The sequence below is a fragment of the Vitis vinifera genome, chromosome 5 (genome assembly GCF_030704535.1).
Source record: "Vitis vinifera cultivar Pinot Noir 40024 chromosome 5, ASM3070453v1".
In the NCBI taxonomy this organism is placed as follows: Eukaryota; Viridiplantae; Streptophyta; class Magnoliopsida; order Vitales; family Vitaceae; genus Vitis; species Vitis vinifera.
This window is the reverse complement of record NC_081809.1, coordinates 11,103,435-11,158,963: the sequence shown is the minus strand read 5'-3', so window position 1 is coordinate 11,158,963 and position 55,529 is coordinate 11,103,435. Positions and strand designations below refer to the sequence as shown.

Below are 55,529 nucleotides of genomic sequence, written 5' to 3'. Positions count from 1 at the left end.
TGTAGACTTTCTAAATCTTTTTTTTCCCCCTATTTTTAATTAATTTAATAACTATAATTTTTATTCATATTTGAGATCACCGTACTCTTGTTTTCAACCATGCATTCAATTCTAAATATACATGTTGCTAATTTCTTCTAGAGTGCCACTTTTTTTCAACTCTTTAAATCTGCTGCTGGGGAAGAGCAAGAGAAGGCCATAAAAGAAACAGTGGAAATACTGAAAATCATAGAAGAGAAAGGCCTTGGGGATAAGAAGTTTTTTGGAGGGGAAGCTATAGGACTGGTGGACATAGCATTTGGTTGGCAGGCTTACTGGTTTGAGGGCATAGAAGAAGTCGTAGGCACAAAACTGCTGAATTCCACCACATTCCCTCGATTGCATGCATGGATTCAGAATTTTAAGTAGGTTCCAGTGATCAATGAAAATCTTCCTGATCGTCACAAATTGTGGGCACACGTGAAACGCTTTAGGGAGGGTTTAATTCAATAAACCCTTCCAAATCGAATTATGAGGATGGAGACTTTGTACCAAGTTTTCAAAATACTTCCTTTCTTGTTACATAGAAAGCTGTGTGATAAAGCTTTAAAAAATAATACTCTAATTACTCTATTTGTTTTATTATAGAGATAGTGACTTGTGAATGTGTGAGTGTTTAGCAAGGTTGGCAATTTCGGACAAAATTCCTAAGTGTCCCCTAACTCGGCTTTCCAATTCCTTTTCGGACTACTTGACTTTGAAGACTAAGACTTTGCTAAGAGGCCGAGGTATGTAGCTGAGTGTGTGGTGATTGAATGTGAGTCAACTCGGTTTTTAATATTTAAATATGTTAGAAAGTTGGGAGAAATGGTTTTTGGTGCAAGACTTTTATTCCCCTATTTCTGGATCAATCTAGGTGCAGGGGTGGATCGATCCAACTAATTTTTTTTAGATCAAATATTAGCCATTAGATTAAGGGCTTCTTTTTATATTTTAAAAAAACAATCTTCTCTCATTTTTTTAGGCAAGGACTGCAGAAAACGTGAAGAGAGTATCCACTCCATGTGTTCTTCATTTTCTCATCTTGTTTTCCTAATTTGGGGTTTTTGATTGCAAAGAAAATCCACTTCTCTTAATGTTTTCCAAACTAGTTTTTAATGGATTTTCTTGAGCAATAAATGGGTTGATTCATTCCTTCATTCATATCTCAATCTCTTATTCTATTTGGGTTTGTGCAAAAACCCATTTTCTTCTTGTGTGGATTCAAGAAGAGGTCGTGATTGAGCTTGGTGCGGACTCCAAGTGTGCTCCGAAAGAAGAAGGTGAGAAGCTGAAAGTGAAGGTACTAGTCAAGTAGTCTGGGAAGGATTGGTTGGCTTGAGCTAGGTAAAACCTTGCACTCAACTTTTATTCTTCATAATGGAGTTTTCAATTGGTGATAGGTCTGTAGTTTTTTTTTTATCTCTTTAGAGGTTTTTCACATTAAAAATCTGGTGTTCATTGTCTATTTCTCTCACTCTACACTTTGATTTATTTTCTGTTTTTGATATCATTGATTACTTGGGCATACATATTGAATGGAAGAAATATGAGGTGATATAAGTGTGATGATCCATGGAATATCTTTAATATTTTTTCTGTTCATTTTGTTTAATGATATCATGGAGTCAATTGATATGAGTTGAGGAGATGATTGTTCTTTTGATTTATTTTTGAGTGTTGAAGCATTTGCATGTGTTTTGCATTTATAAATTGTTGGGAGAGTGTTGATGCATTCACTCTTGCTTGTGGATGTTATGCTTTGTTGAAAAGTTGTTGGAAGAGAAGTTTCTTAACATTGAGATAGTCTAAGGTTAGGTAATCTTTGTTGGGAGAATTTTTAAATTGTTCTACAACACCTATTCACCCCCCTCCTCCCCCCTCTAGGTGTAGTCCATCATTGAGATTCACCTTTTCACAATGTTTTAAGTGTTATGTGAGGCTACTAATTTTCTTTCTATGATTAATGAATCTAACTTTTGATGTGGATATATGATCTAGTAGGGAGCATTCCATGTATGTGAGACTACTAATTAGTGTCAAAAAGGAGAAAAACAAAAGAAAAACAAAATTAAAAAAAATAATAATGTTTTATTTTTTTTTCATATTATCCAAACATGAGAAATAGTGTGAAAAGAATTCTATTTTCCTTGGTTTATTAAACTTTGGTAGTAGCCTACCTTCAAACCAATTTCTTACCAAGATCTGAATTTCAAGAAATGATATGAAATAGTTTCATACAATTTTCCTTGGTTTATTGAGCTTTGGATGGTAGTGTGCCTTCAAGCAAATTTCTTAGAAGGCCTTAGGCACTTGTTATCAAAGTTCAAGACAATCACTAAAAGCAAGAAGATTGGTTATTGAATGTTGAAAGGAGAAAAGCAAAAAACAAAATACAAAAGATAATTATTGAAGACCTTCACTTATAAAATGAGAGAAGCACTAAAAGCAAGAAGATTGGTTGTTTAATGTTGAAAGGAGAAAAGCAAAAAGACAAAATGCAAAAGATAATCATCAAAGATCGTGATTTATAAAATGAGAAAGGCACTAAAAGTAAGAAGATTGGTTGTTGACCGTTGAAAGGAGAAAAGCAAACAAAAACGAACAAACAAACAAACAAAATACAAATAATAGTCATCAAAGACCTTGACTTATAAAATGAGAGAAGCAAATGCAAAGGAAGGAGTCCTTAAAGTCATCCTAGAAATAAAAAATCATTGAGAATGAAGGACAGCTATGCACACTTCACAAGCATAAAAAAGACATTAAAGATTTTAACTTTGTTGATTTATGGATGTTGTCTCTCATTTCTTGAGGTTTATAATATTTATTTTAACTAACCATTAGTTGGTTTTCTACCACTTAAAATATTTTTTTTATTTTTTATTTTCAAATAGTAGTAGAAACAAAACAATCTTGAAAAGGGAGAGAGTTTCTATAACATCAACAAAGTGATAGGTATATTTACCAATTAAAATAATATCTTTCTTTAGGAAAAAATTTTCAAAGAAACTAACCCTTAACATATAAGTGAATCATTCAAAGGGAGAAAAACAAAGATAGGGAAAAACAATTCCTTACCTTGACAAATGGAATGAAATCCTTTCAAAAAAGAGAAAAAAAAAAAAAAGTCTTATAGAGAGAGGGAAGTCCTACTAACTTCAGGTCATTGATGGCTGCTAAGATATAGAAAAATATTGATTAGTTTAATGTATTAACATATCAATAATCTTAAAATTTCATTCAAACTTCTTTTCATTTGACTATCATTTTGTCATGAATTGAAATGATTTCATAGAATAAATATGCAACTAGTCTTTAATATGTTGTTATTATATACTTCTAATTTTACTAAAAATTTCAAAATTTTCTCCCCTAGAAATTGTTTGCTTAGTATGTTTTATCTTATGAATTAATTTAATTTTTTTTCTACATTTGCTTTCATCTTTTTCAGTTCTTTTGGTATTTCTCTTATTAAAATTTTATGTTAATAAATATAGTACAAACAAATTCATAATAATATTATTTGAAGAAATACAGTAGACAATCTACATGCATGATGAATGCATTTTAAGTTCTTTTTGGAAATCCTATGTTTTTGTTATGCCACTTGATATATATATATATATATATATATAAACACCTTCCAAATGGGAAAAAAAAAGTTTTATGTCATACTTTTATCCATCTATTTTCTTAGCTAGACTTCAATATCTTGAGGTGAAGAAAATTTGATATTCTTATTAGTACCAAATAAAGCATAATTGCACTTTTATCATTTTGCACCAATGATTGAAGGATAAAAATTAAAGAAAAGGAGATGATATTTCTTTGTTTTTTTAATTTTACAAGCATCTATTTAAGAAATTCCTTATATGATATCATTTTTTTGAATCATTTGAGAACAAACAAGGAGGATCTTGAATGAATGTCAAATGAACCCATTGTTACTAAGTACAAAATAATAATAATAATAATAATAGTTAAGAAAAAAGAAAGGGTTGTAGAAATGAAGAATATATAATTCAATACCAAAAGATGAAAATAAAAGAGGAATTAAGATAAAATATCACATTACTATATATATATATGCTTGGTTTTTTCTTTTTCTTTTTTTGATGTGAATTTCACTATCTTTCAATGTGAAAGGACATTGAGGTCTATTAACCTTTTGTAAATGGTTTGCCTTCATACAAACTTTTGTAGCATTGGTTATTATTATTATTTATATATATATGAATTTCACTATCTTTTAATATAAAAGGACATTAAGGTCTATTAACCTTTTATAAATAGTTTGCTTTCATACAAACTTTTGTAGCATTGGTTGTTTTTTTTATATAAATTTCACTATCTCTCAATATAAAAGGACATTGAGGTCTATTGACCTTTTGTAAATAGTTTGTCTTCATACAAATTTTTATAGCATTATTTATTATTATTATTATTTTTGTGTATTTCACTATCTTTCAATGTGAAAGCACATTGAGGTCTATTGACCTTTTGTAAATGGTCTCTGCCTTCATACAAATTTTTGTAGCGTTGGTTATTATTATTAATATTTTATATAGAATTTCACTATCTTTCAATATAAAAGGACATCAAGGGTCTATTAACCTTTTGTAAATAGCATTATCTTCATACAAATTTTTGTAGTATTGATTGTTTTTATATGAATTTCACTATCTTCAAATGTGAAAGGACATTGAGGTTTTTCAATCTTTTGTAAATAGCCTATTTGGAAGACCATTGGAAATTTCCTACCAATAATTATAAGAAATAGTTCCATAATCAAAGCCTAAGCGAAACACCAAACTAAAATGTCAGGTATATTAGAAGTAAAACATCAAAATGAATAATCAATTATGAAGATATGATCAAAATGAGTTTTTTTTTTTTTTGGCATTTCTCTGATTAAAATTTTATGTTAATAAATATAGTGCAAACAAACCATAATAATATTATTTGAAGAAATATGGTGGACAAGCTACATGCATGATGAATGCATTTTAAGTTCTTTTTGGAAATCCTATGTTTTTTGTTATGCCACTTGATATATATATATATATATTTACTTTAACTACAAACACCTTCCAAATGGGGAAAAAAAGTTTTATGTCATACTTTTATCCATCTATTTTCTTACCTAAACTTCAATATCTTGAGGTGAAGAGATTTTGAAATTCTTATTAGTACCAAATAAAGCATAATTGCACTTTTATCATTTTGCACCAATGATTAAAGGATAAAAATTAAAGAAAAGGAGTGATATTTCTTTGATTTTTAATTTTTTTTAATAAATTTTATATAATTTTTACAAGCATCTATTTAAGAAATTCCTTATATGGTATCATTTTTTTTGAATCATTTGAGAACAAAACAAGGAGGATCTTGAATGAATGTCAAATGAACCCATTGGTACTGAGTACAAAAAAAAAAAAAAAGAAAGTTAAGAAAAAAGAAAGAGTTGTAGAAATGAAGAATATATTATTCAATACCAAGAGATGAAAATAAAAGAGGAATTAAGATGAAATATCACATTACCATATATATATATATATATATATATATATATATATATATATATATATATATATATATATATATATATATATATATATATGCTTGGTTTTTTTTTTTTTTTTTTAATGTGAATTTCACAATCTATCAATGTGAAAGGACATTGAGGTCTATTAAGGTTTTGTAAATGGTTTGCTGTCATACAAACTTTTGTAGTGTTGGTTATTATTATTATTATATATATGTATATATGAATTTCACTATCTTTCAATATAAAAGGACATTAAAGTCTATTAACCTTTTATAAATAGTTTGCCTTTATACAAACTTTTGTAGCATTGGCTATATTTTTATATAAATTTCACTATCTCTCAATATAAAAGGACATTAAAGTCTATTAACCTTTTATAAATAGTTTGCCTTTATACAATCTTTTGTAGCATTGGCTATATATATTTTTATATAAATTTCACTATCTCTCAATATAAAAGGACATTAAGGTCTATTGAGCATTTGTAAATAGTTTGTCTTCATACAAATTTTTATAGCATTAGTTAATATTATTATTATTTTTATGTGAATTTCATTATCTTTCAATGTGAAAGCACATTGAGGTCTATTGACCTTTTGTAAATGGTCTCTGCCTTCATACAAACTTTTGTAGCGTTGGTTATTATTATCAATATTTTATATAGAATTTCACTATCTTTCAATATAAAAGGACATCAAGGTCTATTAACCTTCTTTAAATAGCATTATCTTCATACAAATTTTTGTAGTATTGATTGTTTTTATATGAATTTCACTATCTTCAAATGTGAAAGGACATTGAGGTTTTTCAATTTTTCAATCTTTTGTAAATAGCCTATTTGGAAGACCATTGGAAATTTCCTACCAATAACTATAAGAAATAGTTCCATAATCAAAGCCTAAGCGAAACACCAAACTAAAATGTCAGGTATATTAGAAGTAAAACATCAAAATGAATAATCAATTATGAAGATATGATCAAGATGAAAGTAGCTGGAACTATTTCTTCTGTCCGTAACATCCGACACGATACAGCAGGTGGATATCTCGGCTCGGAGAGACATCAGCCTTTTTGGAAAATATTCCGTCTACATCGGCTGAAGGGTCTATGAGCAGGTTTTTTAAGTGCTGTGGCCGGCCGATGTGGGATACCACCTCTTACCGTTAAAAAAAGATTTAAACTTTGAGTGCTGTGGCTGGTCGATGTGGGATTCCACCCCTTACCTTTAAAAAAGAGATTTAAATCGTTAGTGGAAGGATGGGTTTGAGAACCCATGACCTCAGGCATTGCGTGAGCGCAGCACGCCACCGACCTAACTTTGTTAATATTATAATGTAATGCATGACTTATACAATGTTTATTTATGTATATTATATTAAGATTCTCTTTTATATATATATATATATATATATATATATATATAGATATATTATAAATTATGTTACATATGCATAAATTAATATATGTTTTTTTGTATATATATATAAATGAACAAATTTTAATTATCATATGTTTGGTATAATAAATAAATATAAAATAACCATATATAAATTTATAAATAAAATTGTCAATATTTTAAAATAAAAGTACTAATACTTTTATCATAATTTTTTAATGTCATTAAATACATCCAAATTAGATATATTTATATAATTTTTTTAAAAATTTTAATTATTATTTTTGAATGTTATAAATTATATCATACATATATCGATTTTTTTTTAACAAAAACAATATCAAAATGTTTATTATTATTTCTAATATTTATTTTTTTAATTATTTTAAATATTTCTATGATTTTTTATCAATTTCCATTTTATCGATATTTTGTGTTAGAATATCCACCGATATTTCCTTATATATCCCAATATATATATAAAACCTATATATTGATATATCTATAAAAACTTAATATTTTTTATAAAAATTATTAAATAAAGATATTTCATAAATTTAAATTGTAAAAATATCAAAATAAATATTACAAAGAAAAGGAACTAAATTAAAGAAGGATGAAGTTGTACAAATATAGGAACTAGAGAGAAAAATAAAATTACAAAAAATAATGAAATATTACATTTGGGTGTGGAGGGAAGGTTTGCCTTTTCTACATCAATCCAACTATTTTTTAATGTGAAAGTCACAGAGCTCTACTTTGACGTGGATTTCCAACAAGAATCTAATAAATCTCTTAGAAAGATGATAGAATTTTCCCATCAATATCTATAACAAATAATATTATCAAAATACTTAAGTTGACGGAAAAAAATTAAGTATAAATGATTAATTAAAAAGGAAAGCAATATTACTTAGTCTTAATTAGGGATTTCTCATCATCATAGGTGCCGCGCACAAATATTTGTGGAAACAAAAACTGAAAACAACACCTTCCATGAAATTTCATTTCAAAATATTAGAATTCCTTACCTCGATTCCATCCACCCAGTCAACGAGACCTCTGCTACCCACCGCCTCTTCTTCAACACCTTCCCCACCATCTTCTCTGCATCCCTTAATGCAGTCTCCAACACAAAGGGAATGGAGAAAGGATCTTCCCCAACCAAAAGGTAAAATATGTGTTTCTCTTAGAATCTATATACGAAGAAATTTCTCAAAGAGGGCTTTATATATGTTTTTCTTTTCTTTTACGACTGCAGATGAAGCTTTTCAGCTGAACCTCCCTCCCAGCTTGGATTTTTGTTCATGGTGAAGAGGTCTGGAGCCAATAGTCATTGAGCATCCAAGGACCCTCCAAACTCCCTTGTAATTTTGGTTCAAGCCATCCAAAAATGGCTTCTTCCAGCACCCATAGAGCCTCTTCTTCGACTACTTCTATTTCTCGTAATTATGATGTGTTCTTGAGTTTTAGAGGTGGCGATACTCGCAAAAATTTCACTGATCATCTATATACCACATTGACTGCATCTGGAATTCAAACTTTCAGAGATGATGAAGAACTTGAGAAAGGAGGAGATATTGCATCTGATCTCTTGAGAGCTATAGAAGAATCGAGGTTTTTTATTATTATTTTCTCAAAAAATTATGCTTACTCCAGATGGTGTTTAAATGAACTCGTAAAGATCATTGAACGCAAGAGCCAAAAGGAATCAATGGTTCTACCAATTTTCTACCATGTGGATCCATCTGATGTACGAAACCAAAGGGGAAGTTTCGGAGACGCACTTGCCTACCATGAAAGAGATGCAAATCAAGAAAAGAAGGAGATGATACAAAAGTGGAGGATTGCCTTGAGAGAAGCAGCTAATCTATCTGGATGCCATGTGAATGACCAGTAAGTATGAAATTGTTAACAAAATCTAACTTTCATTTCTATAATTTTCTCTAAAGCAAATCATATTTAAGGTCCCAATCAAGAAGCAAATCATGAAATTCTCCACATTCACTCGTTTCCTGATTCCTCTATGGAAATGCAAAATTAATTGGCAGGCTAAAAACAGAGTCTTTGCAACATTGGTAAGTTAATAAAACCTAAAGACAAGTGAAATTGAGGAATCATAAGCAAGTTGTTTGTGAAATAAAAGTTGAAAGAAGGCATTAGCTTGTTCATAGAGGAGTCCTACACATTGCTCTAACAGTAAGAGTACTGAAAATTTGCAACTTGGCACATTAGTAGTTTGATACTTACAAATTTTGAAGCTTAAATATGTAAGTAAATTGGCTTGACCCCTTTCTTTTTCATTCCATTGCTACTAATTCAATAATATTGGGCATGGCCATACACGACTAAATTTATTATATTTTGCAACTCATTCTAACTCATCATTTTACTTAATTTATATGATTGGCAGGTATGAGACTGAGGTTGTCAAGGAAATTGTTGATACAATCATTAGAAGATTAAACCATCAACCTTTAAGTGTGGGAAAGAGCATAGTTGGAATTGGTGTTCATTTGGAAAAATTGAAATCGTTGATGAACACTGAGTTAAATATGGTTAGCGTCATAGGGATATATGGAATTGGTGGGGTTGGCAAGACTACTATCGCCAAGGCTATTTATAATGAGATCTCACATCAATATGATGGTAGTAGCTTTCTTATAAATATCAAAGAGAGATCCAAAGGTGATATACTTCAGTTACAGCAAGAACTTCTTCATGGTATCCTAAGGGGAAAATTTTTTAAAATAAACAATGTTAATGAAGGAAATAGTATGATAAAGAGGTGTCTAAGGTCCAATAGAGTTCTTGTTATTTTTGATGATGTGGATGAGTTGAAACAACTAGAATATTTGGCTGAAGAGAAAGATTGGTTTCATGCAAAAAGTACAATCATCATTACATCTAGAGACAAACACGTGCTTGCTCAATATGGAGTGGATATACCATATGAGGTTTCAAAATTAAACAAGGAAGAAGCTATTGAGCTCTTTAGTTTGTGGGCCTTTAAACAAAATCGTCCCCAAGAAGTTTATAAAAACCTCTCATACAATATCATAGATTATGCTGATGGCCTTCCGTTAGCACTTAAAGTTTTAGGTGCTTCTCTTTTTGGAAAGAAAATAAGTAATTGGGAAAGTGCACTGTGTAAGCTAAAAATAATACCCCACATGGAAATTCACAATGTACTTAGAATAAGTTTTGATGGACTTGATGATATAGAAAAGGGGATATTTTTGGATATTGCATGCTTTTTCAAAGGAGATGATAGAGATTTTGTTTCAAGAATATTGGGCCCTCATGCAGAGCATGCAATAACAACTCTAGATGATAGATGTCTCATAACTGTTTCAAAAAACATGCTAGATATGCATGATTTAATACAACAAATGGGTTGGGAGATTATTCGTCAAGAATGCCCTGAAGACCCTGGAAGAAGGAGTAGATTGTGGGATTCTAATGCCAATGATGTGCTAATAAGAAATAAAGTAAGAGTCAAATGCATAATCTTGTTTATATGTGTGTATGCAAGCTTCAATACTATTATTATTTTTTCAGAAATTAGTCGTGTGTATAACTCAATTAAGTCGAATGCATCTTTTGTTTCACCTACTCGTCTTATATTTTTCAGGGGACACGAGCAATTGAAGGACTATTCTTAGATAGATGTAAATTTAATCCATTACAGATTACTACAGAATCTTTCAAAGAGATGAATAGACTTAGACTGCTTAATATCCATAACCCTCGTGAAGACCAGCTATTTCTTAAAGACCATCTTCCAAGGGACTTTGAATTCTCTTCTTATGAGTTAACATATCTGCATTGGGATGGATACCCTTTAGAATCTTTGCCAATGAATTTTCACGCAAAGAACCTTGTTCAACTCGTATTAAGAGGCAGCAATATAAAGCAAGTTTGGAGAGGGAATAAGGTATTGTTATTATTAATTAGTTACAGTTTAATTTTATATTCATTTTTAACGTTTATGTAAATTCATCTATTGAAAAAAATTGTTCTGTTACAGCTTCATGACAAGTTGAGGGTTATTGATCTCAGTTACTCTTTCCATCTCATCGGAATCCCAGACTTCTCAAGTGTGCCAAACTTAGAGATTCTAATTCTAATAGGTTGTACAATGCATGGTACTTAAAAGATTGGTGCAGCAGTATTAAAACTACCAAAACTAACTTTGTTTTTTTTTTCCCCCTTTAATCTGGCAGGGTGTGTAAACTTGGAGCTTCTTCCAAGAAACATTTACAAGTTGAAACACCTTCAAATTTTGTCTTGCAATGGCTGTTCAAAGCTAGAGAGATTTCCAGAAATCAAGGGCAATATGAGAAAGCTAAGGGTACTTGATTTGAGTGGAACAGCTATAATGGACTTACCATCATCAATTACACATCTAAATGGTCTTCAAACTCTCCTACTTCAAGAGTGTTCAAAGCTCCACAAAATCCCTATTCATATTTGCCACTTATCATCATTGGAAGTATTGGACCTAGGTCACTGCAACATAATGGAAGGAGGAATTCCTAGTGATATTTGCCATTTATCATCATTACAGAAACTAAATCTGGAACGGGGCCATTTTAGTAGCATACCCACTACCATCAATCAGCTTTCCAGCTTGGAAGTCCTTAACCTTAGTCACTGCAACAATCTTGAACAAATTACAGAGCTTCCATCATGTCTACGGCTTTTAGATGCACACGGTTCAAATCGCACTTCATCAAGAGCCCCGTTTTTGCCATTGCATTCTCTGGTCAATTGCTTCCGTTGGGCGCAGGTATGATTTTGATGTCACACACTAGTTTTATGCAGACTCTATATTTACATGGTGCTTTGGTGCAGGATTGGAAGCACACTAGTTTTAGGGATTCTTCCTACCATGGCAAGGGAACTTGTATTGTTCTTCCCGGAAGTGATGGAATTCCCGAATGGATATTGAATCGGGGAGATAATTTTTCTAGCGTAATAGAGCTCCCTCAGAATTGGCACCAAAATAATGAGTTTTTGGGATTTGCTATATGCTGTGTTTATGTTCCACTCTCTGATGAATCTGAGGACATACCCGAAAAGGAATCTGCACATGGGCCCGAGAATGAATCAGACAATAAATCTGAGGATGAATCTACTCATTCATGGGAGAATGAAAGAGATGATAAATCTGTGGCTGAATCTTTTCATAAGAATGAACATAAACATACACATTCTTGTCGTCTGGAGTGTTTTCTGGGTGCTCTTGGTGATAGTTTTGATTTTCAATTTGTAGATCGTCCCGGCTTTCAATCCACTTGTTTTTGCTATAAAGAAGACAAGGGCGAAGATAATGAGAGTGTATCAGGTCAAACGTGGGTGGTTTGCTATTCCAAGGCGGCTATTCCGGAAATGTTTCACTCTTATCAATTGACTGATATTTTGGCTCGATTTCACATTTATTCTGAAAAAGCCTTGAAAGTGAAGGAGTGTGGAGTCCGCCTAATATACTCCCAAGACCTTCAACAAAGCCACGAGGATGCAGATGTTAGAATATGCAGAGCATGCCGACAGGATGGGACGCTTCGACGGAAGTGCTGTTTTAAGGGCAGTGATATGAATGAAGTACCCATTATCGGGAATCCCTTGGAACTTGATAGCTTATGTCTGCGGGATTGCAAAAATCTTACGAGTCTGCCCAGTAGCATTTTTGGTTTCAAATCCCTTGCAACTCTCTCCTGCTCTGGCTGTTCACAACTAGAGAGCATTCCAGAAATCCTGCAAGATATGGAGAGCTTGAGAAAGCTTTCTTTAAGTGGAACCGCCATAAAAGAGATACCATCATCAATTCAACGTCTAAGAGGGCTTCAATATTTGCTTCTGTCAAACTGCAAAAACCTTGTGAATCTTCCCGAGAGTATTTGTAATTTGACATCTTTGAAATTTCTCATTGTCGAAAGCTGTCCTAGCTTCAAGAAATTGCCAGACAACTTGGGGAGACTACAATCTTTACTTCATCTTAGTGTTGGGCCTTTAGATTCAATGAATTTTCAATTGCCTTCTTTGTCCGGTTTATGCTCCTTGAGGCAATTAGAGCTTCAAGCCTGCAATATAAGGGAAATTCCCAGTGAAATTTGTTACCTATCATCACTGGTAATATTATGTCTGGGGGGCAACCACTTTAGTCGCATACCTGATGGGATCAGTCAACTTTACAACCTAAAACATCTTGACTTGAGTCACTGCAAGATGCTTCAACATATTCCAGAACTTCCATCACGTTTAAGGTGTCTAGATGCCCATCACTGTACATCCTTGGAAAATTTATCCAGTCAATCAAATCTACTCTGGTCTTCTTTATTCAAATGTTTTAAATTCAAAATTCAGGTATGGTTTTCATATATCATTTAACCTTTCTTTTTCTATAGACAAAATTCAGAGGGTAATTTTTGTGCAGGGGCGTGAATTTAGAAGAAGTGTCAGAACTTTTTTTGCTGAAAGTAATGGGATTCCGGAGTGGATAAGCCATCAGAAAAGCGGGTTCAAAATAACAATGAAACTTCCTTGGAGTTGGTATGAAAACGATGACTTCTTGGGCTTTGTTCTGTGCTCTCTTTATGTTCCACTTGAGATTGAGACCAAAACACATAGGATTTTCAGCTGTATATTGAATTTCGGTGATGATAGTGATTCTTTTCTCTTTGATGATCTGCGATTGGAACAAATTTGTGAATGCTGCTATTATGAAGATGCATCAAATCAAGGGTTGTTGGTATATTATTCTAAGTCGGATATTCCCGAGAAATTTCACTCAAATGAATGGAGAACCTTGAACGCTTCATTTAATGTCTACTTTGGTATTAAACCAGTGAAAGCGGCGAGGTGTGGCTTCCACTTTCTATATGCCCACGATTATGAACAGAACAATCTCACAATGGTACAAGGTAGCAGTTCTTCTCATGTGGATTTGGGTGGCCATAGATCAGCTGTACAAGATACCAATGGTACTCATTCTCAGAGAAGCTGTGACACGAGATCAACTGTAGAAGATACGAATACTGATCTGGAGAGACACTGTGATGGCACCACCCTGATTGATGGTATTGGTGTTGATGCCCAAGACCATGAAATGGACCATATGCACAGGTGGCTGGAGCTTCTTTGCAAATTTGTTCATTGGATATGCTGTACAAGACACTAATTTCAAGTAACAGAATTGTTGATGTTGACCAAACATTTATCTCTACTTTTTGGTAAGCCACCTTCCTTTTCTCTTAGTTTCTATTCTATATGCCTTGGTGATTTCAAGGGGTATTCAAAAACCATTTTTATTGGGACCTATTTTAGGTCATTTTAAGGACAAGCTTGATTGCATTGTTAACTTTTTTGAAGATCAAACATTTTGTTGGATAAGTTGGTGCGCATCAAGCTTTGATGGGATATTCCAAGCTGCTAAATACATAATGTCAAATGTCCAACCTCTATCGGTTAAGCTATGGTTATCCTTATTAATCAAGGCAAGTCAAATACTTCAAACCAATTTCTAAATTTCGATTAAAGTCATGCCAATTTGAACTCATGTTTTTGTACTATACATAATTCTTGGTGTAAAGAGAGAATCTCCGAGCTAGAATGAGCAATCAAATTAGGTGGGAAAGAACATTTCAATTACAAGTATCTTGTTTTGGAATACTTTAAGATGCATGTTGGTATTTGTTCCTATGTATTTCAAATAAGCAAAAATATAAAATTATGGCATTGCATTTCTTAACTAAAGCTAATGTTGGGATTGATTCTTTAGTTCATAAGTTATTACTTTTGAAGCATTAAACATTTTGTGAAACTAGCTCATTATAGAAAATTACATAATTTAATGTCTTAACCCCGAGTTTGTTTGATATCCAAGTGGAATATCTCAAGCAATTGAACATGAAAATTTGATATGATTATTGAAAGGCCCAAAACTAGATTGATCAACCCATACATCCTTATTTATTCAGGCTAGTTAGACGGTACAAGGAAATTTTCAATTTTGATTAGACTCTTATCGAGTTGAATTGACACACTTTTTAATTTGCTACTCCATTTTTTTGTTTTTTTTATTTAAATCTCAAAGGGAAAGAGAATGTCAAATTAAGAACGAACAATCAAATTCAAAAGGAGAAGAACATCTTGATTTCAAAATTTTCATTTTAAATGTTTTGAGAGTGGTATATGTCCCTATCTATTGCGAGTTAAAGACAAAATTATGGTATTGATTTTGCTTGATTAAAACCTTTATGGAATTCATTCTTTAATTCACAAGTAATGGATGTATACATCTTTGTGTGAATTATAAGTATATTTAAATTCTTTAGTCACCTTATTATTTGAATATTTTGGAAAGATGATTTAAGTATTTTTATATTTTGTTAATATATGATTTCATATGTGGAAGTAACTTTTATTGATTGTTTGCAATATGATAATTATGAAAACCAATCGACAAAAAGTTTATGATATATTTAATAAAAAAGTAATGAAATTATATAAAATTTTAATATATGGTTATGATCACTTTTAAGTAGAAATTCCTAAAGACAATCAAAATAAGTCCACATTTGAGTGTGAGTATTTAGAAACACATTGGATGAGCTATTCTTATACTCAACTTACAAGTAGAGAAAAGCAGGGATCATAAGTGAACAACCAAAATATGACTATTGATATTCACATAATGCATATATTATAACTTCTTTCTATACTCGTCGGGGTAAATTATGCTATTCTAGAAACGACCTATAAACTAACTAGCGTGTTCATAATATTTAAATAAAGGTAATGAAATTTAAACCCTTATCTAAACAATTAGGAATGCATTCACGAAAAATAAGGCATAAATAAAATTTAAATTCTTTTAATTTGTGGATACAGCCAAGTAAAATCATGGATACAACCACATCTAGATTTTCTTGTGTGTTAAAATCTAGCCATATTAAAAATGTCCTCATGTTCATTCTCATGATCAATAAAAAAAAAACAACTTTAATTATAGGATCTTTTTTAGAGTTGTAATGAACTTTTTGTAATCATGAACCAGTGATGTCATAAATATTTAATTTATATATTATTAAAATTAAAAATAAATTATAAAATTTTAATAAATATATATATATATATATATATATATATATATATATATATATATATATATATTAAAAATAATAGTATTTATTTTATATCTTTAATATTATCAAACTTAAATCATGAGTAAATATAAACATATTAATAATTAAATTTTATAAATAAAATATGTATTACAATAGAAGAAAATTCTTTTATTTATAATTTATTTTACCTATATTACATTATTTTACTTATATTTTTTATATATTAGTTATTACAAAAAAACTTTTTATTTGCAATTTATTTTTCTTATGTTACATTATTTTACTTATATTTTTATTACAAAAACAATTTTAAAATAATTGTGTTATTGATTTTTTTAGTTTACAATTTTAAAATATTAATTATTAGCTACAAACTGGTTCAAATCATCCAGCTGTCAGTTGCCAATTGCATTATAGCCCATGGATTTTATCTCATCCCACATGAGAAGTTGTGGCAGATTCTATGGATTTTTTTTTATCTCATCCTACATCAGAAGTTGTGGAAGCAGAGGAGGATGAGCACTCCTTTAAATTCTCTATCTCATGTACCGCACAGTAGCTGTATGTGGTCCTTGGCCCACTAGCCTTATGAGGTACGTTGAAATAGGCTGAAGGGGGTTGGGCTCCTACCCACCCTTTAGCTAGAAAAGAAAAGTGTGCCAACCTAGAACCGAAGGATTGGTTCACCGATTTAACAGTCCAATCGTCCGTCCATCTGATTTAAGCCTGGTTCAATATGTAATCTAGGCTAAAGGTTGGACCAAATCAGACCAAGTTCCAGTTGATGGTTCAACAAGTTGGATCGGCCAGTTTGGTTCAGTTTTAAAAACATTAGAAAAAACTAACTCCTTTATAATCCAATTCTAAAGTTAACTCAATATTCCACCAAAAAGTGTCAATTTCACTCCAATACCCTATGATATTATATTAAGATAACATTTATTAAATCCATTGCATACAGATTTCTTATGAACTAGTGTGCATAATCTAATGAGGTAGTAGCTGATTGTTTCTATAATTTTTGAGTCTCAAATCCTCATATTTTGTGATCAAATGACATGCTCTAATACACAAAGGACATATGTTAAATCTCACTTAAGGAATTATTGTGGCCATAGATTTCATGATCACAAGTCCTTAGGATCACCCTAAGGGATATTGTCTTAATCCCATAAGATATCATGATGTCTACCTTGAGAACACCTGTTACCACTTGCCTTAAACATTAGGAACCCAATTCGTAAACAATATATGACAACCTTAGAGTCTCACTCATAGGTTTAAGTCATTGAAGACCATAATGTAAGATCAATAGTCTCTCAAAGTTAATAGTCCATACAACATTGTAACTTGGTGAAGTCATAACCATACGATATCCAATGTCATGATTCTTCATAGGTTCTATCCAATGTGTAACCATACACACTAGTGCACTCATCATGGGAAACCTATGTTGATGATTGAGATAAGTCATGCCTTTAATTAAGAGGTAGTGTACTACTATCTCTAATGGATTGCCTAAGTTCATGAACTGAACAACTCATCAACTTGTAAGAAACCCATGACTTAAATCTTCCATCAATCTTCTAATGCACTCAATTCATGTGCAATCCAAGTGATGTAAGCCTAAATACTCACATAAGTAATAATGTAATCATGGATAATAAGGTGGAAACTGAAATTATAAAATAAATATATTAATGAATCTTATTTTGTTACATGATATCATGTTCTTAAGGGTTCTATCATAATATTTCTTATCCTGAATTTCTATATATTAAATTCTTAAAATAAGAGCATGATAGGAACCTTGAATTACTTTGTTCTCTGGCACTAGATCTTGTAGGGTGCATGCAACTATTCCTAGCCTTCTCTAAATCTAACTCAATGAGGAAATATGGTAAACAAAACCATAATGATCATAGTGTTGGCATCTTAGATTTAAGCAACATAAGTAATACCATTTTTTTTAAATGATCTTTTAGGGTTAAAGTACTAACCTTTAGGTTTGGATGTTCCCAAACATTAAATTGTAAGTGTTGAAGACGACCTTGAAGTTGTTAGAAGTCTCATAAACCCACAATCTTTCACCCAATGACTTAACCTTGTTCTTGGCACACTTCCGACATGGAAGAAAGGAAGGTGAAGGCTATGACTCCCTTTCTCTCTAGATGGTGGAAAACAAAAGTTATAGAAACCCTAAACCTTAGGGGGTATTTATAGGGTTCCTAAGTGGGTTTATGTGACTTGAGCCCACATGGACTTGGGTCACTTAATCTAACCCAAAATAGGTCATAATTGATTAATTAACTTAACATGACCTACTAATTAATCAATTAGCTCAATCTAGAGACCTTGTTCACTTATCCTTGTGCAATCTTTCGTAATTACCAAGACATCCTTATGCACAAAAGTGAACCTAAAGCTAATTTGACCCTCATAATTTGTGCCAACAAGGTATATGAGCTTAGAGTGGGGACCACTATGACTTATAGGATTATTGACATCCTCAAAATCCAATTCTAAAGTTGATTCAACATCCCACTACAAATAATCAACTGAACTTCAATATCCTATGTAAATAACATTGAGACATTAAATGCTTAGGTCTATGACCTGCTATCCATTATGTTCAATCTTACTATGAACTGGTATTCGTAGTCTAACAAGGTGAAAGCTATCAGCCTTTCAAGACTATCTCTACTATCTTGAGTTACAAATCCTTTTATTGTGTATTCAACGGACATGTCTTAGCTCTCAAAGAGCCTATGTCAAGTTCCACTCAAGGAACTACTATGACTATATTTTCCATGAACACACCTCCTTAGGATTACCCAAAGGGATACATTGTCTCAATCCCATGAGATGTCATGGTGTCTCTATTAAGAATACTTATTACTACCAGCTTCTATCAACAATGACCCAATCTATGGGGAATATATGATAAGCTTACGATCTTACTCGTAGGTCAAAGTCACTACTAATTTTAACACAAGCTCAATATTCTTTCAAGGTTGAGAGACAACACAATGAAGCAGTTTGGTGAGGTCATGACTATTTGATGACCTTAAATCATGACTCATCGTAGGTCCTATCCAATGTGTAACCATACACACTAATGCACTCACCATGGGAAACCTATCCCGAAAGACAAGACTAGTCATCCCTTCAATTCAGAGGTGGTGCACTACAACTTCTAATGGGTCGCCTAGACCCAAGAACTGGTTGTGAACAATTCATATATTTGCAAGGAATCCATAACTTAGATCTTCTATACAACTCTTAATGCACCTAAGTCATGTGCAATGCAAAAGATGTAGGCAAAAATGCTCATAAAGTATAATACATGGAATAAGGATTAATAAAAGTGAAACTAGAACATCATTAAATAAATAATGAATTCCAAATGTATTACATCATGTCATGCTTTTAAGAGTTCTATCCTAACACATAGATCTACGATTAAGTGTCATACTATGATCTAGATATTCCCAGATCAAATTCAATCTAACGAAATAAACCGTAATGGTGCCATAGACCTCGTAAACCTATGGATCTTCCATTGAATCACTACTTTCATGGATATTTACACAAGAGAATGGTGGACTTATCTAAAGGGATGCTAGGGGTTTCTTTTTTGGAAATTGGAAGACAATAATGCAAAAACTAAAGCCATAAACCCATAAGGGGATTTATATAGGCTTCCTTGTAGACTTAAGTGACTTGAGTCTAAATTTGGCTTAAGTCACTTAATATAGCCATTTGGATCCTAATAAACTAAATAGCCCTATTAAGCTCCAATTAACTAACTAGCCTAATCTAGAAATACCATTCATAAGATTCAGTACAACCTTGTGTTTTTTTCCAAAATGTCATTATACACACTTATGAATTACAAACTTATAATTCCCTCAAACAAATATGCCACCATGAATTAGGAGCTTGAATGGGCTTAAACCCATAGGAAAATAAGGCATATCCCCACAAAGATACCAAAAGTGAGGAGAAACTCATCACAGATCTCACTATGTCCATCAATATTCGATTTCTCCTTTCTACTACTCCATTCTACTATGGAGTTCTAGTTGCACTCAATTAGGATATAATCTCATGCTCCTTAAGGAAATAATTAAACCAGGTGTACATATACTCACCACCTCAACTAGACTAAAGTGTCTTGATATGTTTACGTAATTGGTTTTCCGATTCCACCTTAAATCTACTGAATTTTATCTAAGGCATTGCATATTCTATGCATTAGGTAAATAAATACAAACATAGCTTGAATTTATATCTTTTAGTAGTAAAGGGCCTCTTATTTATTTTACCGTCCATGTAGGATTTGCAGACTAAAGATCCTTTGGAATGAAAGAGTGCAATATTCCAGATTTTAAGTAGCCTTTGGATCCTATTTAGATTAGTATAACCTAGATGTAAGTGCCAAAAGTGTTTTTAATTAGTGCAAGGTTCCTTTCTTTAAAGTGAGATATGATTATTCTCATTAATTTGCAATAATGATAATGCAATCACATTATAAAGATTATTAATCAATGATCTTGAACATATAAATGAATTATTCATCTTAATAGTAACTTGTTTATTAAAAACATTAAATAATTTGATTTGCATAAACTAGAAACCGAAATAAAATTCTTTCTAAACTCAGAAACATAAAGACAATCTTCGATTTTTAGAAGGCATTTATTTTCTAAGATAAGGGTAACGCTTCCTATCACTAGAACAATTATCCCCGCATCAAAAGCTAGAGTTAGGTACATGTCCCCGCATCATTCAAACTTGTACTTTGCTAAAAACCTTAATTATAAATAATTACAAATATGATCAATAGACCTAGATCTATCCATTAAGACTTGGTGATCCACCACTAAACATGATTCAGCTAAAAGCAAATGATGCATATCTGGCTTTTTTTTTTTTTTTCCAGAATTCAAGGCTCTCATTTTTCTAGTGGCCTTTCTTTTTAGAAAGGAAACACTTGTCTTTTTCCTTGCTCTTCTTACTCTATTTCTAAAACTTTTGCTTTTGTTTGATGTTCTCTAAATTGTTGTTGTTCTTCTTCTTTCTAGAAGAACTTGAAGAACCCTTGATTGCCATATGAATACCTCCTTGGTCTTTGAGAATCCCTTTATCCATTTGAGTTCCCATATAAATTTAGGTAAGCTCATCACCACTTTATTCATAGTATAGTTGAACTTGAACTATCTAAAGGAATCCAACAAGGTCCCTAAGACCATATCAACCTTGGTTTCCTTATTGATCTGAGCTCCAAGGATCCCCATCTTGTTAAAGAGTTTGATCATACATATCATATGATCTCTAATGGGAGTTCCTTCTAATATCCTAATGGTCATAATAGTCTTAAGAATAACCTATCTTGTTGACCTACCCTTATCATCGAACATCTCATGTAGACTAAAGAGAATATCATAAGTCATGGAAATAGACACATGTTGCTTTTGCAACACATTACTAAAGATTTAAGTATGATACACTTGTCCTTTTGATCTGCCTTTTGCCAACTATGATATGCATCTCTCTCTTCCTATGTGGAAAATGTAGGGGAATTGGGACTAAAATCACAAGTTACCTATTTAAACTTCTTTGATGTAAGAACTATGTACAAATTTCTTTTTCAATCCACATAGTTTGGTGTGGTCAACTTAGTAGTAGTGATAATGAACTTAATTAGATTATATGACATGATTTTTGTGGTAGAAAATTAAACCTTGCATTAATAAATTGAGTATTCACTATAATCAATTATAAATAAATTTTTAAAAAATGTAGAGCTCTTAGGACTACATATTCTTTGGCAAGGTATCCTAGTATTGTAACAATCAAGCCTACATTGGGCAATTCATGATCTTATTAATAGTTATAGGCCCTCTCAAATTAATCTTCCTGCCTTAATAAACCTCAAGGCAATATCAACATACCTTATCTATTTGGCCCTTAGACTATGCAAATGGGACCATGGTGTGATTCAACCACTTCATATCCAAGCTAAGTGTGTAACCATTATCCTTTACATCAATGCCACCAAGTAAAGAACCCCACTATTGGGGTACATGGTTGCTCCCACTATAGACATATATAGTCTTGTCACTACTACAAAAATTACATACAAAGACGCTTTAAAAAAGCGTCAACGTCTAATAAAACTTTTAACATAAGTTGGCGCTTGGTAGAAAGCGAGCTATCAATGGCGTTTTTCGGTGGAATCATTGGCTCTTTTATACAAGCGTCCTTGAATAATTTGCTTTTTTTCTTCTTAGCACTTTTTTAAGGCACCATTTTGTAAGAGGCTTAATATTTTTTGTTTCCTTGGCACTTTTGTAAAGTGCCATTTTCTCACTAACTTCGTAAACCCTTTTCTAAAGTCTAATCCTCACACTACTACACATCTACCAAACAGAGTTCCCTCCACCCTCAAACCCCGACAAGCCATGCCAATGGCGATCTACCGATGATTTTCTCTCTTTCACACCCACGTAAACACATCACTCTACTCACTAGCTCTGAGAAGGTGCAAGCAATATCCTAATGATTTCTCTATTTCATACCTATAGAAACAACACTTCATTCTCTAAATTTGAGAAGCTACCAACAATATCCTAGCAAGCGGCCGGAGCGGGCACAAATTTGAAGACCCCAGCATATCAGCGTTGGTGACCATCATTAATGAGCCTTAACCTTTCTGTAACTTGAAAAATCATCATCGGGTATAAGGAATCCTAGGGTTCTTTCGAAGAGATACAAACGAGTTGATTACCTTTAGAAAAATCCACAACAGCCCTAACCCCTTGGCTGGTAAATTTTTCTATCGATCTCATATTTTATTTAGGGTTTAGCTTTGTTATCCTAGTTCTTTACAAAAGAAAAAAGAAAAAGAAAAATAAAAGAAAAGAAAATAAATTAATCTATTTTTATTGAAATTACTACTTGCATTTTCCTTGTTGTTCAACAGCTTCATGATCTTCAATCCAATTTTTTTCTCTATAAATTTTCCCAATTGCTTCTAGGGATTTTTCTTTTTCTAGAGGGTTGCTTTGTTTTTTAAAGTTTCCTTTCCTTTTTATTAATTCTTATTCTTAATGAAAATTCAGGATTCTTTGTGGCTTATGTTGCTGTCCCCACACCTACTACTGCAATCTCTGAGTTTAGGTTTTTTTTGCACTCAAATATTTAACAAAATGTGTTGTAAGAATTTAGCTAATAGACGTTTTCTTATTGCCTTTTCTTTTTTAGGTTTCTTTTGTGTGAAATAGGTATTTGGTTTCTACAAAATTTCATTGAGTTTTTCTTTGTTTGGTTGCCTGTAAAAAGAACATAGGAGAATTTTTGGTCTAGGGAACAAAATCTTTAATTATCAACCCAAGAACCACAATTTAACTTGTAACATCCTAACTCCTTTTTTATTTTCTATCACTTTCTATATAGCCAAACAAGTTTTCTTTTAACAGGCAAGTTGGAGCCTTTTTGAAGAGATTTCAACTTTTGCTTCCCATTTCCTCTCATTTTTTTGGGACACAAAACTTATATTTTTCCTTGTATTATTAGTTAAAAGTCATCTTTTGTTTGGTATGTTTATAGTTTGGTGCATTTGGTAACCTCCATGAAAGCAATTTCAAATTCAGTAGCCAATTTTTTTATTCAATACTTCATTGCCCTGTTTTTCAATCTTGTGAATACTTTGATTCATGAATGTGCAGTCATCATGGGATCCTTTTATACCATAAAATCAACTTCAATTCTTGATATGCATTGTATATGGATGTCTTACAAAATATATTCATACTATAAAATGCCACTTGTTTTATGACCTTTTCTTAGGTGAATATTACTACTATACCTTATTTTTATGAAGAATTTTAGTTGTCTCAATCTTAAAGGCAAAAATAAAAAATTAATATTGATCATGCACAGACACACAATTTCAAAAATATGATTTAAATATTTGATCTCACATAATACTTTATTGAATATCTTTATGTTTGTGTATTTATTTTATTTTTATTCAAGGTTTTTGCCTTTTATGAGGAATGATAATTGATTTAAAAAGTTACAGGTCACAACATCAAATATAAAATAGTTTTCTTTGATTTATTTATTAAATGATTTAAAAACAGTTTTTTATTTGAAAAATAAAAAATTATTTTTAAATTTTATAAGGTTGGTGTTCTCTAAAAATAAGTTTGTTTTGAAAACAAAATAAAAGAAAACAATTTTTAAATAGGTAGATGTAAAGAAAATATAAAGAAATAAAACTATAAAATGCAAATAAAGTGTATGATTAGTTGAGTTGAGTGGTACTCAAAGAATCATAACAATAATTAAAAGGGAAAAGGAAAAAGGAAAAATTGTGAATGCTTGGATGAAGTCTTTTGTCCAAGACTACTAGTCTTTACTTTTAATTTTTCTATTCTTTTCCAACTAATTCCACTAAGGAAACTATATGATTTATTTAACTTAAATTTTTTTTGGAAAATTTTCATTACCTTATGTTCAATCAAATTTCAAGCACTGCCATCATGGCAAAAGGCTACCCAGATATTGCCACAAGGTATAGCTACAAATATGTGAACTGCTAAGGAGAGTTCAATTGCTTATTGCATTTTATTTTTTTTTTGTTAAAAGAAACTCTTTTTTTTTTTTCCTAATGTTAGAAGAAACTCCAACAAACCAGCAATACATCTAATGATCTGTTAAAGATGGTCTTACACCCTCTTGAAAAAAAATTATTGATTGTCTATATGCTAGTAAAAAGATTTACTACTACTCACATAATGATTCTATGCCACCTGTGATGAATTGGAATAGATGGTTCTCTTATATTCCATGGTCAATTTGTATTTTTGTTTGGCAAAATTAATTATTATAATGGTCTAGATAAAAATTTATATATGTTGCTCCCTAATACCTGTTTTTGACATATATTTGATGAACTATGTTAAAGCTTTGGTGGAGATTGGTTACAGACACTATTGAAATTTGCAAAGGGACTTGTAAATTCTGTACTAAAAAGCATAAGATTCTATATGTGGAGATTCATTTTTTATACAAAATTAGCTATCAATATACTTACTTTAGCAACCAATCCTTATTCTATTATTTTTGGGCCAAGTTCAAATTAGGCTTAGAGAGTTAAGTTTCTATCTGTAACAGATCCTTTATTAGCTTTAATTAGGTACCTTAAGTAGATATCACATTCTGGTAACATCCTTTTGTGATCAAACCACTAGTACCCATTTCTTTATTTTCCCTATGTAAATCCCTTACAACCTATCATATTTTTATTCTTGACTTATCTTCATATATAAAAAAAACCCCAAGTTAGCAGTTCCAAATTGCTTTTATGTCTATTCAGATTATAGTCAAAATACAACAGCAACCTAGTAAGAACGACAAAAGCTTGAGCAATGGACACTTGTGGGTATCTTCATACATTATTTTTATTTAATCCTTTCATCACCCCAAAATAAAATTGTTCATTTGATTTCATACTATCTCATCTTTTAGACTTTACCACAAAGGAAGTTACAAATTTGATGGGCTCTGGGACCAAATGGCATAATAACTATCCAAAAATTACAGTTAACTACTACAATAAATTTTTAAGGTTTTGTTAACTATAGATGAATCTTTCATTGCTACACAAGTTCGTTATGGGACTATTATCAAATTAGTTATTAGTGATTTTTTATTTTCTATACAAAATGGAGATAAATTGCTGAAGTTTAATGATCAATACACTATACTTGACAGCTTTTTAGGGATCTTGCACCTTGCTGTGATTCATTAATGCCACAATCCATAACTAAGAATTGCATTTAGGATGTCAAAGTTCTCTAACAGGTGGACAAGAAATTTATCCCAATTGTGGTTGATGGAGCAGTTGTTATTATTAACTACGTCCATTCACTAATCTTCTCCATTTCTTGAACATTTCTTTGGTCTTGGTGGCTGATTCTTCCCCCTCCTTTTCCATTTCTCATTCTTAGTAATCTAATGAGTGTTTCTTACTAAATTAGGATATTTTAAGTTCATACATGGGTGGTTTAAAAAAATACTGCATAGTTTTTTTGAATTATGGGTATTGCTTATTACTAAAGTGCATACGAGGGGATTAAAAAGATTAATAGTGATGATTTGTGGGAGGTTCCTTCTCAAATGGGACCAACCCAGCCTTTCAAATTAGATGTCTATATGTACATTTGTGTATGCACGCATATGCAAGGATTGAAATATCGGTACTTGGATTTTACGGATATATCGGAAATATCGGAGAAATATCGGTGGATATTTTTCATCAAATATCGGTGAGACAAAAATTATCCAAAATTGATGGGAATGCTTAAAAAAAGCCAAAGAATGATAAAATAAGCAAGAATATGCATGTTAAAGTTATTTTATAAGTATAATTGACATAAATATGGTCAAAGAAAAAAATATCGGTAAATAGTTTACGATACTTGGATTTTAAGAATAAAAAATATGAAATTTGGAATTGTACACTTAGAAAGTTAGAATTGAGTTAAGAAATATTTGATTTTATTAAATGAAAACAATTTACACATAAACATAATACATATGACATTGCAATGGTCCTTAATACCAAAATGAAGATCGATATGGTTCCATCATATTGTTATTGTTAGATGAAGGGAGCCCATCTTGTTGAAGACAATATTCATACCAGGACATGGAGTTTCGATAGTATTGATTGTATGTACGAACATGCCATGCATAAATTTCTTGAGTCCTACCAACAACTTGTCCATGGATAGGAAATCCAGGGTTTTCCCATGTGCTCGTTTGAAATCCTTGTTGTTGCAGCTGATGTGGAAGGTAGTATGGCATTTGTGTGGAAGAAGGATAGTTATACCTTTCATACTCTTCATCAGTGGAACTTGAAAGATTTTGAGGAGGTTGACCATAACTCATTGCATAAGGGGCATAAATGTTGGCTTCGTTTGATGAATCACTGAATTGAGTCTCTACACTCATCGACTCAAAACTGGCCGACAATGAGTCCTCGTTGTATGGCATCATCCTTCGTTGTCTTCCTCTATATGGCTTTCCAATGGCTCCAACACTTGGACCGGCTCTTCTAGAGCCGTGGTCTTCATCTTGAGTACAATGTGTGAAATCATCTTCACAAGTAAATCCCAATGGTTGTCCACTTTGTTGTTGTTGTCTAACATCCCCTTCATCATTTCCAGGGTCGCTACCATCATTGGTCCCCTCTCCTCTTGAACCATCATAACCGGAAGCGGAAGTATCAGTAGCACTAGGTCTACTACTATGTTCAACACTCGTGGAGTCAAAAGAAGGTCGAGAAGTGACTGCCGGCTGAGAAATTCCTTGTTGAAATGAATCTCTCGTGTCTTGGCTGAAACTATCAGTATGAACTTCTTCGGATAACACTCGATCAACATCAACACCTGCTTCTCGGACATGTGCGGCAATTCGTGGGTCGGGATTTCCATCTTCATCATCTAAATGAAGAGGTCTAACCCATTGAAACAATTGGTTATCTTCTTCTTCACCAACCTCAGTTGCAATGTCAAGTAAATCGAGGTAATCTTTCTCTGCAACTTTGTCTTGTTCTGCTTCCATGTCACGTATCTTTAGTTTCATGTTATAATAACAGAAAACTAATTGTTGGAGCATCGGGTAAGCAAGCCGATTTCTTTGTTTTGTATGAATTAAGGCAAACGTGCTCCAATTTCTCTCACAAGCTGAAGATGATGCAGTTTGCGATAAAACCTTGATGGCCAACCTTCTTAATGTAGGAGCGTGATGTCCATACATGAACCACCATTCAGCTACAACCAAATAAATGATATCAATACTTATATTGGAAAGTTACAATAATATGCTAATGAAATGAATTATTATTTCACAAATAATACTCACCGGGAACCATTTCTGACCTCGAAGCAATCGCTGCTCGATCACCGAATCCTCTTTTTGCATCTCGGAATAGTATAATCTACATATTAAATAATTGAAAGTGAAAAAGTTGAGTAAATGAAATTCAATTATTTAATTTATATTATAACTCTAATAATTTACCTCATTTCCAAATTGACTAAGACCTTCTGATGTAGGATCTAATTTCGCAAAGACTTCATGAACAGCTTGAAGTAGATCAGGATCAGTACCAACTCCACGTTTATATTGAAATCTTGGATTAAGAAAGAATGCTACAATAGTAAAGTAGAAATGTAAAATTAGAATGTTATGAAAGAAACATATTAAATACCAATAAATTTCAAAGATGAATAATACTTACCTGCTGCATGAAGAGGATGTTTAAGAGTTCTATCCCAACGATCTGCAATTATTTCTAACACCCATTCTTTAGCATTAAGTCGAATGAGGTTCTCTTTCATAACTCGAATCAATTCGTACACAAATGGCATTGTAGGAACAACTTCTGAATCGACAATGCGAAGAACTGTGTATAGCGCCTCATATATTGACACTAACTTTCCCACTCTTTCCCAGTACGCATGGTCAAACATAAGTGATTCAACCTCTTTGCCGATTAATGTGCGACTTAAGTTGTGTTGTGCCCATTCATCACTGATAAACACTTTCTTCAAGTTTGCTTTCTTTTTCAAAAGACTGTCAAGGGCTATATAATTGGTTGCAAATCTTGTTGCTCCAGGACGAACTATGTCTCCACCACACACCTTCCGCATCTGTGCAAGCAACCAACTATGGTTATAAATGAAATTGGTTATCTTTCGAGCCTTTGTAATCAGATCTGCAACACTCATCCTTTTACCGATGTCTTCGAACATTAAGTCGATGCAATGTGCTGCACACGGAGTCCAATAAAGATTGTATTTCTTCATTAACAACTTCCCCGCCTTCACGAATGCCGACCCATTATCTGTAACTATTTGGACCACATTTTGTTTGCCAACTTCCTTGATCACATCCTTCAACAAACCATATATGTATTTGTTGTCCTTTATATTATTTGATGCATCAACGGATTTGAGGAAGATTGTGCTACCTTTTGAATATACCATGAAATTAATTATGCTTAATTTCGTGGGCCCAGTCCATCCGTCAGACATAATCGTGCATCCATAAGTCTTCCACTTTTCTCTTTGAATATTGACATAAGCTTCCATGTCTTTGTACTCCATATCCAAATACTTGTGTTTGATTTCATAAGGAGACGGCGGTTCTATACCCATACCTACCATCCATATATAATTAAAACATATAAGAACATTTGTGTCAATCATACTATATAAATAGTAATGATATTGTTCAAATAAATACAAATTTTAAAATTATAGTAATTACCTGCTTGTTGTGCACCAACAATCATGTTCTTGAAGTGGTGAGAGTCTGCTTTACTTGGCGGAACACTCTCATATATGAAGAACTTACTGATCAAACGTCCCATGGTTTCCTTGATGGCACCACCTTTGAAAAGATTTTTCACAGTTTTCTGTCTTGCTGCTGAAGATTTGTACAATGAGGGTGCATCAGGCAGTGATGCATCTGAATATCGAACACTTTGCGATTTTCGCATTTGCCTTGTTGTTGGATTGGTTGGATGTGAAGACTCGCCTATTATAATTATTAAAATTAAACATATATGTTAATTTAATATTATTGATAAAGTTGATAAGAAACAGTAATAATTCAAATTAATATTATACCTGTTTTTCTTTTGCCTTTTATAAAATGTTCTTGTTGTTGTCGATTCCATTCAGCAGCTTTTGATGCTCGAACCGCCTCTCTATAAGCATGTCGCTCATCAGGGTGCATATCAGCCGGATACATATACACATCATCATCTCCATCATCATCATCATCACCACCACCACCACCACCACCACCATCACCACCACCATCACCACCAAGGTTCTCCTCATCGTCCTCATCAATTAAATGCCTATGTCTTCTTCCCATTGTGTCTCGCAGTTCTGCTCGAATCTCTTCTATATCAACAGTTTTCTTCGCTTTTGCCTTATTTCTTTGCTCTATAAGTCGTCTTATTTCTTGTTTCACTTCTGGAGGCACGTTAGGACACTTTTTTGTATTTGAATTAGGGTCTGTATGTGATAGGTGAAATTTAAAACGAGTAATCCCACCACTCTTTATTGCCAACCCACAGTAATTGCATATTGTTCCATTTTTGTTCCCTTCCATAGGTGTACAATATTTCCAACAAGGATCTCGACCCATGGTACCGCTTTCACTAGCCATTTTCTAAAATTGAATTATGAAACTAATATCAAATTTAAAATTATTAAAGATAAAACATGTAAGAAATTTAATATGCATGAAATTGATAAGAACTAATAAAAATTGAAATTAAAATTGAATTATGCATATATGAAATAGATAAACATTACAATAAAATTTTGATAAGAATTAAAATAAATTAAATTTGCATATTCATGAAATTGATAAGAATCACTACTAATAAAAATTAAAATTAAAAATGAATTATGCATATATGAAATAGATAAACATTACAATAAAATTTTGATAAGAATTAAATTAAATTAAAATAAATTAAATTTGCATATTCATGAAATTGATAAGAATCATTACTAATAAAAATTAAAATTGAATTATGCATATATGAAATAGATAAACATTACAATTACATTTCCATATGAATTAGAAAATATCAATTAAACTATATATAACAAATAAAATTGAATTATGCATAATAAAATAAATTTTATGAAAGGTAAGACATACCTTAATTAGCCTTGACTTGGAGTTAATCCCCTTCACCACCAAATTTTCAAAATAAAAAAATTTTGCTAGACCATATAAGAATTTTGATGTATGAAATGAAATGGAATGTGGGTATTTATAGGAATTTTTTTTGGTCAAACTAGCCGTTGGATGGTCAAACTAGCCGTTATAAATTAATTTTAACCGTTGGATCAAAATTTGGTTCAAATTTCACCATTAGATCTTCATATAACCGTTGGAAACACTCCATAGCCCTTGGATAAAGTCAAGATTGATTTTCCACCATTGGATCACAAATCTGACCGTTGGAGGCCTTTACATACACGGGTGAAATCTGGGCCATCAGATCCTCAAAAATTCAAAATTGGCCGTCAGATCAAAACCAGGGAATCTTCAAAAAATCGCCGATTTATCGCGATTTTATCGGCAAAAAATCGCCGATTTTACCGATTAATCGCCGATTTTTCCCTGTCCTCTGCCGTCTTCGCCGCGCGTGGCTTCACTCGCCGATGTTTCGCCGATTTTTCGGTCCTCCACCGATATTTCGCCGATATATCGGCGATTTTGCCGATTTTTGGTCGATTTTTCCGTCGATCGATAATCGGTGCCGATTATCGTTTCGATGCCGCCCGATAACCGATATTTCTCCGAAATATCGGCGACATTTTTCGATTTTTCAATCCATGCGCATATGCAATGGACATGTCCATGGCACACACCCTTGGGGATTCCTTTGCAAGCATTAGTCTTACTATGACCAATAGTTTTACTCTTTTGTTTATATTTCATACCTTGTGACTTTCTTTATTGACAGTTTCCTAAACATACGTTGTACTGCACATATTGATAGACACACTTCCAAGTGACCCTTTACTAATTAATCCTATATCCTTAAGGAACTGAAAAAAGCACACTTCTAATTTTAGTCTAAAAACTAAAATCAATGATTATATTTTTCTTTATATATCTTGCATTTTATTGTAATTCATGGACAAACCATAACATTAATGTGTGGATCCTTGTGGAGACATCTTTTCATTGTACAACTCTTTTTTTTTTGTTCTTTGGAATATAGGTAGTGTGTTAATTTTTAATTTTTAGGCATCTTTAAGGAATTTTAGAATATAGTTATCTTGTGAATAAAGGTAAATATGTCAATCTTTATTTTTTATTTTTTTAATTCACCTCTCTTTAAACATGAATTGAATAACTTTACATGGGTGAGCTACATAAACAATCTTTTTTAATTTTTAAGGCATCCTATAATATAACTATTTTGTGAAAAGGTAAAACTATCAATTTTTATTTTTATTTTTTTTAATTAACCTCTTTTACTTTATATTACCCTAATGTTATTAATAACCTCTTTGAAGCAAGAGCCTAATGAAGAAGACTTTGATGGGCAATGATGCCAATGACAAGGTAAATGAAGATTTAATTTTCTTCACTATCAACATAGTAGAAATCATTATAAAATAGATCTTTTCAATAATTAAGGGAACTAAGACATATTCATGTGGTTGTACACTTAATAATTGAGGTAATTATCTTACGTAGTAGTAGTATTTTTTAACACTAATAATTTATTTACTCTAGTAAAAATTCTTACTTTTGACCCAATAAGAAGAATATTAGTATGTTTGTTTTATTGCTTTACTTGAACAAAAGCTAATTAACATGCTGGATTATTTTCTATTCTTATATTTTTTTTGTTTCAATTATATTGGTTGTTATATGTATAATTTAAAAGTTTTATATTCCTTTTTTTTTTTTATAGCTTGCGAAGGAAATTGGCTTACAAGAAGAAAAGAAATCATTACAATGAAGCGATGTTGAAAATCATGAAGATGATATCATTTAAATCATTAGGGGGTTTAGCTAGGCTTTTATTGATAATGGTTTCTTTTTGTAGTCATTGCACTGATATTTGTTCTTATATTGGATTTAAAAATTCTCATTGAAATATTTTGATCTAATGAACAAATTTATAATTTGTATATAAGTAATTATACTAATTATTCAAACTAACCCATTTTATATTAATATTTGGAGATATTTAATTTGTACAATTCAATTTAATTTTATGATTTATAATTGCTTTTGCTTTTATTTAATTATATAGGAAATTCATTATTTTAAAAACATAATAGCAATATTATTGTTAAAATAAAATGCTTAAAGATGACGCTTCTATAAAGTGTCATTATTAACATAAACCAAAGATGTCGCTTTTAAAAGTGTCATTGAAAAAATAATCCAAAGATGACGCCCGTATGATTGTCAACAATGACAATCTTATAAAAATTATTTTAGTAAAAATATTAAAAGATGGCGCATTTATAAGTGTCATCATTAACGTTGTTCAAAGATGACACTTCTTTAAGTGTCATTGAAAGTATAAATCAAAGATGGCGCTTCCTAGAAGCATCATTATTGACTAAAACATATAATGACAAGGGAGAAGAGGATGTTTTAGAGAAGTGTCATCTTATACTTTTCTTGACGCTTAAAAAGCGTCATTGATTCCATTTTTTCTTGTAGTATATCCATATGGAAAGTTCACACCCCTTGATTCCTTGGACACAATCCATCGTTGAGGTGGTGATGAACCCAAATCAAGATGTGCTTGATAATGGAGGTTGTAGGCTTTTTTAAAGTCCTCTCCACTTAATCTTTTGGAATAAGAAATTTTATTAAAAATAGTAATTCCTTTAAGTGTGTAACCATTATCCTTTACATCAATGCCACCAAGTAAAGAACTCCACTATTGGAGTGGTTGCTCCAACTATAGACATGTATAGCCTTGTTCATATGGAAACTCCATATCCCTTGGACAAACCCATTGTTGAGGTGGTGATGAACCCAAAACAAGATGTGCCTGATAATGGAGGTCGTTGTAGGCTTTGTTAAGGTTCTCTGCACTAAATCTTTTAAAATAAGAACTTTGGTTTAAAATAGTAACCTTTAACAGATAAAACATTCTCTATGAAAATTTGCCTAAAAATTTTTATTTACTAAATATTGGAACTTTAATGTAAAAGGAAAAGGGATTTTGAAAAATTAAAGTTCTCTATGAGAGCACCTTATTTTTTAAGATAAACTCTTCAAATTTTCAAATAAAATTCTCCTTTTCAATATATTATTTCCAATTTAAATAAACACTATAATTTGGAATATAGTTTTAAAATATTTTATTCTCATTAATTACTATAATTAAAAAAAAAGACCATTTTGGCAACCTTTTTTATTATAAATTGTCTATCGCGAATTTTCCAAAAACATACTTATTATCCTAAATTGAATCTTATGCAAATAAGGAAAACAAAAGTTATTTTATAAAGATTTAGAGAAATGAGAGCTCTTTTTTAAAATTAAAAATTTATTCTTAAAGATCTCAAAAATTTGAGAAGATTTTAAATAAATTAAAATCCCTAAGAATCAAATTTTAAAAAGGAAAAGATTCTCTTAATATATTTTTTCCCATAAAATCTATTAACTTTTCATATTCCAATTTAAATAAGTATCCTATTTTGAAAAAATACAAGAAAAGTTATTTATTTATTAAGAATACCAAAATATCCATTTTATGTCATAAAATAATAAAGGAAATAATATAAATTATTTCTCATTCACTTAGGGATCTTATTGAATTATTTGGTAATAAAATCTAGAATTAAAATATCAAAATGACCATACAACCAAAAATTAGGGTTAATGAAAAAATAAAACCCTAATCTATTACAAAAATCCTCACAATACCAATTCTACCCCTATTGCTCCTCCCTACCACTTGCAGTGCATGAACATTAGACGTGACCACTCAGGCACTTGAGCATTAAAAGGGACCACCTAAGTGTATATCTAAGTTCTCGAATGTTGTCGCCATGGCTGTAAATCCAAGAGCAATTCCATCTCTTTTTCAACTATCTCTCTATAAAAAATCTTTCCCTTTTCTATTGGAAACTCCACAAAGAAGATGTTATAATGGTTCAAAATGCTTCCAATCTCCTCTAGGGTTACATAGATGAGCCAAAAATTGAACTTTTATAAAAGAAAGTAAAAGATCCTATACTCATTCAAACTAGAGTTTACATCCCATCTAATAAAATAAAACTTGATTTTTAGAGTCAAAGAAAAATCCAATACCTCTTGTATAAGCCATCTATGAGAACAAGAAAGCAAACATTTTGCAATATAACCCATTAATAACATATCTAAATAAACATGCGTTCATCATTAAGGCTATGAGCTGAATAAAATAACCTTACAAAATAGAGTTAGTGCACCTTAGAATAGATCTAGCATGCAAAAACCTAATCCAAAGCTCTAATACTAGTTAATGGGAACCTCAAATTACTTTGTTCCATGACCCTGAATCTCGCAAGGTGCATGCAACTATTCCTAGCTTTTTCTAGATCTAACTCAATGGGAAAATATTAAAACAAAACCATAATGATCATAAATCAATCTAGAGATTAGATGTCATACCTATGATCTAAATGTTCCTAGATCAAATTTAATCCAATGAAATAAACTATGATGGCATCATAGATCATGTAGACCCATAGATCTTCTACTTTATCACTCTTTTCACATATCTTTGGCATAAGATAAGGAAAGACTTCTCTAGAGGGAGGCTAGGTATTTCTTTTCCAAAGTTTGGAATACAAGGATGCAAAAAGTGAAACCCTAAACCTTTAAGGGGATTTATATAGGGTTCCATGTGGGCTTAAGTGACTTTAGCCCAAATTAGGCTTAGGTCACTTAATCAAGTCCATTTTAGTTCTAATTAATTAATTCATTCATTTTATTATACTTCGATTAATTAATTAGTTAAATCCAAAAAGATCATTCATAAGATCTAGTGCAACCTTACGTTTTTATCACAATGCCCTTATGCACACTTAGGAATTAAAAACCCAAAATTCTCTCAAACAAACATACCACCATGAATCAAGAGCTCAAAAGAGGACCACAAGGACCCATAGGAAAATATCGGTTCCCTCATAATCTATTTCTGAAGTGACTCAATACTCCACTAAAGGGAGTCAACTACACTATAGTATCCTACGATATATATTATAATGAGATAAAATTCTAGTCTTTGACCTACTATCCACTACATGCAGACTCTCCGTGAATTGGTATTTGCAATCTAACGAGATATGTGTCATCAACCTCTCAAGATTACCTTTCCAATCCTTGAGTTGTAAGATCCTCCTATTATGTGATCAATTGACATACTCTAGCTTAGAAAGAATATATGTCAAACTCTACTTAAGGAATTACTACAACCTTAGTTTTAAGAGGACTCATTGTCTCAATACCATGAGATATCGTGGTGCGCGCCTTTATTGAGGATACCTATTACCACCAACCTCTATCAATGGTGACCAAATTCGTAGAGAATGTATTATTGGGATTGAGCCTTAGAAAGCATGAAATGATATAACAAATTGAGATTCATTTATAAAATTATTTATCTATGTTTTTTGGTTTCCTTTTTATTATCTCATATGAATTAATTGGTTATTTGAGCATACATGCCCACATTACTTGCATTCAAGGATGAAAATGTTGAGATATATCAATAACCTTCGACATGATACATGTTGGGGAAATATCGAAGTCAAGATATTTCCATTAAAATCGCCATTTTTCATCAATATATTGACAATACACCGACATTTTCATGATATTTCAGCAGGCACATCGATATATCGATGCCATGTCATCCCCATTTCATTTTTTTTTCCCAAAACTCTTATATTGGGCCCAGGCACTGGCCCAACTCATTCTCTTAGACCAGCCCAGCATGCACTGCACGCTTGTGAGCCTTCCACCACTCCAATGCTTAAATACAACTTTTTGGTGTCATGAATTGTAGATGTGGGATTGCAAGAATTGGAATTTTTAAAAGGCAAGGGAAAATCTAAGAGAAGTGGAACCTTAGGGATTTGAATCCCAAACCTCACTCACAACCAACCAACCAACCAACCATGCTTCACTTGATTAAATGTACATATTGTATATATATATATATATATATATATATATTAAAATAAAATTATTATAACTAAATTAATTTTGGTTACTGTGACTTTTATATAATAATTACATATTAAATAAATATAAATTTTTGAATAAAATTATCAAAATTTTAAAATAAAAAATACTTATACAAATTATCATTATTTCTTTTATGTCATTAAATACAGAATTAGATGAATATACATAAAGTATGTTTTCAAGTTATGAACATTATTGTTAAATATCACAATTGTACATATATCATCATTTATTTTATATCATTTAATATAAATGAATTAAAGGGATCATAATTTTAATATTACATATATTTTAAAATTAAATATATTATAATCAAATATCACAATATTATTATGAAATAATATTTGATATAATTTAATAATAAATGTACACTTATAAAATTCATATTTTTTATCGATGTATATAATAATATTATCTAATATGATAAATCATATCATACATATATCAAGTTCTTCAACAAAACAACTTTAAAATATCTATTATACTTCTAATTATATTTCTACGAAGTTTTTCTTACATTTCCATGAATTTTGATCAATTCTAGATCTAACGATATTTTTTTTCAAAATATTCGCCGATATATCTCCAATATATTCGTGAAGTCGAAGTGTCAATATATTCGTGATTACCAATATTTTCATCCTTATTTGCATTGTACATGACTTGAGCGCATTAGGAGTTACATAGGAGATCTAAGTCATGGGTTCCTTGTAGAGTGATGAGTAATCCATAGTTGGTTCATGGATTTAGGCAATTCATTTGAGACTATAATGCACTACCTTGTAATTAGAGGAATGATTTGCCTTAATCATTGGGATAGTTTTCTCATAGTGAGTGCACTACTGTATGTGGTGCACATTGGACAGGACCTATATATAGTGAATCATGACATAGAGCTATCAATTATCATAATTCACTAAGATACTATAATGGATGGACTCTCAACCTTGAGAAAGTATTGAACCTGTGCCAAAATCAATAGGAGACGTTAACCTATGGGTGAGATCTTAAAAGGGCCATATATCCCTATAGATTAGGTTACTATTGATGGAGCTTTGTGGCAGTAGATATTCTTAATGGAGGCACCACAATATTTCATTGTATGGAGACAATGTGTTCCTTTAGGCAATCCAAAGAACATGTGATCTAGAATACTATGGTCATAATATTTCCTTTAGTAGAAATTTGACATATGGTCCTTGGAACTAAAGTAAGTTAATTAATCATATAATAAGTGGTATCTGGAACTCAAGGAATGGAGAGGTAATCTTGATAAGTGATAGCACTACCTTGTTATATTATAAACATCAAGTCGTAGGGAGTCTACATGTAGTGGATAGTAGGGCACAAACCTGAGCTATGCTATTAGAGCTATGCTATTATAATATTGGAGTACAGTTGATTCTCTTTAGTGGAGTATTAAATCAACTTTAGAATTAAATTATAAAGGAGCCAATATTTTCCTATGGGTTCTAATGGTCCTTACTCAAGCTCCTATTTTATGAAAGTACACGTTTATTTGGAGGGATTTGAGTTTTGGTTCATAAGTGTGTATAAGAGTGTTTTAGTAAAAATATAAGGTTGCAATAGATCTTGTGAATTGTTTTTCTAATATGGGCTAATTAATTAATTGGACCCCATTAGAGTTAATTAAATAATTAGGACTCAACCTATTTTGAACTGAAATCACTCAAGCTCATAAGGAGCCCTATAATAGGAGTTAGGGTTTCAATTCTTCTTGTCATCTTCTAGAGAGCCTCTACAAATGACTCAGTTATTGACGCTAAGCATGAGAAGGTGCCTTCAGTGTGACAAGAGCATGAATGGAATATCCAGGAGCATATGTAGGTTGTGGCATTCATAAACACCATCCCAGCCCTTGCAATAGCAATGCTATTGTTTGAAGAAAATTAACCTAAAAATAGGAAGGAAAAATTTTCAATGGAAGAATATTGAGATCAACAAAATTTGTATACAAAAATAAAATTATGTTGCATTGATGTGATACAAAGATCAGTAGTAAAGGAAAGGTTTTGATAGAAGAAAGAATAGAGAGATTAGCCTAATAGTGTGTCATTGAGATCTTTACCATCACCAAGAACTATATCATCATAACTCTCACATTCAAAATGCAAAGCCAAATTACTTAAATCAATAATAACATGGTGCAAAGTGCCTGAATCAATAAGCTAAGGAAATGTATTGATGGGGTATGGGATACTATGGTTGGTAATAGCATGGAAAAGATGATGATTAGGGAAGAGCTTCAAACAATTCTTGACAATCTAAATTCAATTTTCACAATATTGATAGACATTAGGATTTAGGTTGGATTGCTTTCATTTTGATGGTTGATTGGTGAGATCAAGGATGAAAATATCGGTAATCATGGATATATCGGTACTTCGATTTTACGGATATATCGGATATATCGGAGATATATTCGGATATATCGAAGATATATCGGCGGATATTGAAAAAAAATATTGGTAGACCTAAAATTATTAAAAACTCATAGAAATGCAAGGAAAACCTCATAATAATATAATTAGAAGTATAATGGACATTTTAAAGTTGTTTTATTGAAAAATTTGATATATATATATATATATGATATAATTTGCGATATTAGATATAATTATATCATGTTGATCTATAAAAAATGTTAATTTTGTAATTGTTCTCATTATAAAGTCACATAAAATACTTTATTTCATTAAATATCAATAATTTGTACACATTAAATTCATTAAATAAACATATTTCATATTCAAAATATACTAGTTCATGTTAATTAAATTAATTAAATAATTTAGCTAAGTTAACTAGTTTAATTTAATTCTAAATGTGAAAATAAATCACAAATAATAATCTAAAATAAACATATCAATTTATAATTAAATAATCAAATTAACCTAAGTTAATTCAATAAAAATATAAAAATTAATTACAATTGAATGTAAAAATAGCATTAAATCATCCATATTGCAAACATACTAATTAATTGAAAATACATGAGTTAATTACAATTGCAAACAAAATTAATTACAATTTAAATTAAATATACCTTAAAATGATTAAATAATTGAGCAACCTTAATAAAAATTGGAGTAATGAGAGAGCAAATGAAGAATGAAAGAAAAAATGGATGAAATAGATGAAATTTGGGCTATTTATAGAAGAAATTTGGGCCAAAATAGCTGTTGGAACATTAATTTACCATTGAAAATCAATTTTGGCCGTTGGATCAAAATCTGGGAGTAATCTAGCCGTTGGATTGTCATATTACCATTGGAATCACATCTAGGCCGTCGGATCAACACGGATGTGATTTGGGCCGTCAGATCATGTTGCATGAAGGAGTGAAAATATCATAAAAAAATCAGCGATATATCTCCGATATATCTCCGATATATCGCCGATATATCATCGATATTTTGTCACCAGAGGCGATTTTTTCAAAATATCTCCGATATATCTCCCAGAACCGATATATCGCCGATATTTTGGCGATATTTACGGAAATATCTCCCCTCCGATTTTTCTTCACAAAATATCGTGTCGACCCCTCCCGATACACGATATATCGGCGATATATCGCCGATATATCTCGACATTTTCCTCCTTGGGTGAGATAAGATGGATAAGAATTGGGTTTTTCAATAAGGCAAAACAAAGGAGAATGGAAGTTTCTAGTATGAGATTGTTTATGATAGCAAATCAGGTTTGTAGACATAGGAACAAATTTAGAGCTAAGAGAGTCTTGTTGCATAAACTCTTCATGATCTATGAGTTGATGATAAAGTTCTTCTAATGAAATGGGAATTCCTATAGATCGAATAGCAACAACAACTTCCTTTTATTCTTTCCCAATTCCATTTGGAGCGTGTACAACAAAATCTTCTTCATCCAAAGTTACATGACTAAAGGTAAGTTGATCGCAAAGGCTTTTGAATATTTGTAAAAACTCCAAGACAAATTTGTCTCAGGGGTGGTTGAGGAAATTTTTCCTTTGGGATGAGGGATATGACTTTAAGATTAACCAGCATAAAGTTTGGTCAATTTTAACCATGCTCTATGAAGTTTTGGTTGAGGCGATGAGTGGCATGATAGATTTTGAAAGTGAGGCAAAAATGGCATGAAAAATGAGTTGATCTTGGCATAGCTTAAAAGGATGAGCAGAAGCCTCAAAAATAGGAAGACACAATATAGAGTCATCTTCATATCCTAAAAGGTTATAGCAAAAGAGAAGGGCATAAAACTAGGCATGCCATGAAGAATAATTATGAACAGTTCATTTTAAAGGAAGTTGGGCATTGACATTGATAGATGGAAATGAAACTAGTTGAGAAGCTAATAATAGAAGTTGAACATTGGGTATAAAAGCTAACAGATCTAAATTAGATGAGTTTGAAGTGTTAGTGATAGGAAGTCTGGACATGGCAGATTGAGAAACTTAATAAGAGTAGAATTAAAGAGCTCTAATTCCATATGATAAATTAAAGTATGGAATAATGGCTCATCTTATTCATTTGGAGGGTTGTTACATATATATAGAGGAAAATAAATAAGAGGAGATTAAAAGAATTATCTAATCCTAACCTTTAGGAGATAATAAAGGGATATACATTAAAGTTTATAAGAATATGCTACTCGTACAAGCAAATCATGAAGTTATATTTAGTTGAACTAAGATTGAGGTATTGGATTTTATACCAGCCGTTTGATTATATATATATATATATATATATATATATTGGTAGTTAATAGAATATGAATTGATAGTTATTAGGGGGTTATTTGATTGCTAAACGTGCACCACATAATCAGGAATAAAATTTAGAATTCGTAAATAATTGACATGGTCTGTTTGTTACTTAAATTTTCTCTTTCTTATTTGGGATCTTCGCCCTAGATCTTATCTTCTATTGACCGGCTCAGGCAATTGACATCTTGTCCTAGTGAAATAAATGATGCTTTATAAACACTTGACTTTACTTTTTTGATTTTTCAATCTTCCTTTTTGTTGTTTCCATGAAAATGGTAGAGCTTCTTCTAATTGGACATTTATAACCAGCAATGTTATATTAGTGGCAGAAATAGACATCTGCCTAACTCATTGACCTTTAAGGGTCACTAGTCAATACAACTTTTTTCTTTTTTCATATTAATAGAAAATAATGACAACTAATATAGCCTTAGCTATGGGCATTGTGAAGATTTCTTAATTTGAAAATATCCCTTTATACATATTTATTGTTACAGATCTAATTAAGTACGCAGGCTGAAAATCCTTGGTTGAAGAGCAGGATCCCATCTTCCTCCAAGTTCAAAGATTTGAAACTAATAGCCCTGCAAATTGAGCTGGCATACTAGAAACCAATGGCAGGAGTGAAGCTATTAGGGTTTTGGGCAAGCCCTTTTGGTTACAGAGTGATATGGACCCTAAAACTCAAGGGCATAAACTATGAGTATATAGAGGAAGACCTTCGTAACAAGAGCCAGCTGCTGTTACACCACAATCCAGTTCACAAGAAGATTCCGGTGCTTCTTCATGGTGACAAAGCAGTAGCCGAGTCCCTTGTAATCCTCGAATACATCGAAGAAACATGGCCAGAGAATCCACTGCTGCCGACAGACGCTTATGAGAGAGCCATGGCTCGGTTTTGGATCAATTTTGGAGAATCAAAGGTAGGTTTAACTCACTAATCTTGCTTTTATTATCAATTCCTATGATTTAATTTCCGAATCTTTTACAAACCTGAAATATATGAAAGCTCTTCATCTAGCTTTCATAACCCAATTCTTGTTTTCAGTCATTTGTGAAAGTATTCACTAATAAATTCCTAAGCTATATGTAGAATTTTATTTAAGTGATCAGACAAAATAAGTCATGATACTTTTTAAGCATTCTTTAACTCTATCAAATTTCTCTCACCCTGTCTAGGTTTTGCAGTAAGGAATTTGGAGGGGAAAGATGAATTAATTTAATAACTACAATTTTTATTGATATTTGAGATCACCTTACTCTTGTTTTTCAACAGTTCATTCTAAATATACTCGTTGCTTAATTTCTTCTAGAGTGCCACTTTTTTTCAATTCTTTAAATCCGCTGCCGGGGAAGAGCAAGAGAAGGCCATAAAAGAAACAGTGGAAATACTGAAAATCATAGAAGAGCAAAGCCTTGGGGAGAAGAAGTTTTTCGGAGGGGAAGCTATAGGACTGGTGGACATAGCATTTGGTTGGCTGGCTTACTGGTTTGAGGGCACAGAAGAAGCCGTAGGCACAAAACTGCTGAATTCCAACACATTCCCTCGATTACATGCATGGATTCAGAATTTTAAGCAAGTTCCAGTGATCAAAGAAAATTCCTGATCGTCAGAAATTGTGGGCACACTTGAAACGCTTTAGGGAGAGTTTAATTCAATAAACCCCTCCAAGTCGAATTATGAGGATGGAGACTTTGTACCAAGTTTTCAAAAAACTTCCTTTGTTGTCACATAGAAAGCTGTGTGATAAAGATTTAAAAGATAAAACTTGTGAATGTTTTTTCTATGATTAATGAATACATATCATGTAGTTATGAGTTGATCACCCTTCCTAAAGCACTTCTCTTTCTCACTCTATGGATCACTCATTCAACCTAATCATATTACCAATTATTTGTTAAAACAATATTGCCAAAATGGCACAAACTTATTACACTAACACTGGCCTCTCCTTTAATTATTAGCAACTACCCTTTATCACATTAAATTTGACTAATAACATCCATTGAAATTTGCTCCATATATGTGGATCTCGCGAGTTTTATCAATTAGGTAGATCCATTAATATATATCAACTAAAATTATTTTTATCCTAACTTTATATAGGTTTTAAAAGCTAAGTCACATGAGGCTTCATCAAAACAATAACAATTAATTCTCAGGGTCAAAACTAGAATAAAATTGATGTATATTGTTGGTCGTTGCCACCCTATATATATAGAGGGTCTGTGTGCCTTCAAAAGATCAGTGAACTATGGTGTTTATGTGGGAGTCCTTGTGAGTCAAGTTCCTTGTATTCTATTGTGATTAATGATATACAAATTGGGGAGAGTCCCATAAATCCCTATGTGCAATCTTGTGTGGTTTGAGAAAGGCTAGCATACTAGGACAAAATCCTTGCCACATCACATACCCCCAAGTCAACGAAATCCAATTCCTCAATTTTAGCTTAATAGAATATGCCTCCATGATTCACAATTAGCATATTGTTGTAAACTTGAATGTATATCCCTTTATTATTTCTTACAATTTGATGTTAGATAATTCTCTTTCATCTCTTTTGATTCATTTTTCTAGTGTATATATATGTAACTATACTCCAATTCCTCAATCATGCCAACAAATAGGAGATATAATGTAAATCATTTTCATAAAAATATTTGAGTCCAAATATGCTAATACATTTTAAAGTGTTTAACCAAACATTTTCATATATATCAAAATCATTTCACATCCAATCCAAATCAAACACATTTCAAATATTTTCACTCTAATTATCGTATAACAAATGGTACGCAGTTAAATGTGACTGTATAAATGAGTGATTAGTTTCAAATTTGTTCCATTTGAGGTGAATAAAATCAAAGGTCAATAATTATAATCCATTTACTAGGGTTCTATAATATCAGCCAGTATAACTCATTGACTAAAACCAAAAATGTCAATTATTATAACCCGTTGATTAAGGTCATATAAACTAAAATCAAATACTTTATTTCATTAATTCAAACTTACAAAACAAAATATCATATCTCCACAATTTTTATTTTGTTAAACAAAAAAATGCTCAAACATATTTTTCATGTAAAACATATATTTGATCAATGCAGAAATAAAAATAATATTTTTACACATTTTCAAAATACAATATAAAAAGAAAATTATTTCATTTTATAAAATTTGTATTAATTTTCCTTACCTCAAAAAAATACTCAAAAACCTTGAAGTATTTAATCCCGAAGAATTTGACCCCAAAGAACCTATTTCAAACTTAACAAAAAAAAGACAACTATTACTATTAACTATTTATCTAAATTTAAAGGTTTGAGAATCCTAATAATTTTCTATGTTATATGACATATATTATTTTTAACTTTTTAATCAATAACAATTTAACACGTGGGGTTTCAAATTCTTCTAAAAATTGGGTTTTTTCCAAAATTTATTCCCAAAATTCTATTAATTTATTATATTATCTTTTTAAACTAAATTTCTCAAAAATACATTTTTTTTTCTATTTATTGCATTAAACTATTATTATTACTAATAATTCATTTATTAGCTTAAAACTAAATATTTTTATTTTTATTAATTTTTAAATTCAATTACATAACCATCCCATTACCCTCGTATTTTTATTATACACACAAAGCCATAAAAATAAAACAGCCAACTTCTTCCCATTATTATTATAATAATAATATATTTACATAAACACTTTTTCCAACTCATCGACACCGCATGCCTCCATTTTTTTTTCTTTTTAATCCCACGACTGTACATAGCCACTGCACTGCACGCCTCTCATTATATTTATTTTTATCATTTTTTATTTTCTTTTCACACAATACATATATCTACACGTTTTCTTTTCTTTTTTCTAATTAATTTGAATATCTAATTTTTTTTCAATCTTTATTAATAAATCTATTCATATTAATAAATTTTTAATTTTTTTAATTTAAATTGAGATCTTCCAAAAAATATTTAAAGTGTTTAAAACTAATTAACAAATATCAAATATTAATTTAAGAATTAAAAATTTTATTGAAAAACTTATCTTTTATCATAAATTTCCAAATTTTCAATCTTATGCCTTTTTTATTTTTCTAAGCTCCATATAAAAAGATTTTTTTTATTGAATAAAAAATATAGACAAAATATAATTTATACCTAAGACTTTTAAAAATGAAAAGACGTTTCTATCCTTATTAAATTAATTTAATTATTTATTTATTTTTTAAACTATGATTTTACCCTTAAATTGGGTTTGGCTATTACATGTAAGGAGTCAACGATCTTATCAAGGGGCTGCTGCTTCTAAGCATCTTCAAATTAAAGTCTTTTGATTTGTGGGATTTGTTAAGGAAAAAAAAATTGTAGTTTTAAAAAATATTTAAAACCATTTTGGAATCTACAAAATATTTGTAAAATCAATTTGACAATTATAATCCAAAAAGGAAAATATGTTTTTAAAAAATAACTAGAAAATTCAAGTGAAGTTCTCTCATTAAAGTTAAATGACTATTTTCAATTGAATTTTTATGAAAATGCCTTGATTTGAAAATAGTTTCAAGGGTCATATTTTAAAAAAGTTGAGAGTCATGAAATCCTGCAAAAATTCAAAAGTAAAGAAAAGAAGGGATGGTATTTGGAAAATTCCCATCACCTTCGTTGACAAACCTTCAACACTCCTTGGCTAACGAGCCTTCCTATCCTCGGAATTTATAAGTTCAGTTGTCTGTATGATTGTAAGACTGTCGTCCAACCAATTAACAATCCGTTGGTAGTTTGATTTATCCCAGAGGGCAAAAGCAGATGTCCGTTGTTATTGTCTTCCTCTGTATCTTTCTTTACTCTCTACCCCTTGCTTGGTCCCAAACTCCGGCCAATTACCAACCTGGGTTTCTCTATACATTTTGCAATAATAATAGCCATGCTGGTAGTACCAAATTCCAGAGCAACCTTGGTGCCCTCCTCAGCCGATCCCTTAACAATGAAGGTGGCATTTCATCCTTTTCTATGGTATATGAAGGGGAAGACCCAGACAAAGTCTACGGTCTCTTCCTCTGTAGACCCGATGTCTCTAAACATATCTGCCAGAGTTGCATCGATGCTGCCACTTTGAAGATTGTACAGGTTTGCCAACACAAGAAGGAGGCAATTATATGGTACAACGAGTGTTTTCTGCGCTATTCCAACAGATCTTTCTTCTCTAATCTGGAGATGAAGCCAACTCTTTATATGTGGAATACACAAAACGCCTCTGCCCCAGATAAATTTGACCAGAAATTGGGTGAAATGTTCCAAAATCTGACTGCCCAAGCCACTTCCTCTGATGACATGTATGCAATTGGCCAGGTTGAAGTCTCCAATTTTCTCAATTTGTACGGTATTGTGCAGTGTACACGAGATTTACGAATGTCTTACTGCCGCCGATGCCTGGATGAAGTTGTTGGTTATATTCCCAACTTCATGGAAGGAAAGCAGGGTGGAAGAGTTCTTGCGCCAAGCTGTTACATAAGGTACGAGGTCTACCCGTTTGCGGCTGTGGAGGACCCCGTTGTTGAAGCTCAAGTTCCCTCAAGCATCAGTCCACGCGGTATGGTTATCATCTTCCCTAAAATATACTAATTATTACTAAATTATAAAATAAAATAAAAATGCTTTGTTATAGGAAGGAAAGGAAGGAAAACAAAATGGATTGCTACTGGCACAAGTTTATCAGGAATTGTAGTGGTGGCTTTCTGTGTTTACTATGTGATTAGGAGAAGGAAGGGAGCAGATCCAGGTACCTAGCTAACCAGCTGATGCCACAACTATGCTAATACTTCTCATTGTGTTGAGTGAATTAGTCTATGTTCTGCAGAGGAGAAAGAAAGTAAGGGAGATCTTTGTTTACTTGACCTGGGAGGAGGACGACTAGACGCTGAAGACTACTCAAGTGAAACTTTACAAGGAGATATGCTAGCGAAATCGAAGGAGTTTCCTGTGATTGGGTTTGATATCGTGTACGAAGCTACACAGCATTTCTCTAATGACAACAAGCTCGGGGAAGGTGGGTTCGGCCCAGTTTATAAGGTAATCATGCTGTTGACAGTCGATTTTTCAAGTAGCCATCAGTCACTGCCACTCCCAGATAGGGAGGGGAACATGCTGTGTTTTAGAAAATTAATGCAGTCTTAAGATGGGCATTTTGCTTTTCTTCTTGTGGAATGGTCCATGGACCAAAAATTGCTTGCAGGGGACATTGTCAGATGGAAAGGAAATTGCTGTTAAGAGGCTTTCCAGCACTTCTGGCCAAGGATTACAGGAGTTCAAGAATGAAGTTATTCTGATTGCCAAACTACAACATAGAAACCTTGTGAGACTCTTGGGTTGCTGCTTAGAGGGAAATGAATTGTTGCTCATTTATGAATATATGCCCAACAAAAGCTTAGATTTCTTCCTTTTTGGTATGGCCAATTAATTTTGAATGCGTTGCTAGTCTAGATGCTTGGAAGAGGAACAATATCAGAAACATATGATACTTGACTTGAATTTGGTTTCTTCATGATTATCAGATTCAACTAGAGGTTTGGAACTAGATTGGAAAACACGATTTAGCATCATTAATGGAATTGCTCGGGGCATTTCATATTTGCATGAGGATTCTCGCCTTAGGATCATCCATAGGGACTTAAAGCCTAGCAATATTTTATTGGATGGTGACATGAATCCGAAGATATCGGACTTCGGGTTGGCAAGGATCTTTGCAGGAAGTGAGAATGGAACTAACACTGCTAAAATAGTGGGATCATAGTAAGTACATTCTTTTAATTTTCAAAAATGTGTTCTGTATATATTGTTGTATTTCAACTTTTACTGAACTTATATTTCCCCTTAATCCTTGACAGTGGATACATGGCTCCAGAGTATGCTATGGAAGGGCTATACTCCAATAAGTCTGATGTTTTCAGTTTTGGAGTTGTCTTGCTTGAGATCATAACTGGGAGAAAGAATGCTGGTTTCCATCTCTCTGGAATGGGTCTAAGCCTCCTATCATATGTAAGTTTATTTAGGGTAGTTGCAGTATAATCTCCAAATGAAAAAATGTGATAACATGTTAGCATCATGTTATCACATTATTGGTTTCTTTTTTCACTTGAGATGAGCAAGATCTCTATTGAACGTATTGCTTAGCCTAACCCCCACTAAATGATGATGCAGGCATGGCAACTATGGAATGAAGGAAAAGGGTTGGAGCTGATGGATCCATTATTGGGTGATTCATGTTGCCCAGATGAATTTTTGAGATGCTACCATATTGGGTTATTGTGTGTCCAGGAAGATGCATTTGACAGGCCAACCATGTCATCTGTAATTATCATGTTAAGAAGCGAAAGCCTAACCCTTCGACAGCCTGAACGACCTGCCTTCTCTGTGGGGAGATTCGCCAATAACCAAGAAATAGCAAGTGGTAGCAGTTCTTCTGTCAATGGTCTAACAGCTTCTACTACTGTGCCTCGATGATGGGACTGTTCCGTGAGTTTGATGTCCTTACCAGCTCATCTATATTTACATCTTGTATCTTTTACAAAAGCATGTAACAGCATCCAGATTTGGACAAACTGTTTCAGGAATATCGCTGATTTCTTTTGCAGAATGCAAATTTCATCCATTATACATTTACTTTGTGTTAGTGAAATTTCTTTGTTTTCTTATATCTATAACAAGACCAATTTTAAACTCTACCTGATTCTCATATCTACTAATTTTAGTTGTTTCAAAATTTAATTTATTTTTTCATTTTATAGAAAAATTATAAATTCTATTTATATAATATTAATTAAATTTAATTGGAACCTTATTAAAATAATAATAATAATTTAGTAATAATAAATAAATTTTTAAAAATTGTTTTTAGTAAAAGATGAATATTAATATTATAATAAAATCATAAACTATATTTTTCATTAAAAATATATAATTTGTATATATTATAAATATAAATACTAAAGTCTTTATAAAGGCATAATTACATTTTGTTAAAAATATTATTATTATTATTATTATTATTGATAATTAATTATACATTTTAAAATAAATCTAAAAATAAACAAAGTTTATTTTTTTAATATATAAATAAGCCAAGTTTTTCATTATATGCACACATTCAATACTCAATTATGGTGAGAGTATTTTGCATTAGTTTTGATAAAAATCTGTAATTAATTCAATTTTTTTAATTCTAAATTATTATTAAAAAAATTAGTAGATTCATTAAAAAAAATTAAAGCATTAAGTTTCATTTAATTTAATATTACTTGATTTATAATATATTTGCTTAATGAGAAATTTAGAAAAGTATAGTTGTATATAGAGGAGAAATAATAGGATGATGGCTTATTAATATTAAAAATTCACCACCAATGAATGACTTTGCTGGTTTTTTCTTTACACATTACTATATATTTTAATTTTTTTAGTAGGAAAATATAACTTTTAAATCAAGTGAAACTTTATCCATTAGTTCATTAATGGGTCTAATAATTTTTAAAAATATTTTGAAATTCAAATACTAATCAAATTAATATTAAAAATTTATGAACAAAAATTAATCTTAATTCACTCTATTGTTTCTCTTCTATATAGAATTGTAATAACCATAATTTTTTCATTATATAAATAGATTTTGAATCAAGCAAGACTTAACACTTAATGTGTGGATTTATTAACGAGAGTCCAACAATTTTTAAAAATAGTTTGAAATTCATAAATAAGTTCAATTAGTACTGAAATATAATAAACCAAAATTGGTTAAATTGGATTTTTATTTTTTAAGTTTTGTGAATTTTTAGTACCAATTGGATTAGTTTTTGAGATTCAACTTATTTAAAAAAAAAAAAAAATAGGAAATGTTATTTTAAGTATCTCTTTCTTTAGAATTTATTTACCTAATAAAAAAATTAGAAAAATTAAATAAAATTCATAAAGTACATGTAATTGAGAAAGTGATTAAAATAAATATAGAAAGTTAACACAAGAACACAAAAATTAAATTTGAAATAAAACTTTATATTGAAATTATATCATGATTACAAGAAAGTTTATATCAAACTAACTTGTTGACAACAAAGGGATTTTATTACAAAGGAAAAGTTTTTTGAAATAAGGGGGATTACAAAAGCAAAGATAAAATTTTGGAGAACACTCTTGATAATTCTAATTCTTACTTGCTCGTCTTTGCCTTGTGATGAACTTGATGTCTCTATTTATAAAGAAATTTAACGGACTTCAAACTTGTTGGAATCCACAGATTTGAAGCTAATTGGAATTCGGAAATTATTAAAGTAGACAACACTAACTTGCTTGATGAAGAAAATCTTCTGGTGTTAGAATGCCTTTAAAATAAGATGAAAGCAATCTCTATTATTCTCTTAAAAGTATTATTTATTTCAATTTCACTTTTAAATATTGTTTTTAGAAAACAACTGTAAAACAACATTATAAATTTTTTAAAAACTAGTTCTTTATTTTTATAAATATTATAAAATTATTTTTAAATCCCACAACCAAATGGGCTCAATTAACTTAAAAGAGTCTATAAGAGTCTTGTTTAACTTGAGCCCAAATAAAGCAGTGTGCAAGCCCAAATAATTGTTGGTCAATCACGGCCCACTACCTAACTCTTTAGGCTATAAAGTACTAAGAAAGAAAACTAATATTAAAAAAAAATTGACTTTCTTAAGGCTAGATGTGATGAAAAATATGAGGGAAAAATTCTAAGATAAATAGAAGGTAAAATGCTAAAAGATTCCCTTCTAATTTTCCTTAGGCTTTTGAGGAATGTTTGGAAAAAAAAAAAATTGTATTCCTCAATAATTTCTTTTTAATTTTTTTCATGAATAACCAAATAAAAAAATATATTTTTTTAAAATTTGAACTTATAGATTTCTCTTTCCTTTTACTTTTTCTCTATACTTTATTTTTCTCACTCTCTTGGAACTAAATATAGTCTTAAGCTTTTAGAAGATCATAGCATAACAAGACTTCATATCTTCAAAAATCTAATTAGTCCAGTGGAATATTTTTTGAAAAACAAAAGATTCTTCCCATTAATGTTAACGCATACTAAGGAAATAGGAAACAAATTAAAGATTAGAAATCCATACTAGTTATTACAATTTGGAAGTGCGAGGTGAGTCTCCCTTCTGCGTTTCAGGTGTCCCAACAGTTTCTGGCGGTCGGGCAGATTTTCTTTGATCACAGGAACTTCCTTAAGATTGTCAATCCATGCATGCAGTCGAGGTAATCTGTTTGCATCCAGCACTTTAACACCTGCTACTTCTTCTATGACTCCAAATAAGTAAGCAAGCCAACCAAACGCTATGTCTGCCAGTCCTATGGCATCCCCACCAAAGAACTTCTTGTCCCCAAGACCTTGCTCTTCTAAGATTTTCAGCAGTTCCATCGCTTCTTTTGTTGCCCTCTCTTGTTCTGCTCCGGAAGTTCTCAAGACTGCACAAATGGTGGCCATCTGAAAGAGGCATTAACAATTATTCTTAGAATGAGCGTAAGGTTTAGACAATATCAAATATACTAATCAATAGAATCATGATCATGCAGTATGATTGGTCTTCATTTCATACTGGTTGAACACCAAACCAGGATATTCATTCAGCTTTGTCGTTTCCGACATCCAGACCATCTACAGATCTAGAGGTTTGAAGTCCAAAAATTACATAGATCCAAAAGGAGAAGTCAACCAGAAAATAATAGACCTAAAAGGAGAAGTCAACCAGAAAATACAAGCTATCCTAGTAAGACAGAAGTTGTGTACCCTAAATTACCTTTTCTTCACCAAATTTGATCCAAAAACGAGCCATGGCTCTCTCGTAAGCACCTTGAGGCAGTAGTGGATTCTGTGGCCATGTTTCTTCAATGTATTCAAGGATCATGGAAGACTCGGCAATTGGTTTGCCAGCATGAATAAGCACAGGAACCTTCTTATGAACTGGGTTATGCTGTAAAAGCAGTTGGGTCTTGTTGTAAGGGTCTTCTTCTACATACTCATAGTTTATACCCTTCAGTTTTAGAGCCCATATCACTCTGTCACTGAATGGGCTCGCCCAAAACCCCAGGAGCTTCACTTCTGCCATTGATATCAGATCAAGACGTCGACGTCCCAGATCTGGTATACCTGCAGGTCTATCAATTTTAATTGGCAATGACATTTATTGAGATTCCCATTGACCAAGCTACCTTTAACTATCTACTAATTATTGAGATTCCCATCTCCATAATTTCTATAATATTTGAATCCTAACGAGTTGAGATCACTGATTAAAATATCAGGATATTTCGCCAAAATATCTGTGTCATGTGGAAACGATATTTCCCACATAAATATGTGCGGTCAACGATCCTCGTTGACCATGGCAAAGCTAAAAAAATGAGCTCTTGCCCTGCTACCCGAGGGGGTTGAAATGTTGCGAGAGCACCCACCTTACCATTGGGGCAGATTGCCCTTGTAAATTATTTTGCATCACATGTATATATATTAAAAGTTTTCGTATACACAAAATATTAAAACAATACTTTAAACAATAAATTAATTATAATTATTTTATAATTAAATAAAAAAAAATTCATTTAATTGAGTAACAAAATTTTTTTAATATTATTAATATATTAATTAAATATTAAAAAATTATACATTTATCATCATTTATTTTATATCATTTAATATAATTAAATTAAATATATCATAATTTTAATATTAAATATATTTTAAAATTAAACATATTATAATCAAATATCACAATATTATTATCTAATAATATTTGATGTAATTTGATAATCAATGTACACTTATATATATATATATATACTTTTAATTTCTTCAACAAACAATTTTAAGATATCTATTGTACTTCTAATTTTATTTCTAAGAGTTTTATTTTACATTTTTAAAAGTTTTGATCAATTTTAGGTCAATCGATATTTTGTATCAAAATATTCGCCGATATATCTCCGATATATCTGTAAAATTGAACTACCAATATATCTGTGATTACCGATATTTTTATCCTTAGTTGAGATTCCCATCTCCTACACTTTTATAATATTTAAATCTTGTTATAAATGGAATATATCTATGTACTTTTTTTACGTACATTCTCACTTGCTAAAACTTGTTAAACTTGTTTTTTATGTGAAAATTTAATTTTAAAAAAAAATGGAGTGGTCACATTTTTTTTAAAGGGAAAATAAAAATAAAAAATAAAATCTTAAAGTCACTATTTTTAAAGGAAAAACATGTTTATGAAAATCAAGTCCAAGTATGGGATTAGGTCACTTATTGGAAATGTACCATAAGGTAACATCCCTTTAACCTTTAAAGAGGTCTTTACTAAACCAAGAGACAACAATATGAATACACAACAAGGCAATGGTGATGAAAGAGATAAAGATCAAAGCATAGTATACAAATCAAAGGAATCAAACATATCAAGGGAAAATGAGAGTGTACCTTAAAAGTGCCTAAAACAAGTCAGAACGCTTACATATATAGAAAGAAAGGATTAGTTCATTTGCAAAATAAAGGATATAATATCAAAGAAAGAGCTACCCATTATATACAACATATATAAAATTCAAGTTAAGAGTCAAAGATGACTAAACTTGCATCAAAGGGGACCAATATGCACGAATTATGCAAAGAGATCATAATTGGACAGGATAGCAAATATGTAGTTACAGAATAAATCCAAATAAAATAGTAAAAGGGTGATCATGCCACAGGAGAAGGCTTGTCTAACATGTATAAAACCTCTAGATTACAAATCAAGAGTCACAGAAAACTAAAAACATACCAAAAGGGACTAAATTTACAAGTTATTCAAATAATGCAGAAACATGGCAGAAAATAAGTATTTACAAAAATAAATCTAAATAAAATTGTTAGAAATGAGATAAAATCAAAAACAAAATTCTACATCATATTCAAAGTATCTAGAAAACAACCCAAAAGCATAAGGGGCTCAAAGGTGCTCAAAGTAGTCCATATTTCAAAGAGCTTCTCACAACTCCAAATTAGGCTAGAATAGCAAGCATGCAATGATTGAATTAAATTTCAAGTTTAACAAATGATTTTTTTTAGCAAAACCAAAGCCCACAAAAAAAAAAAAAAGAACTCAAAATTAATTAAAAAAAAAACCCACAAGCTAGAACTGATTTGCAAAAACATTTCAAAGGTAAAAAAACAAGACAGAAGTTGGACATATGGAAAAACTAATTTATTCAACAAGCTTGGAAAGGGTGTTTCTAACAAAACAAAAAAAAAAAAAAATTGAGACATTCAAGAAAACACAATCTAAACCTCAAAAATACTTTATAATAAGTCAAAAAGTTCAAATTTATAAAAACAATAAGGGTGTAAAAAACAGGACAACAAAAAACCAAAACTTAGAGATCAAAGAATGTGGGTTTTGCCATAAGCACAAATTATTTTTCATTGACTAATCCACATCCCAACCTCTAATGAACATGGGAAAAGGCTCATAGAGGCTAGAGATAATCTCATTAAATTAATATTTAAAAGATTAATCGATATTTTCAAAATCAAGAAAATCTTAAAATCAAGAATTTAGAAAAATAAGTAATGTGGGTTAAGGAAGTGAGTTATAGTTCAACTACAGAGCTTCACTCACAACCCTTAAATGACTATGAGTTTAGGCTCATAAGAGGCATGGAGGACCAAATTAACACTCAAGTTTGGGGAAAAGTGTTGAATGTACATGAAAACATCCATGGAGAGATATGTTCCCATATGGAATCAAGTCATG

The 55,529-nt window shown here is 31.3% G+C and overlaps 5 protein-coding genes, 1 long non-coding RNA gene and 1 pseudogene across 6 annotated transcripts; 5 read left to right on the top strand and 2 right to left on the bottom strand.

The window, feature by feature from the left end:
• LOC132253716 (glutathione transferase GST 23-like) overlaps window positions 1-539 on the top strand; it is a 1,569-nt pseudogene extending 1,030 nt beyond the window's left edge.
• A 7,424-nt stretch (window positions 540-7,963) lies between these two features.
• On the top strand, window positions 7,964-14,728 carry LOC100852779 (disease resistance protein RPV1). The gene is made up of 9 exons (XM_010651906.3): window positions 7,964-8,136; window positions 8,227-8,861; window positions 9,379-10,456; window positions 10,600-10,902; window positions 10,996-11,098; window positions 11,192-11,757; window positions 11,823-13,334; window positions 13,405-14,200; window positions 14,340-14,728. The coding sequence occupies exons 2-8, from the start codon at window positions 8,359-8,361 to the stop codon at window positions 14,146-14,148; spliced, it is 4,809 nt and encodes a 1,602-aa protein (XP_010650208.1). The 5' UTR covers window positions 7,964-8,136; window positions 8,227-8,358; the 3' UTR covers window positions 14,149-14,200; window positions 14,340-14,728.
• A 12,151-nt stretch (window positions 14,729-26,879) lies between these two features.
• LOC104879332 (uncharacterized) lies at window positions 26,880-30,620 on the bottom strand. The gene is made up of 7 exons (XM_019219859.2): window positions 29,809-30,620; window positions 29,447-29,716; window positions 28,416-29,336; window positions 28,196-28,326; window positions 28,037-28,112; window positions 27,003-27,945; window positions 26,880-26,889 (listed from the first exon to the last, which is right to left on the bottom strand). The coding sequence occupies exons 1-7, from the start codon at window positions 30,356-30,358 to the stop codon at window positions 26,880-26,882; spliced, it is 2,901 nt and encodes a 966-aa protein (XP_019075404.2). The 5' UTR covers window positions 30,359-30,620.
• Window positions 30,621-31,554: 934 nt separating this feature from the next.
• On the top strand, window positions 31,555-32,886 carry LOC109122647 (uncharacterized). The gene is made up of 2 exons (XR_002030086.2): window positions 31,555-32,284; window positions 32,640-32,886. It is a non-coding gene; the product is annotated as an uncharacterized LOC109122647 (long non-coding RNA).
• A 9,124-nt stretch (window positions 32,887-42,010) lies between these two features.
• LOC100852746 (glutathione transferase GST 23) lies at window positions 42,011-43,525 on the top strand. The gene is made up of 2 exons (XM_003631980.4): window positions 42,011-42,622; window positions 43,013-43,525. The coding sequence occupies exons 1-2, from the start codon at window positions 42,314-42,316 to the stop codon at window positions 43,304-43,306; spliced, it is 603 nt and encodes a 200-aa protein (XP_003632028.2). The 5' UTR covers window positions 42,011-42,313; the 3' UTR covers window positions 43,307-43,525.
• A 2,806-nt stretch (window positions 43,526-46,331) lies between these two features.
• Window positions 46,332-49,367, top strand: LOC100852713 (cysteine-rich receptor-like protein kinase 19). The gene is made up of 7 exons (XM_003631979.4): window positions 46,332-47,302; window positions 47,378-47,491; window positions 47,570-47,781; window positions 47,945-48,155; window positions 48,264-48,501; window positions 48,597-48,747; window positions 48,910-49,367. The coding sequence occupies exons 1-7, from the start codon at window positions 46,519-46,521 to the stop codon at window positions 49,210-49,212; spliced, it is 2,013 nt and encodes a 670-aa protein (XP_003632027.1). The 5' UTR covers window positions 46,332-46,518; the 3' UTR covers window positions 49,213-49,367.
• A 2,395-nt stretch (window positions 49,368-51,762) lies between these two features.
• Window positions 51,763-52,908, bottom strand: LOC100852677 (probable glutathione S-transferase). The gene is made up of 2 exons (XM_003631978.4): window positions 52,533-52,908; window positions 51,763-52,219 (listed from the first exon to the last, which is right to left on the bottom strand). Exons 1-2 carry the CDS (start codon window positions 52,839-52,841, stop codon window positions 51,854-51,856), a joined length of 675 nt encoding a protein of 224 aa, XP_003632026.2. The 5' UTR covers window positions 52,842-52,908; the 3' UTR covers window positions 51,763-51,853.
• Window positions 52,909-55,529: the final 2,621 nt, after the last annotated feature.

What these genes read in the sequence shown, in the direction of transcription:
- LOC100852779 (XM_010651906.3), top strand. Translation starts at nt 8,359, where the DNA reads ATGGCTTCTTCCAGCACCCATAGAGCCTCTTCTTCGACTACTTCTATT. An exon ending in GGATGCCATGTGAATGACCA is followed by an intron (nt 8,862 to 9,378) that starts GTAAGTATGAAA and finishes TATGATTGGCAG; the next exon opens with GTATGAGACTGAGGTTGTCA. An exon ending in AAGTTTGGAGAGGGAATAAG is followed by an intron (nt 10,903 to 10,995) that starts GTATTGTTATTA and finishes GTTCTGTTACAG; the next exon opens with CTTCATGACAAGTTGAGGGT.
- LOC104879332 (XM_019219859.2), bottom strand. Translation starts at nt 30,358, where the DNA reads ATGGCTAGTGAAAGCGGTACCATGGGTCGAGATCCTTGTTGGAAATAT. An exon ending in AAAAGGCAAAAGAAAAACAG is followed by an intron (nt 29,717 to 29,808) that starts GTATAATATTAA and finishes TAATTATAATAG; the next exon opens with GCGAGTCTTCACATCCAACC. An exon ending in TGTTGGTGCACAACAAGCAG is followed by an intron (nt 29,337 to 29,446) that starts GTAATTACTATA and finishes TATGGATGGTAG; the next exon opens with GTATGGGTATAGAACCGCCG.
- LOC100852746 (XM_003631980.4), top strand. Translation starts at nt 42,314, where the DNA reads ATGGCAGGAGTGAAGCTATTAGGGTTTTGGGCAAGCCCTTTTGGTTAC. An exon ending in TCAATTTTGGAGAATCAAAG is followed by an intron (nt 42,623 to 43,012) that starts GTAGGTTTAACT and finishes AATTTCTTCTAG; the next exon opens with AGTGCCACTTTTTTTCAATT.
- LOC100852713 (XM_003631979.4), top strand. Translation starts at nt 46,519, where the DNA reads ATGTCCGTTGTTATTGTCTTCCTCTGTATCTTTCTTTACTCTCTACCC. An exon ending in AAGGAAGGGAGCAGATCCAG is followed by an intron (nt 47,492 to 47,569) that starts GTACCTAGCTAA and finishes TATGTTCTGCAG; the next exon opens with AGGAGAAAGAAAGTAAGGGA. An exon ending in GTCTAAGCCTCCTATCATAT is followed by an intron (nt 48,748 to 48,909) that starts GTAAGTTTATTT and finishes ATGATGATGCAG; the next exon opens with GCATGGCAACTATGGAATGA.
- LOC100852677 (XM_003631978.4), bottom strand. Translation starts at nt 52,841, where the DNA reads ATGGCAGAAGTGAAGCTCCTGGGGTTTTGGGCGAGCCCATTCAGTGAC. An exon ending in TCAAATTTGGTGAAGAAAAG is followed by an intron (nt 52,220 to 52,532) that starts GTAATTTAGGGT and finishes TGCCTCTTTCAG; the next exon opens with ATGGCCACCATTTGTGCAGT.